The sequence below is a fragment of the Elephas maximus genome, chromosome 1 (genome assembly GCF_024166365.1).
Source record: "Elephas maximus indicus isolate mEleMax1 chromosome 1, mEleMax1 primary haplotype, whole genome shotgun sequence".
Taxonomy (NCBI): domain Eukaryota; kingdom Metazoa; phylum Chordata; class Mammalia; order Proboscidea; family Elephantidae; genus Elephas; species Elephas maximus.
Window position 1 is genome coordinate 151,944,543 of NC_064819.1, and position 72,089 is coordinate 152,016,631.

The window sequence follows — 72,089 nt, forward strand, 5'->3', positions numbered from 1 at the left end:
CAAGTAAAAGAAGAGAAAATAAATTTTACATTCCACAACCAAAATGTTTATGACACCTCAATGAACTTACAAAGTTTGCTTTTTTATTTCTTATTTATAGCAGTTGTTTTCAGAACTAGGGTCTTTCTGATACATGTAGAAAGTGAGTGTGTAAAATTCAGGGTAAATCAAGAAGTATAAAATATATAACTCCAATTTCCTATCCAGCCTCCAGGTCCCAGAGATGTGGCTAAGCTTTGAACATTTGGATATACTATGCCTTTTGGTTTTATGCCTCAGAAACTTCTGATGTTTGCCATCTCTGATGGAAATGTCTGCCCCAGGAATGTGCCTTTATTACACTGAGAATGAAAACCATCCGTTATAATAAGTGGACCAATGTCTTCATGAGGGACTTTAAAATACTCGAAAAAGAAAATCTTGCCCAGTGAACCACAGTAATGGTATGTCCAGAGCCGATGCACAAAAAAGGCTAGAGACGTGAAAGACTTGAGTCTGGCTTCCTCAGCCTAAAGAAACAATGGGGATTTTTTTTTTGTTTTTTTCCTGGAAACAAAAATCCGGTACAACACGTTGTGCCTGGAGGGGAGAACAAAGGTTGCTATTTTTTCTTAATGACAGCTCTGGGTTCTGAAATTGAACGCAGCAGGTAGGAAGAACGTGTGTAGATTTCAAAAGCTATCTAAATGTTACACAGGTACTCCCCTTAAGAAAGAGCAGCACTAGATGTGTCAGTAGTGTTCTTTTTCAATCAAAAACAATACATTCTGGGAAAAAAAGAACCCTTATTCTTGCTTCTGCCTGCCTTGACTTTACCGCCAGCAAAGATAGAGCTGGCGAGAATGAAGTTGAGGGCTGGAAGGGCTAACCTGTCTGTTCTGGTGACTTCCCACATTCAATTAATTCCCAGCCTCAGGGGATACCTCACCCTGCTCCTCTCTTCTGTTTCCATAATTCTCATTATTGTTTGCTAAATATATTCCTATTTGCTCTTTACTTCAATACACTGTTTCAGGATCATTATGGATTCCTCTACTGTAGGATGTTTCACAAATAAATCATAGAGATTGAGAAGTTCTGTCCCAGCTTAATGTGATTTCATGCATTTACCAGGGATTCTAACAAAGGAGTTTTGTTTTTTGGTTTTTTTTTAAGCATTGATCAAATGCCCAAAGCATAACAAAAAATAGACAGATAGGTAATGTTTTTTAAAGAAGTTTGCAACAAGACAATTTGATCTGCATAAAGTGAAGATTGGACATAAAAGAAGAAAATGAAATTTGTAAAAGTAGATACAGAGTAATTCCAGGAGTACTTGAAAGTCCCTGTCACTGCTGGATATAAGACCCCAACAGTGCATAAAAAGGCTGTATTGATAGCTGATGAAAAACTACAGATGAATATGCAAAGCTATGTCATGATTGGACATACAAAATGTGGGCCTAAAAGGTATAATCCCAGGCCCTAGAGGTTGAAGAAAACGTTCTTTACTTATTTATGGCCCAATCCACAGACAGACCATGAGTTTTGTAGGAGGAAAGAAGCACATCAGCCACGTCACCAAAAGTCATGGAGGGGATGGGCTGTGAACAGAAAAAAAAAAAGAAAGAAAGAAATCTGTCATAGTTAGGAAAATGGAGCAAATAATTCCAAGTTAGGATGGATTAATTTTGCCACAATCAAATTAAATAAAATCATGAAAAACGCTGTTTAAATGAGAGCAGGGTGAATAATGATGGAAATATAAGGAAGAAAAGCTGGTGGGATGCAGCCAGTACTTGGATCACCGAGGTGTAGGAATTAAAATGAGTGGAGATTTCTATCACAGTCGCATTTGAGCAATGGTCTCCTGCAATCACAGTTGTTAGCGTCACTCCTCTTCTCCACCCCTGCAAAGAGTAGGAGGGAAGCCTAAATGCTGGAGAAATACTTATAATCTTTGACAATTTTGTGACCTTCGTGTGCACTGAATTACTTATTTTTCTCTGCATTGCAGTGAGAAGCTCTAGTCATGTGAATTCGGGTTTCTAACCTGAAGTCTGTTTCCTCAGCATGGTGGGGATCATTATTCTGGGCTGGCTCTCTGCGGACTGTGTGGGCATTAATTACATCCCTAAATCGCGTTGAAATGGTGCAGAGTGGTAAAGAGACGGAGCCGGGGTATCTGTGGTCTCCACTACAACCCTCTAGCATAACTTGGCCTCCTTTATGTTGCTCTGTTTTCTTCTTTGTCTGTGAGCTTTCTTGGATGAGGGGGACAGATGGTATGTTGGGAGACAGGCTGAAATGAATGGGAAAAAAGTGGGTGGTACTTCAGAAGAAGGTGAAAGAGATGAGAGACTAAAGTGGACCAGATTTCCAGCCTCCTAGATATCATATCGGCAGCATCTGCTTGCTTTAAAATCAATTTCCTTCTTATTTCGTCCTCAATAGGACTTTGTTGATTGCTTTCACTTTAGTGTTTAAGTGAAAAAAAAAAAAAAAGCTTGTGGGTCATCTAGTGCCTTACCTTAACAAAAAAATATTGCCTTTAATATTTCCTGGGTATTAACTGACCAACCAGCTTAGCTCTTGATGTGATGAAAACAGATTATCTGAAGAACCGCTGCTCTCCAAGCAGATACCATTGGACTGAGTATCCATCTTAATGATTTAGCAGCTCATTTTGCCTCCAGTGGGGGCTAAAGCACTCAAAACAAGGGGAAAAAAATGGTAGTGGGGGTGCGGAAACCGATTGTAGTTGCCCAGTGGTTGAAATTCTTTCTAACATCACCACAGAAAAACTGTTTGCTCAGATTATGACAGTAATATCAAGACTTAGCTTAAGACTGAAAAACTACAAAAAATTTTTTTTCTCCCTTCCAATGACTCCAACCCTGGAAGCCAGATAAGTAAACACCGTCATCTGTAAAGAATGTGTAACCATTTAAAAAAAGAGAGAAGCTATAGAGATGAATGAAGGCCAACGGGGTAGGCGCCCCATGAGGACAGGGTTGTGGGTTCAACAGAGGGAACGTCTCTTATCACTCATGAACCAAAAGATGCCCTCTGCCCACAAACTGCCTGCTGGTGTCCTATTTGAACACGGTGTAATCACTGCGATTATGGCCCCGAAAATGGCTTCAACTATGACCTTCCCAGGGCTACCCACCACCTGTACCAAGCCAGAGGGCAGGCAGCTCTCCAGGAGCTGACTTATTTTGCTATGATTAGTTTCTCGCCTAAGGTAATTAAGAGCTCGCCTGCTAGCCGACAGGTTGGCGGTTTGAATTCACCAACGGTTCCTGGGCACCTTGATGGGGCAGTTCTACTCCGTGCTTTGGGGTTGCTATGAGTCAGAAATCAACTCGATGGCGTTGGGTTTTTGTTTGAAGCTAAAACCAGTCGCTGTGGAGTTGATTCTGACTCGCAAAGACCCCATGTGTCAGAGCACAATCGTCTCCACAGGGTTTGCCTTTTTCTTTTTTTTAAATAGGGTTTTCAGTGGCTGATTCTGGGGGAGCAGATCACCAGGACTTTCTTCCAAAACACCTCTGGGTAGACTCAGACCTCCGACAACTGGTTCGCAGCCAAGCGTATTAGCTGTTTGCACTACCCAGGGATTCCACCACCTAATTGTTGTTGTTCGTGCCGTTGAGGCAGTTCCGACTCAGAGCGACCCCATGCACAACAGAACGAAACACTGCCCGGTGCTGAGCCGTCCTTACAGTCGTTGTTATACTTGAGCTCATTGTTGCAGCCACTGTGGCAATCCACCTCGTTGAGGGCCTTCCTTTTTTCCGCTGACCCTGTACTCTGCCAAGCATGATGTCCTTCTCCAGGGACTGATGCCTCCTGACAACATGTCCAAAGAATGTAAGACGCAATCTCGCCATCCTTGCTTCTAAGGAGCATTCTGGCCACACTTCTTCCAAGACAGATTTGTTCGTTCTTTTGGCAGTCCATGGTGTATTCAATATTCTTCCCCAACACCACAATTCAAAGGTGTCAACTCTTCTTCGGTCTTCCTTATTCATTGTCCAGCTTTCACATGCATACGATGAGACTGAAAACACCATGGCTTGGGTCAGGCGCACCTTAGTCTTCAAGGTGACATCTTTGCTCTTCAACACTTTGAAGAGGTCCTTTGCAGCAGATTTACCCAATGCAATGCATCGTTTGATTTTATGACTGCTGTTTCCATGGCTGTTGATTGTGGATCCAAGAAAAATGAAATCCTTGACAACTTCAATCTTTTCTCCGTTTATCATGATGCTGCCCATTAGTTCAAGCTGTGAGGAATTTTGTTTTCTTTATGTTGAGGTGCAATCCATACTGAGGGCTGTGGTCTTTGATCTTCATTGGTAAGTGCTTCAGGTCCTCTTCACTTTCAGCAAGCAAGGTTGTGTCATCTGCATAACACAGGTTATTACTGAGTCTTCCTCCAATCCTGATGCCCCATTCTTCTTCATATAATCCAGCTTCTTGTATTATTTGCTCAGCATACAGATTGAATAGGTATGGTGAAAGGATACAACCCTGCCGCACACCTTTCCTGATTTTAAACCAATCAGTATCCCCTTGTTCTGTCCGAACAACTGCCTCTTGATCTATGTAAAGGTTCCTCATGAGCACAATTAAGTGTTCTGGAATTCCCATTCATTGCGATGTTATCCAAAATTTGTTACGATCCACACAGTCGAGTGCCTTTGCATAGTCAATAAAACACAGGTAAACATCCTTCTGGTATTCTCTGCTTTCAGCCAGAATCCATCTGACAGCAGCAGTGATATCCCTGGTTCCATGTCCTCTTCTGAAACTGGCCTGAATTTCTGACAGTTCCCTGTTGATATACTGCTACAGCCGTTTTTGAATGATCTTCAGCAAAATTTTGCTTGCATGTGATATTAATGATATTGTTCTATAATTTCCACATTCGGTTGGATCACCTTTCTTGGGAATAGGCATAAATATGGATCTCTTCCAGTCAGTTGGCCAGGAAGCTGTCTTCCATATTTCTTGGCATAGACGAGTGAGCACCTCCAGCGCTGCATCTGTTTGTTGAAACATCTCAATTGATATTCCATCAATTCCTGGAGCCTTGTTTTTCACCAATTCCTTCAGAGCAGCTTGGACTTCTTCCTTCAATACCATCGGTTCCTGATCATATGCCACCTCTTGAAATGGTTGAACATTGACTAATTCTTTTTGGTATAATGACTCCGCGTATTCCTTCCATCTTCTTTTGATGCTTTCTGCGTCATTTAATATTTTCCCCATGGAATCCTTCACTATTGCAACTCGAGGCTTGAATTTCTTCTTCAGTTCTTTCAGCTTGAGAAATGCCGAGCGTGTTCTTCCCTTTTGGTTTTCCATCTCCAGCTCTTTGCACATGTCATTATAATACTTTACTTTGTCTTCTCGAGCCACCCTTTGAAATCTTCAGTTCTTTTACTTCATCAATCCTTCCTTTTGCTTTAGCTGCTCGATGTTCGAGAGCAAGTTTCAGAGCCTCCTCTGACATGCATCTTGTTCTTTTCTTTCTCTCCTGTCTTTTCAGTGACCTCTTGCTTTCTTCATGTATAATGTCATTGATGTCATTCCACAACTCGTCTGGTCTTCGGTCACTAGCGTTCAATGCATCAAATCTATTCTTCAGATGGTCTCTACATTCAGGTGGTATATACTTAAGGTCATATTTTGGCTCTCGTGGACTTGCTTTGATTTTCTTTAGTTTCAGCTTGAACTTGCATAGGAGTAATTGATGGTCTCTTCCACAGTCAGCCCCGGCCTTGTTCTGACTGATGATATTGAGCTTTTCCATCGTCTCTTTCCACAGATGTAGTCAGTTTGATTTCTGTGTGTTCCATCTGGCGAAGTCCATATGTACAGTAGCCGTTGATGTTGGTGAAAGAAGATTTGCAATGAAGAAGTCGTTGGTCTTGTAAAATTCTATCGTTCCATCTCCAGCATTGTTTCTATCACCAAGGCCATATTTTCCAACTACGGATCCTTGTTCTTTGTTTCCAACTTTTGCATTAAAATCACCAGTAATTATCAACGCATCTTGATTGCATGTTGGATCAATTTCAGACTGCAGCAGCTAATAAAAATCTTCTATTTCTTCAGCTTTGGCCCTAATGGTTGGTGTATACATTTGAATAATAGTCTTATTAACTGGTCTTCCCTGTAGGCATATGGATATTATCCTACCACTGACAGCGTTGTACTTCAGGATAGATCTTAAAGTGTTCTTTTTGACCATGAGTGCAACACCATTCCTCTTCGAGTTGTCATTCCCAGCATAGTAGACTACATGATTGTCCGACTCAAAACGGCCAATACCAGTCCATTTTAGCTCACTAATGCCTAGCATATCGATGTTTATGCATTCCATTTCAGTTTTGACGATTTCCAATTTTCCTAGATTCACACTTCATACATTACAGGTTCCGATTATTAATGGACGTTTGCAGCTATTTCTTCTCATTTTGAGTCATGCCACATCAGCAAACGAAGGTCCTGAAAGCTTTACTCCATCCATGTCATTAAGGTTGACTCTACTTTGAAGATGCAGCTCTTCCCCAGTTATCTTTTGAGTGCCTTCCAACCTGGGGGGCTCATCTTCCAGCACTATATCAGACAATGTTCCCCTGCTATTCATAAGGTTTTCACTGGCTAATGCTTTTCAGAAGTAGACTGTCAGGTCCTTCTTCCTAGTCTGTCTTAGCCTGGAAGTTAAGCTGAAACCTGTCCTCCATGGGTGACCCTGCTGGTATCTAACTACCGGTGGCATAGCTTCTAGCATCATAGCAACATGCAAGCATCCACAGTACAACAAACTGACAGACACATGGGGAACACCTAAATTAGTTGCAGGTGATTCAGCTGTTTTTCTTAACTGTTCTTAAGTGAGAATAAACATCGGCCCCTGGTAATGAGAGTAACCTCCAAGATTTCTGATGTAAATCTGGTCTCAAATTATCAGCCCCAGAGCCTTCCAGAATGAAACTGTGCCTCTTCTGGACCTAAGGAGTAGGAATAATGATATAGGGGTGTTATTGATTGAATTGTGTCTCCCCAAAATATGTGTCAACTTGCTTAGGCCATGATTCCCAGTATTGTGTGATTGTCCACCATTTTGTCATCTGATGTGATTTTCATATGTGTTGTAAATCCTGCCTCTGTGATATTAATGAGGCAGGATTAAAGGCAGTTATGTTAGTGAAGCAGGATGCAATGTACTGGATTAGGTTTTGTCTGAAGTCGATCTCTTTTGAGACATAAAAGAGAGAAGTGACCAGAGGGACATGGGGACCTCATACCACCAAGAATGCAGTGCTGGGAGCAGAGCACATCTTTTAGGCCTGAGATTCCTGCACAGAGAAGACCCTAGACCAAGGGAAGATTGATGACAGGGACCTTCCTCCAGAGCCAACAGAGAAAGAAAACCTTCCCCTGGAGCCGATGCCCTGAATTCAGACTTCCAGGCTACTATACTGTGAGAGAATAAATCTCTTTGTTAAAGCCATCCACCAGTGGTATTTCTGTTATAGCAACACTAGATGACTAAGACAAGTAGTATTTAATTTCATGCCTCTTTTGGGGTTGTTGCTAGGGCTCCAAGTTTCCTTCTGGTTACTTGTCTTTGCTGACAATGAGAAGGATGTTATATTTCACCTCACTAGCTGCCAATTGCTCCAGAAAGTGTGCAGTCCCAGCCAAGGAGAATGGTGGTGCTCCACATACTTCTCCTACCAACAATGCTACCTTTGCTATTATGGTTGCCCACTGCCCTTTCCCTTCAGTTAGGAGAGAATCTCAGTGCTGATCGAATTTGCCTCAATGGCATCAGCTGTTAGAGATCTTTAAAGGTACCCACCCCACCCCCTTCTTTTAGCTTACTATCCCCTCCACTGAGAACATTAGGAAATTTTCCCAGGGTTGGGGCTGGGGATACTTGAAAACATTGTTTAATTCTTCACCTACACTCATTTCTTCCTTGTACTACAAATACAGTGTGATTTATTTATAGCGTTAGATTCTTGAAGACACATGCGTTACAAGTAGCCTGACAAGTCTCATCTGGGCACTTGGATTTAAGAAGAAGGAAGAGAGCATCACAGAGTTGCAAAGATATTTGCACAACAGCACGATGAAGTTCAGGTATGCACTTGGTATGTCCACCACAAAGTAACTTTACTCCTGCACACAAGCCTCCTCTACTTGCATCTGCTTCAGAAACCAGAAGGCTGAAGAATTTAAAATAAGTGTGAAGATCTTTGACTTCCAGATTTGTGCCTTACATGGGTAGCACATTTCTCATATGTGTCCCCAAACCGGGGATTTCAGTTTTACCCATCAGTGCTCTTACCCACCTCTTACCCACGAGTGCTCAACCACACCGACTCTGAAAACACCCCTGTGCAGACTGTGTCAAAAGGTTCAAAGATTTACGAAAAGGTAAATCATGACGGAAACCTCAGAATGCTGCATTGTTTGTGTGGTCATAAATATTTATTTCACTGACCACTTACCCTTGATAGTAATGTGTAACCTGAGTTCACCCCTCCCGATGACAAGGAGGGCACTGTGCAGCAGGCAGAGGTGTGCGCTCTGTGGTTTTGAAAACCTTCATAATAAAAGTCAAATGGTCTGCCTTGTGGTTGTGGGAAGGAGACATTTCTTGAGGAATAATGGCAGTTTTCCACTTGTATTATGCTTTTCATGAGTCACATGGCTATATTGTGTGGGTTTTTAAAAAGATAGAGATAATGAAAAATAATATTACCAAGAGCAGAATGCATATTTCAGCTTCAGCTTTTTCAACCTGTATTGCAACAAATACATTTTTGTTTTTATTATAAACACAAGATCATTGTTTCTGGCAAAAGGAAAAAAATACTCACTATTTCTGATGAAAGTAGAAGCAAATAATAAGGACTGGATTACATTATCATTCAGCAAAAAGGTAAATTGGTTGCTTCTCTTGATTGGCATAAAGAACTTTTTATACAGTCTATTAGAACGCAACTTAAATCATAAAATATCTAAGCCAGTTCCCAGGTTGAATAGCAGAAGGATGAGAGTTGAGTGTGTGTACTGCTCATATGCCATCTATTTTCATGGTACTTAGAACAGATTCAGTAGGTAAAAATAAAATAAAATAACCTTTGTCTCAGTGATAAATGGAGCAGAAGAAGTTATGCGAGGAAATAAAAGATAGAAGATTAAGCTAGGAGAATACAGGAGAGGCCCTCTGAAACATATTTATTCTGAAACTCCCCTAAGACTGCTGAAAAACATCTATTGTCCATGTCATCCACTGAACATACAGCATGAACAATAACCACAGAAATTCCCTGCTCCTGGGAAGGAGGCAGCTATAGTAGTAGTATTCTTTGTTACTGCCACAGGAGAGAAGGAGTGATAATAGGGAGGCCTACATGGTAAGCAAGTGATAACAGAAAACACTGCACACCCAGAGGAGGAGCCCCACCTATTGCTTATTATTGACAAGTGGAGGATGGCCAAGAAGTAGACCAGGTCTCAGGAAAGGCAAAGCGTTGGAAACCTGGTGTTTTGCTTAAAGATCAGAAACCCTGAAAGCTAAGTCAACTCCATCATTACCAACCATTTGACCTTAGACAAGTCACAGCTGTTCTGAGTCTCAGTTTCCTCAACTACATTATGACCACAAAGCACATTCTTTGAGATTGGGGTGACGAAGATCTGCAGGGAAACACACACACAAACCACGCACACAAACGACGGTAGCAGAATGGAAACAGATCATTTTGATGGTTACCTGGGCTAGTGCCTGTAACCTGCTGTAATCTGAACTGCAATGTGTTGCTTAAAGTCAATTAAACGCAGTGGGTTCTCTCCTTCCACTATAAGTCCACATCTAACTGCCAACCGGTACCTGGAGACCAGAGCATTCAGAGTTTACACATAAGGAAGAAAAGGAAGCTAGATAAATGACCAGCTTGCCCTCAAAAGTCAGGGCACTGGACAAGCTTACCACACAGAAGCTGGATGCAGAGGGTCAAAAAGAGAGGATTCCTCTGACTCAAGTGTCTTTTAGAACTTGGTTGCCCTGATTCCGAGTGAGTATGGCCCAGGCAGTGTGGAATTTGGGGAGAAGGGAGGAAGGCATGAAGGTGGTAGGAGATTCCCCTGGCGCCTCCACCAGTTTACATATTTCAAAGGAGTGTGATGATAATCGGATCAAACAGTAAGATGAAATCCCTTTGTAAACTGTAAAGAGGTGATACATACACTATAAAGTGCTATACAAATATAACAGATCATTTTTTTACTGTCTGAGTGAGGCCACGGGAGAGATTTTGCTAATGAAACACCACATCGGACCACCATGTTTTAGCAGAAATCTGCCTTGAAATGTCTTCGGGCCTCGCACTTTTAGAAACATCAATCTAGTCTCAATGGTGAGGCTCTGGAAAATGTTGAGTTTTCAATTCTATTGAACAAACCAGAAGTGGGAAGTGGTTACTTTAAGACCCAGCTCCTCGCATTTGACATAGATACCGGCATTAACTTTGACATGTAAAATTAGATTTCTGGTTTTGCCTGGTAGCACTTGAAGGGAGGCTGGTATAATATACCGATAGAGAAAATGCAGTTTGCAGAGGAAAGGGAGTCACTAGTTCTTTGGGTACTTTACTCTGAGGAACAATTCTAATTCACTATTTGAACATAGGGGTATTCAAATTTAGTATTTGAATACTGAATTCCCAGTTTCTCCCATTACAACAACCTAAATGCTGACCAATATAAACCAAAAAAAAAAAAAAAAACCATTGCCATCCTGTCAATTCTGGTACATAGTGACACTACATAACAAAAAAAAAAATTTTTTTTTTTTTTTTTTAAGTAGGTAAATGCATGGTGTTACATCCCTGCAGTGGGACACTCCGCAATCAAAAGCAAGATATCTGTGATGTAGTAGACCAAATAAGAAAAAACTAACAAAAAAAATCCCAAACTCGTTGCCCTCAAGTCGATTCTGACTCATAGTGACCCTCTAGGATAGAGCAGAACTGTCCCATAGGGTTTCCAAGGAGTGTCCGGTGAATTTGAATTGCTGCCTTTTTGGTTAGTAGCATAGTTCTTAACCACTGCACCACCAGGGCTCCAATGAGAAAAGCATCTTACAAAACAGTATTTAGGGCTTGATTTTATTTTTGTAAAACAAAGCAAAATATCTATAGCTTTATAGAAAAGAAAGTTAAAAGTACATACACATAAATATTGTTGTTGCTGTTGTTAGGTACAGTTGAGTCGATTCCAACTCATAGCAACCTTACGTACAACAGAAGGAAACCCTGGCCGGTCCTGCACATCACAATTTTTCTTATGCTTGAGCCCATTGTTGCAGCTACTGCATCAGTCCATCTTGTTAAAGGTCTTCTTCTTTTCCATTGACCCTCTACTTTACCAAGCATGATATCCTTCTCCAGGGACTGGTCCCTGCTGATGATATGTCCATAGTATGTGAGACAATGTCTCACCTTCCTTGCTTCTAATTCCAGCTGTACTTCTTCCAAGACAGATTTGTCCATTCTTCTGGTAGTCAGTCCATGGTATATTCAAAATTCTTTTCCAACACCAGAATTCAAAGGCATCAATTCTTGTTCGGTCTTCCGTACTCATTGTCCAGATTTCGCATGCATATGAGGGGATTGAAAACTCCATGGCTTGGGTTCAGGCGCACCTTAGTCTTCAGAGTGACACCTTTGCTCTTTAACACTTTAAAGAGGGGGTTTTTTTGCAACTGATTTGCCCATTGCAATTGTCGTTTGATTTCTTGAATGCTGTTTCCATGGGCGTTGATTGTGGATCCAAGTAAAATGAAATCCTTGACAATTTAATCTTTTCTCCATTTAACATGATGTTGCTTATTGGTCCATTTGTAAGGATTTTTTTCTTCATTTTTTTCTTGAATCCATACTGAAGGCTGTAGTCTTTGGTCTTCATCAGTAAGTGCTTCAAGTTCTCTTCACCATCAGCAAGCAAGGTTGTGTAATCTGCATATCGTAGGTTGTTAATGAGTCTTCCTCCAATACTGGTGCCCCATTCTTCATATAGTCCAGCATCTCAGATTAGTTGCTCAGCATACAGATTGAATAATTATGGTGAAAGGATACAGCCCTGATGCACACCTTTTATGATTTTAAACAATGCAGTATCACCTTTGTCTTAATTATCTAATGCTGCTATAACAGAAGTACCACAAATGGATGGTTTTAAAAAAGAAATTTATTTTCTCACAATCTAAGAGGCTAGAAGTCTGAATTCAGGGTGCCAGCTCCAGAGGAAGGCTTTCTCTCTGTGTCAGTTTTGGGGAAGGTCCTTGTCATCAATCTTCCCCTGCTCTAGGAGCTTTTCAGCACAGGGACCCTGGGTCCCAATGATGCTCACTCTTGGCTCTAACTTCTTGGTCCCTCTTTCTCTCTTTTATATCTCAAAAAAAGAGATTGGCTTAAGACACAACCCAATCTTGTAGATTGAGTCCTGCCTCATTAATATGACTGCCTCTAATTCTTCCTCACAAACGTCATAGAGGTAGGATTTACAGTACATAGGAATATCACATCAAATGACAAAATGGTGGGGAATCACAATACTGTGAATCATGGACTAGCCAAGTTGACAGATATCTTTGGGGGACACAATTCAATCCATGACATTCTACCCTTTGGCCCCCCAAAATTCATGTCATTGACACACATAGAACACATTCACCCCATCATATCATAGCAAAAATCTTAAATCAACTCCAACGGTCTTTCCAAGGCAATCTAGGCTTTTACAATTAGGCACTTTAAAATTCTTCCAGCTTCTATCTATTCACAATTTTAACACTGCTTCCACATTTTAGGTATCTGTCAGAGTAGCACCCCATGCCTGGTACCAATTCTGTCTTAATTATCTAGTACTGCTATAACAGAAATACCACAAGTGGATGGTTTCAACAAAGAGAAATTTATTCTCTCACAGTCTAGGAGTCTAGAAGTCTGAATTCAGGGTGCCAGCTTCAGGCAAGGCTTTTGCTTACTCTGGATCCTGTAGCTGGCTCCTGTTCGTCTGAACTTTGCTTCTTGGGACCTCACCTAGCAGCTTACCTTCGATCTTTGCAGCCTGTGAGCAGGAGCTCTGCTCTCTGACCTGCCGGTCTTGGGTTCACCAGCCCCTGCCGCTACATGAGTTAGGAGAGGCCTCTATCCTGAACCACAAGCTTGGGACATTCCAGCCTCTGTCACTGCTTGAGCCATTTGTTGCTATAGATCTCTTTCTATATATATTTATACGATTTACTGGTTTCGCTTCTCTAGAGAACCTAACCTAAGACACCCTTGTTCTGTTCAAATGACTGCCTCTTGGTCTATGTACAGGTTCCGCATGAGCACAATTTAGTGTTCTGAAATTCCAATTCTTCTTGTTATCAGTAATTTGTTATGATTCACACAGTCTAATGCCTTTGCATAGTCAATAAAACACAGGTAAACATCTTTCTGGTATTCTCTACTTTCAGCCAAGATCCATCTGACATCAACAATAATATCCCTTGTTCTATGTCCTCTTCTGAATTCAGTTTGAGTTTCTGGCAATTCCCTGACAATGTACTGCAGCAACCAGCTTTGAATAATTTTTAGCAAAATTTTACTCATGTGTTATATTAATGATCTTATTCAATAATTTCCACATTCTGTTGGATAACCTTTCTTTGGAATGGGCACAAATATGGATCTCTTCCAGTAGGTTGGCCAAGTAGCTGTCTTCCAAATTCCTTGTCATAGGTAAGTGAGCACTTCCTGTGCTGCACCCATTTGTTGAAACATCTCAATTAATATTCTGTCAATTCCTAGAGGCTTGTTTTTCACCAGTGCCTTCAGCGCAGCTTGGACTTCTTCCTTCAGTATCACCGGTTCTTGATCATATGCTACCTCCTGAAATGGTTAAAGGTCAACCAATTCTTTTTGGTACAGTGACTCTGTGTATTGCTTCCATCTTTTTTTGATGCTTCCTGTGTCACTTAGTATTTTCCACATAGAATCCTTCAGTATTGCAAATCAAGGCTTGAAGTTTTTCTTTAGTTCTTTCAGCTTGAGAAATGCCAAATGTGTTCTTCTGTTTTAGTTTTCTAACGCTAGGTCTTTGCACATTTCATTATAATACTTTACTTTGTCTTCTTGAGCTGCCCTTTGAAATCTTCCGTTCAGCTCCTTTACCTCATCATTTCTTCCTTTTGCTTTAGATACTTGACATTCAACAGCAATCTTCAGAGTCTCTTCTGACATCCATTTTGGTCTTTTCTTTCTTTCCTGTCTTTTTAATGACCTCTTGCTTTCTTCATGTGTGATGTCCTTGATGTTATTCCACAACTTGTCTGGTATTAGGTCATTAGTGTTTAATGAGTCAAATCTATTCTTGAGATGGTCTCTAAATTCAGGTGGAATATACTAAAGGTCACACTTTGGCTCTTGTGCACTTGTTCTAATTTTCTACAACTTCAACTTGAATTTGCTGTGGAGCAATTGATGGTCTTTTCTGCAGTCAGCCCCTGGCCTTGTTCTGACTGATGATATTGAGCTTTTCCATGGTCTCTTTCCACAGATGCAGTCGATTTGATTCCTGTGTATTCCATCTGGCCAGGTCCGTATGTGCAGTCGCCATTTATGTTGTTGAAAAAAAGTATTTGCAATGAAGAAGTTGTTGATCTTGCAAAACTCTATCATACGAAGAAGGACATGGTGGTCTACTTCTGAAAAAATTAGGAAGTGAAAACCTTATGAATAGCAGCAGAACATAAACAGTAGCAGTAGTTATTTTTAGATGTGAAATAAAATTTCTTCTTTTAACTTCTCTCCACTTTCCAAATTTCCTATGATAGGTAGAATCAACTTATTTCCAAAAAGAAATAGATTTTGCCTTAAAAATAATAATAAAAAAAAAACTTATAAGTCTTTTCTTTTTCATTAAAGTTTAACTTTAATTCTAAATTGAACCCTGGAAAATGTGGTACCACAAAATCACATTTTACATTGGCCTGAAAATATAAGGTTAGTTCATACAAAGTATCCCCACACCTTGGAACCTGTTGATTGGGTGCAGAGTGGCAGTGCGGTGTGAGGTACCTTCTGGAAGGGGTGGAAGCAGCCTTACCTGAAAGCCTCCAGCATGACTCCATGGAGAAGCAGTCGGGTTCTCAGGGAGTATTCCTACTTGTGCTCAAAAAAACAGATATCATTCATGCAAACAACGCATTTTCTCACCTAACAGCAAATCCAGAAATAATGGGAGTCACATGGGTAGTTGATTCAGTCAAGAACCCAAAGTCATTCCATCTCTGAGCTCTGCCATCCTCTGTGCTGGATGGCTGCAGGGTGGCTACAGCAGCTCTAGCCATCATACCTAGATGTGACTCATTCGGAGAAGAGACATCATCTCACCCTGTGACTCTCTCTTTATAGTGAGGAAGACTATCTCAGAGGCCCTTCAACAGGCTTCCTCTCCTAACTTATTGTCCGTAGTGGGTTCCATGGCTATTTCCAGTCATGACCAAGGGGACTGGGATCACCCTTAGACCAATCAGCTCCCCCCGCCCCCCACCCCAGGGTAGGCTGCTTTTCCTGTGGCATGTGGCTACATGGGAGACTGGAGGACACCTACACAAAACTAGGGCCCATTAGGAAGGATGAAGGGTAATTGACTGTGGGTGAGCAACCAAGAGTATCTACCATGCCCCCATAAATCTGAGCTGTTTGAATTCTCATGGTGGGTGGGAAACTGTAAGGCTCTTCTATGCACTTGGTGAAGATGTTACAATTCTGAGTTGGAGACTCATGCTCCAAAGACAGATGGAAAACTGGCACTATTTTTTTACATTGAAATTACGTTAATATTTACATTAAAATTTTTTTGAATAATTTACATAATACAGAAAAACACAGAATAGGACGTAAAAGTGCCTGTGCAGGAGGCCTTCTACTTGCACTTCCACACTCACCCTCTACCTTTCTCCACCTTGATCTGCTCTAGGCCTCCTGAACTGTATGGGCTTCATTAATGGGTTCCTTTGCTTGGTCCCTTCTAGGAGAGTTCAGCCAATGAGATCAGAAGGAGGGAGGAAAATGCAGTTGTTTGGAATATTTATTCCCCCGGCTTCTGCCTTGAGCAGTCATCATAGACTATGCCTTGACCAAAGGCAACAGCTCCTCTGAAAGCAGCCCTCCCTCCACTCTCTCCTACTGGGTTCCCGGAACACTCTACTCTGCGCTTGTTCCTTCAGACCTAGGGATGGTGACAGCCTTGCTGTTTCTAGCCTGAGGGCGCTTCACTATCTGTGGAGGTTTCCACATACCCTGCCCACAACTTTGTAAAATATGAAACTCCCCTTCAGTTATCCTAATCTGAGTGCACTATTTCCTGCTAGAAAACTGATACTGTCCCCACTCGCACTGCCCACTCCTACTTCAACAACCTACCCTAGGGAAAATTATCTACATCGATTTAATGGACAGCCTTCCAGACCATTTTTCCTACATTTACATATAACACACATATATACATATATATATAGTTGTTTTGTCTTTAATAAATTAGTATGTTATGCATATTGTTCTGTACTTGCCTTTCACTCCTCTATCTGTCTAGGAGGTATTTCTACACCAGTGCATACTGATATATCTCACTCTTTTTAATGGCTTTAATTTCATAATATGGGTTTACTGTAATTTATTTTACCTTCTCCTACCAATAAACATTTAGATCTTTTACAATTTTCTGTTAATTCAATGGTGTCACAATGTACATCCTTGAAATGGAATTGTTGAGTCAAAAGGCATTGCTTTTAAATTTTAATTGAAACTGCCAAATTTTCTTCCAAAAGGGTGTCAACAATTAACACTATCATCAAACAGAACCAATTTCTTCATACTTGCTTACAATTGATATTATTCATCTTTTTTGTTTTGGTCAATCTAATGGGTGAAAAATATCTCTTTGTTGTTTTGATGTTCATTTTCCTGATTACTATGGTGGCTGAATGTCTTTTCATATGTTTATTGGACATTTGGTCTTTTTCTTCTGGGAATTGCCTCTTCAGATCTTTTGTGCATTTTTCTATTGGTTTGTCTTTTCTTTTTGATATAAAGGAGATTTTAATAGGCTCTGTACATTAACCGTTTGCCTATTAAGTATGTTGCAGATCTTTTCTCTGAGTATGTCACTTGTCTTTTAATATTGCTTATGTTATTTTCTAGTCTACAAAAATTATGAATTCTATAAAGTCAAATCAGTATTTTATAATCCTATAAAGTCAACTCAGGTTTTTTGTTTCACTTTGTTTTGTTTTGTTTTTGTCTCTTTCTAACCTAAGACTACAAGAAAAAGAAAATTGAAGAGGTAAATTAAAATCTCCTAACTCTATTGTATATCTTTTTTTTTTTTAACTAACATAATGTAAACTCGACTTTTTTCATTGATGTACAGTTCTATGAATTTTGACACATATAGATTTATGAAAGGAGCCCTGGTGGCACAGTGGTTGAATGCTCAGCTGCTAACCATAAGGTCGATGGTTGGAACCCACCAGCCATTCCGCAGGAGAAAGATGTGGGAGAAAGATGTGGCAGCCTGCTTCTGTAAAGATTACAGCCTTGGAAACTCTGTGGGGCAATTCTATTCTGTCCTATAGGGTCACTATGAATTGGAATCTACTCAACGGCAACAGATTTTTTTTGTTTTTTTCAGTAGTTTTGTGTATGTAACTACCACCACATACAGGAAAAGAATAACTCCATCACCTCAAAAATATCTCTTGTGTTATCTCTCCCTTAGTAGTCATGCACTCCTCTCACCTCAGACCCCTGACATCACTATCAGCCTTTTTGAGAATGGGTTCATATAGTATGCAACCTTTTGAAAATGCTTCTTTGGTTGAGATTCATCCAACTCATCACATGTATCAACAGTTCTTTATTTTTTGTTGCTATTTTTTTTTTAAGTAGTATTCCATTGTATGGATATTGCCACAGTTTATTATTCCGTTCACCCCTTGAAGGACATTTGGGTTGTTTACAGTTTTTAGTGATTAAATAGAATGACTATAAATATTCCTGTGCAGTTTTTCATGTGAACATAAGCAGAAGTTTTTAAGTTTGATAAGATTCAATCAATTTTTTTTTTATTAGTTATTGTGCTTTTATTGTCCTATCTAAGTTTTCGCTCAACCCTAGGTCACAAAGATTTTCTCCTATGTTATCTTTTAAAAGATTTATAGTTTTATCTTTTACATTAGATATATGAACAATTTTTAGTATAAGGTGTGAGGTTTAGGTCAAGTTTCATTATATTGTATATAGATGTCCAATTTTTCTAATGCCTTTTGTTGAGAAGACTGTTCTTTCTCTATTGAATTGCCTTTGAATATTTGTTCCAATCAATTGGTCTTAAGAGCATATATCTATTTCTAGATTCTCCATTCTGTTCCAATGATCTATATGTTTATCTCTTCATTTATACGATACCGTCTTGATTACAGCAGTTTTATAATAAATCTTAAAATTAGGTAGTGTTATTCCTCCAACTTTATTTTCTTTTCAAAATTGTTTTGATTGTTCTAGTTCCTTTGTATATATTAATTTTAAGATCATCTTGTCTATACCAACAAAAATTACTATTGCAGATTACCTTGGGAATAACTGACATCTTTATTATATTGAGTCTTTCAGCCCATGAGCACGGTGTACTTCACCACTTATTGAGGTCTTTTTAAATTTCTTTCATCAGTATTTTGTAGTTTTTGTTATTTAGATCCTGTACGTTTTGTTAGATTTATATCTAAGTATTTCTTTTTATTTAATTTGTAGCTATTGTAAGTACTTTATTCATTCTTCCCCATTAAGTGTCAATAAATGGATTATACTGATAGATTTTCAGATATTGAATTAACGTTGAATTCACAGATAATCATTCTTTGTCATGGTGTATTATTACTTTTACATATTGCTGGATTCAACTTGCTAATATTTTATCGAGGATTTTTGTGCTTACATTCATAAGGGATATTGTTCTATAGTCTTTTTTTCTTTATTTTTGGTACTAGTGTAATGCTGGCCTCAAAAAATGATTTAGGAAGTGTTCTCTTCTATTTTCTGAAATAGAATGAGCAGAATTGGTGTTATTTCTTCTTTAAATGTTTGGTAGAGTTTGCTGGTGAAATCATCTGTGCCTGGAGATTTCTTCTTCTGAAGATTTTTAACTACTAATTCAATTTCTTTAATAGTTACTGAACTACTCAGGTTATTTATTTCATCTTGAATGAGTTTTGGTAGTTTGGGACTTTTCAGAAATTTATCCGTTTCATCTAAGTTATCAAGTTTATGAGCATAGAGTTGTTCACAGAATTCCTTTGTTATCCGTTCACTGGGGTGGGGAAACCCTGGTGGCATACTGGTTAGGTGCTACAGCTGCTAACCAAAGGGTCGGCAGTTCGAATCCACCAGGTGCTCCTTGGAAACTCTATGGGGCAGTTCTACTCTGTCCTATAGGGTCGCTATAAGTTAGAATTGACTCTACGGCACTAGGTCTTTTTGGGTCTATGTGATCTGTAGTGATATCCCCTCTTTCATTTATTGAGATTGCTAATTTGCTTTTTCCTCTATTTTATTTTGTCATTTTTGCTATGGGTTTATCAATTTTATTGATCTTTTAACAGAACCTGCTTTTGGTTTCATTTACTGTCTCTTTTATTCTTCTCTTTTCTATTTCATTGATCTGTTCTCTTTATTGGTTCCTTTCTTCTACTTGCTTTGGATTTATTTTGCTCTTATTTTTCTAGTTCGTAATTGAGAAAGCTTAAATTATTGATTTGAGACCATTCTTATTTAATATTATAAGCATTTAATGTTATAAGCTTTCCTCTAAGCAATGCTTTAACTGCATCTCACAAATTCCAATATTTTGTATTTTCATTTTTATTTCAGATATATTCTAATTTTATTTGAGACTTCCTCTTTGACACTTGGAATATTTAGATGTGTTTTTTTGTTTCTTAAGTGTTTGATTTTAAATATTTTAATTTGTTAATATTATGGTCTATCCTGGTAAATGTCCCATGTATACTTGAAAGAAATGTGTAACCTACTGTTGTTGAGTGGTGTTACAGGTTGGATTGTATCTCCCAAATTAGATGTTGAAGCCATAACTCCTGTACCTGTGAATATGACCTTGTTTGGAAATACAGTTTTTTGTCGTTATCAGTTAAGTTAAAGAAGGTCATGCCAGAGTAGGGAGGATCCCAGTCCAAATTCTTTCTGAGTGTTGTCTTATAAAAGGAAAAACAGAGGCAGGGAGAGTAACATACAGCAGGAAGGCACCATGTGAAGATACATCTGCAAGCAAAGGAACCCCAAGGATTGCCAGCAGCCACCAGAAAATGGGAGAGAGGCATGAAACAGTTTCTCTTCTGAAACTCTCAGAAGGAGTTGATGTGACAACAATGGGCTTAGTTTTGGTTTTGTTTTTATTTGGACTTTTAACTTCCAGAACTGTGAGAAAATAAATTTCTGTTCTTTAAAGCCACCCACTTTGTGGTACTTCATCATGGTAGTCTTAGAAAACTAAGACAGGTGGCATGTTCTACACATGTCAATGAGTAAATTGTCAGAATTGATGACATTGTTCAGTATTTCTGTATCATTGCTGGTTTTTGTCTTTACTGATTACTGGTAGAGGGGTATTGGAGTCTCCAAATGTATATGTGGATTTGTTTCTTTCTCCTTTCAGTTCTGTAGGTTTTTGCTTCATGTATTTTGAAGCTGTGATGCCAGGTGCATACACATTTATGATTGTTTTGCCTTCTTATTGAATTGACCCTTTTGTCATTACGTTATGTCCCTCTTTAACTGGTACATATATTTACTCCGAAGTCTCTTTTGTCTGATATTAAGATATCCATTCCAACTTTCTTCTGATTGGTGCTTGCATGTTATATATTTTTTCATACTTTTACCATTTATCATTATATTCACCTATATGATTTTATTCAAAGTTTTTCTTACCCACCTTTATCGTTGTACTTATCCACCTGCATCATTATATTCAAAGTGTGTTTATTGTAGCCAACATATAGTTGGGTCACATTTTTTAAATCCATTCTGACAGTCTATGTCTTTTAATTGATTTTTTAGACCTGTTACATTTAATGTAATTGTTGATATGTTTGTATTTAAGCCTTCCATTTTATTATTTGTTTTCTGTTTATTTCCTTGGTTTTTCATTCCTCTCCACTTTCCTACCTTGTTTTGAGTTGTTCGAACATTTTTTTTAATCTTCCATTTTAATTTATCTAATGTGAATTTTTTTTAACTATGTTTCTTTGTATAGGTCTTAGTGATTTCTCTAAAATACGTATACTTAACTTTTCACAACCTGCTTGGAATCAAAATTTTATCACTTCAAAAGGACTGTAGAAAACTTACCACCATATAGAGCTCTCCCTCCTTCTTTATTTCGTAGCCGTGTCATATAGTATATCTACATATACTGAAAACATTATCTTAAAAAATGTTGAAACTATTCTTAAGCACATTCTTTTCATTATTAACTTCAGAATCACTTTGTCAATGTCCTTAAAACATTCATCTGGGTTTTGGTTGGAATTGCATTGAAGTTATATATAATTTAGGGAGAATTTCCATTGCTTAATAAAGTGCCTAGTACAAAAAAAAAAAAAAAAGTACAAAGGAGATCCTTAATAAATTTTTTTTTGAGTGCTTGAATGACTAACTTTTTGAACTATTTGTGTTACTGAGTGTTCTCATAGAGAGATACAGTGTGCCTTTCCATTCATTCTTATGTAAGTTCTCTTTTTCAAAATGCTTCAATCTATTCTTAAGTCATAGCAATTAACCTACATATATGTGGTTCATCCAAGTTGAAATAACCACAATACTCTGACTCCCTTGGCCATACTTGATTTGTCCAGGGATGTATATCTAACTCAAGCAAGGACAATAGTAACTCTTATCAGAATTTAAATTCAGGAACAGAGAGAAATAGTTGCAGTTTCTCTGTGGTAGTGAATCCAGTGAAATGTGGCACTCTAACGCTGAAGGCAGCCATGGACCCATACCATGTAGGAGAAACCTGTCAAAGGCTGGAGAAGCAGAAATGAGAGAGGGAGCCCTGGAGACATTCACTCCACTCCTGGTTCCAGCAATCTCAGAAAGCCCAGCTGAACCCCTGCTCCTCCAGCAGCTGAGAGTAATAAAATCATCCTTTTTTGCCTAAGCTTATTCAAGTTGGGTTTTTGTCATTTAAAATCAAGAAAGTCCTTATCAAACCACCTGTAATGATTCAACATTATCCATGGGGTTATCCATGAGGTGCTCAGTAAATTTTACTAAAGAAATTACTTTCATGAATTGAAAATGCTTTTTTTTTTTTACAATTATCAACTACTAGTATACAAATTGTAGCTTTTAAAGTATTTAAGTGTACTCAAAAACTGTTCACAAGTTGTTTAAGAACTTTCCTTACAACCATGACTAACTTAATTAGCTTCATAAATGATTGTTAAAACAAATCAATCAAAAATAAACTTCAGAGTAGCCATTTTCAAATTATCTAAAATTATGAATTAAATGTTATGGTGCTAATTTTTCTCAGGTGCTAGAATAAGTTATTGTAATTAGAAACCAAAAAGATTTTCTAAAAATATGAAAAGTCTCACAAACATTTCAATAGTAACAGACAGGACTGCCAAATAAGTTACTTAGGGATATCATTATTCCACCAAAGTCATTACTTAAAATAAAATGATAAATAAACCATTAGTATTTTGGGTTCTATGATGACAGAGAAGAGCCTAGAGTACTACCTATGGTGACATATGGAGGCTCATTAGCCTCCTTTACTCAAATTCCCATAGCTGGAGCTTATTATTTCCTCTTGCAGTCTCTGCTTCATCCTATAACTACCCTACTCAAGCTCTGAATCCAACCATTTTCTACCTCTGGGGAAATTTGAGAAGCCCTGCACTGAAGCATTGGGGTTCATAGTTAAGTCAGTTTTAAGGCTATTCTTGCTCTGATCTTATTCCTTATGATAACCCTAAGGTCCAGCTCTAACTACCAAGGATCCCTAACAAGATTCCATAGCTCTTAAGGATGAGGAACTGGCTTAACTCCCTCATTGGCTATTAGATCCAGTCTTGTCCTTGAGGCCTGGTATTTGTGGCTGGGCCCCCATTGCTTGTTCCAGATGTCCCTGAGGCCAACTATTTGATTGCTCTTTATCTGCTCCAGGACTTACTCATTGCTGTGCTCACTTCTTCTGCTAGCACATCCTACTAAGCCTGATTAACCTCTCTCCTATACACTCATCTTCTGTCTTCTTCTGGGACCTTCCTGGATCCTTGGCTCTATCCATTCTGACAAGCAAATCTAGTCCCCAGAAACAAGCCCTCTATCAGCTGCTCATTTGCTACCACCTCAGCTCCAGTACCAGCATACTCTAAAGACCTGTTCTTCATTAACAATGCTTAATATCTTTTCTTTACCCTGAGGTAGAATTGTTTCTACTCCAGTTTCTCTAGCATTGTCTATGAGCATCTATTGTATTCAGCAAATTTCATTGTAATTGTTTACCCAACTGTTTACCCAGGGCTCACCTGCTAGACTATAAGCACCTTGAAGGCAGGTGCAACATTCCATTCAGTAATACATTCAAAATGTGTAAGCATACTTCTAGCCCTTTATGGATACTCAATAAATGTGCATAATAGTAAAGTAGTGGTGCAATAATACCTCTCTATTAAGTATTAAAAAGGAGCCCTGGTGATGCAAAGGTTAAAGTGTTTATCTACTAACCAAAAGATCAGTAGTTTGAACCCACCAGTAGCGCCACAGGGCAAAAGACCTGGCAATCTGCTCCTGTAAAGATTACAGCCTAGGAAACCCTATGGGGCAGTTCTACTCTGTCATATTGAGTTTCTATGAGTCGGAATCAACTTGATGGCTCACAGCAAATTAGTATATTACAGTCCCTGGTTACTCAAAAGAACTGTAGAGCACTTTTTAAATTAACAATCTTGTACCATAAAATTCTCTCGCTCTATTAAGAACCATGGTATCTAAAAAACGGAACAAGATTGCTGTTTCACCCCATCTAAATCTGTCTTGACTATTCATAGATACCAACGTTCGTCAGGCCATAATGGGAGCTTCAAGGCCAGTAATGCATTCTTCCAACCTATTTCAGTGCTTATCCTTGATCTTTTGCTCTAGAGGGTTCAGGAACTTTAACTCTTAATTCTGGTATATTGAATCCTATTTCCATTGAGTTCATTCCAACTCATAACGACCCTATAGGACAGAGTAGAACTGACCCACAGGGTTTCCAAGGCTGTAAATCTTTACGGAAGTAGACTGCCGCATCTTTCTCCTGTGGAGTGCCTGGTGGGTTTGAATAATTGGCCTTTTGACTAGCAGTTGAGTGCTTAACCACTGCACAACCAAAGCTCTTGTATATTGAATATCATAGTAATAATGATAAAGTATTAATGCAAAAATATCAACGGCCATTAAAAATTATCAGAATGTATGGTATAAAGGTTCAGGTCACAGGATCTAGAGTCAGTCAGACCTGGGGTTAAATCTTAGATCTGAGTGTGTAATGTTAAATTAATATTTACTTAAACTCTGTAAGGCTGTCGTGTCCTCTTAAGATGGGGACGTGATTAAATGAGGTAGTGTATTTAAAGCACCAAGCTTAGTGTCATGAGTATTCAAGGCCAGTTGCCATCGAGTTGATTCAGACTCATTGTGACTCCTTGTGTGTCAGAGTAGAACTGTGTTTCATAGGGTTTTTAGTGGCTGATTTTTTCAGAAATAGATTACCAGGCCTTTTTTCTGAGGCACCTCTGAGTAGACTTGAACCTTCAACATTTCAGTTAGCAGCCAAGTGCTTAACCATTTGGCCATCCAGGTACTCCACCAGGAGCATAAAAAAAACCATTGCCATCAAGTTGATTCCTACTCATAGCAACCCTATAGGACAGAGTAGAACTGTCCCATAGGGTTTCCAAGGAGCAGCTGGTGGATTCGAACTGCTGACCTTTTGGTTAGCAGCCAAGCTTTTAATCACTGTGCCACCAGGGCTTCACCAGGAGCATAGAGAGTGCTTAAAAAAAAAAAAAAAAAAAAAACCATTTGCTCATCATTATTACTATTACGTATAAGCTTTTAGAAACAATAACATTTCTTTCTTTTTTTTGTATTTATTAATTCAAAACTGTTTATGAACATCTTTCTATGTGTGAAAGGACCCCTAGTCATGCAGTGGTTAAGCACTCATCTGCTAACTGAAAGTTTGGAGGTTTGAACCCACAAGCCATTCCACAGGTGAAAGATGTGGCAGTCTGCTTCCATAAAGATTTACAGCCTTGGAAGTCCTAGGAGCAGTTCCACTCTGTCCCATAGCATGGCTGTGAGTTGGAATCGATTTGAGAGCAGTGATGTTACTATATGTGAAACACTTAGCTAAGTGCTATGGGGAATACGAAGCTGGAAAATACCATGTCTGCCTAACAAAGCTTGTAATCCAAAGGTAGAATAAGACATAGACAAAATTTTTTTAAAAACTGCTCAAAGACAGCAACGAGAATGTGCCCCAGAATAACCAAAGATGAGAAATGCTGCAGGAGTTTAGAGAACAACACAAGCATGACTCAGAAAGGAGGAGCTCACTGTGCTCCGCGCCATGATCCGCACGTGGGAAGCACCCAACAATAAAACGTCCTCGACCAGTAAAAACGAGCTGCTCTAAAAAATACCAATATAAGTAATTTGAGACATTTTTTTCCACCTCTGCTTTTATTCTACCTCAGATATTTAATCGTGTAGCATCTTTTAAGAACGTGTAAAGAAATCCTTGCAAGCCTAATAGGTACTCATTAATTCAGCTAAGCTAAACGAGCTGTAAATGAAACTGACAAACGCTATTATACCACTTGCTATATTTTTCTTTTTATATTCAGCAGAACACAGTTTGAGGATCTCAAAACGTCTGACAGTGGGCAGGCAGCCAAAGGGCCAAGATAGTTAATGTGGACTGGAGCTGAATCCATTTCTCTTTTATCTTTAATATGTAGGATAAACCCCTGGAAGATCAGTCCACATTCTTGGATTCAGTAATCTTGATGTCCGTTAAAAGGCATCAGATTCAATTATCCTTACTCTCCCCTTGCTGGTCGGTAGGCTGAAGTAAGGAAGTGTCTATAGCTGTAAAGGTGAGCTAGCCATTTCTCTGCTACTTCCCCCAGAGAGCGGTTCTATTAGTTTCCTGGGACTGCCATAAGAAAGCATCACAAAGTGGGTGGCTTAAAACAGAAATTTATTCTTTGAAAGCTCTGGAGGCTATAAATCCAAATTCAGGGTGTCGTCAAAGGCTATAGGGGAAAATCCTTGTTTTTTTCTTCCAGGTTCTGGTCGCCCCAGGGATTACTTGGCTTAGCGTAACTACCTCCATCTTCATATGGCCACCTTATCCCTGTATCTGCCTCTCTCTGTCTCTTCTCTACTCCTTATAAGGACACGAGTTGTATCTGATTTGGGCCCACTGTATCCCAGTATGACCTCATGCTGGATGAACAAATTACATCTGACAAGTTACCATAGGGTTAATTCCTATTCAATGGCCACCCCTCGTGTGTCAGAGTACAAATATGCTCCATAGGGTTTTCAATGGCTGATTATTTCTAAGTAGATCACCAAGTTTTTCTTCCAGAGGCCTCTGGGTGGATTTGAACCTACAATTTTTCTGTTAGCAACCGAGATAGAGAGGTTCTTTCCAGAGATTTATGCTCTGGGGGATGAAGAACAAGGATAACTATTTTAGTAATTGATACCGGGATTATGGAATCCATGCTGGGTTTCAAATATAATCAGAGTTTGTAGATGCCTCTGTGCTAAGTTTTAAAGGTTTTAGGACCAGCCCTAAACTATCCTTAAGCTGCTGATAACTCAAATTACACCATTCAGCATTTATTCTTTTGGGTTCTTTGCAGTCCTCTTCTTAAACACAATGGAGTCCCTGGGTGGTGCACAGTTAAGCACTCAACTACTAACCAAAGGCTGAATATTCAAAGCCACCCAGTGGCACCTTGGAAGAAAGCCCTGGCGATTTACTTTCTAAAAGTCACAGCCATTGAAAACCCTATGGAGCCGTTCTACTGTGCCACACATGAGGTCCCCGTGAGTCAGGATCAACTCAACAGCAACTGGTTTGGTTTTTGTTTGTATGTTTTCTGAAACACAAATGCTTCTGGGAGAGATAAAACATTGCTTCCGTGTTACGCTTTAGCAAGAATTAGTGTGTCAAATAGCCTCTAATCATCATCATTATCATAGCCCAGCATGCTGTATCTAGGTTAGAAATGTTAAGTACACAGAGACTTAAACACGATTTAAAAAATAATTCATAGGAGTTATGGTCACAATTCTAAATGATTTATCAAAAATCTTCCCTCCAATAAAGTTGCTTTCTGTGGTGAATTTTCCAAACATTCAAGTCTATACATAAGCACACACACACACAAATTATATTTGGGCTCAAAAGGCACTTTGTGCTTTTGTTTAAATGTAAATGTGTCCATTACTTTGAGAATTCAGGAATACTTTTATGCAAACAATTACATTGGGCCACATGAAAGTCTTTAGGGGAGAGCAGGAAACCCTGGTGGTACAGTGGTGAAGGGCTATGGCTGCTAGCCAAAACGGTGGCAGTTCAAATCCACCAGCCGCTCTTTGGAAACCCTATGTGGTAATTTTTTTTTTAAGGGAGAGCAGAAGAGACTGTCCAGATTCTAAACAGCCTTCCTCATGATGCCAGCTGCCTTCAACACATCACCTTGGCCAGAGAAAATACATGGTCTCTTAGACTGACAGAGTCTCAACTCAAACTTGGTTGCCTATAGTTGTTCCTGGATGCCTGGCTAGCCTGACTGCTCCTGGAAGGAGAAAGGAACGAGAGCGCAAACAGTCTCCAGGGAGAATGTTGTTATTGTTCTCAGGGGCTGTCAAGTCGGTTCCGACTCATAGTGAACCTACGTACAACAGAAATACTGCCCAGTCTTTCCCATCCTCATAATCATTGTTGTACTTGAGCCCATTGTTGCAGCCACTGTGTCAATCTATTTCACTGAGAGTCTTTCTCTTTTCTGTTGACCCTCTACCAAGCATAAAGTCCTTCCCCAAAGACTAGTCCCTCCTGATAACATACATGAGATGGTCTCACCATCTTCCCTTCCAAGGAACAATCTGACTCTACTTCTTCCAAGACAGATTTGTTGGTTCTTTTGGCAGTCCATGGTATGTTCAATATTCTTTCCCAACACCATAATTCAAAGGCATCAATTCTTCTTCAGTCTTCTTTATTCATTGTCCAGCTTTCACAAGTATATGAGGCAATCGAAAACACATGGCTTGGGTAAGACACACATTAGTCCTCAAGGTGACGTGTTTGTTTTTTAACGCTTTGAAAGGTCTTTTGCAGCATACTTGACCAATGCAATGCATCTTTTGATTTCTTGACTGGTACTTCCATAGGTGTTGGTTGTGGATCCAAGTAAAATGAAATCTTTGACAACTTCAATCTTTTCTCCATATATCACGATATTGCTTATTGGTCCAGTTGTGAGGTTTTTTGTTCTCTTTAGGTTAAGGTGTAATCCATATGGAAGGCTGTGGTCTTTGATCTTCATTGGTAAATGCTTCAAATCCTCTTTGCTTTTGGCAAGCAAGGTTGTGTCATCTGCATAACGTAGTTTATTAATGAATCTTCCTGATACCCTGTTCTTTTTCATATAGTCCAGCTTCTCGGATTATTTGCTCAGCATACAGATTGCATAAGTATGGTAAAAGGATACAGCCCTGACACGCACCTTTACTGACTTTAAACCAGTATTCGCTTGTTCTTTTTGAATGACTGCCCCTTGATCTATCAGCATGAGCACAATTAAGTGTTCTGGAAATCCCATTCTTTGCAATGTTATCCACAATTTGCTATGATCCACATAGTTGAATGCCTTTGCATAGTTAATAAAACACAAGTAAATATCTTTCTGGTATTCTCTGCTTTCAGCCAGGATCCATCTGACATCCGTAATGCTATCCCTCATTCCAAGTCCTCTTCTAAATCTGACCTGAATTTTGGGCAGTTCCCTTTCAATGCACTGCAGCAACTGCTTTTTAATGATCTTCAGCAAAATTTTACTTGCGTGTGATATTAATGATATTATTCGATAATTCCCCATTTGGTTGGTCACCTTTCTTTGGAATGGGCACAAATATGGATGTCTTCCAGTTGGTTGGCCAGGTAGCTGTCTTCCAAATTCCTTGGCAGAGACAAGTGAGCACTTCCAGCACTGCATCCGTATGTTGAAACATCTCAATTGATCTTCCGTTAAATCCTGGAGTTTTGTTTTTTGGCAATGCCTTCAGTGCAGCTTGGACTTCTTCCTTCAGTACCATTGGTTCTTGATCATATGCTACTTCCTGAAATGGTTGAATGTCGATCAATTCTTTTTGGTACAGTGACTTTGTATATTCCTTCCATCTTCTTTTGATGTTTTCTCTGTGGTTCATTATTTTGCCCATAGAATCCTTCATATTGCAACTGGAGGCTTGAATTTTTTCTTCAGTTCTTTCTGCTTGAGAAATGCCAAGCATGTTTTCACTTTTGGTTTTCTAAGTCTAGGTGTTTGCACATTTTATTGCAATACTTTATTTTGTCCTCTCCAGCAGCCCTTTGAAATATTCTGTTCAACTCTTTTACTTCATCGTTCTTCCATTCGTGTTAGCTATTCTACATTCAACAGCAAGCTCCAGAGCCTCTTCTAACATCCATTTTGGTCTTTCCTTTGTTTCCTGTCTTATTAATGACCTTTTGTTTTCTTCATGTATGATGTCCTTGCTGTCATTCTACAACTCATCTGGTCTTTGGTCATAAGCGTTCAATGCATCTAATCTATTCTTGAAATGGCCTCTAAATTCAAGTAGGATATACTCGTACTTTGGCTCTCGTAGACTTGTTCTAATTTTCTTCAGCCTCAACTTGAACTTGCATATGAGCAATTGATGGTCTGTTCCTTTTTTTTTTTTTTTTCCACAGTCGGCCCCTGACCTTGTTCTGACTGATGATATTGAGCTTTTCCATCATCTCTTTCCACAGTTGTAGTCAATTTGATTCCTGTGTATTCCATCTGGCGAGGTCCACGTGTATGGTCACCACTTATGTTGTTGAAAAAGGGTGTTTGCAATGAAGCAGTTGTTGGTCTTGCAAAATTCTGTCATGTGATCTCTGGCTTTGTTTCTATCACCAAGACCACATTTTCCAACTATCGATCCTTCTTCTTTGTTTCCAACTTTTGCATTTCAATCATCAGTAATTATTAGGACATCTTGATTCCATGTTTGATCAATTTCAGACTTCAGAAGTTGGTAAAAATCTTCAATTTCTTCATCTTCGGCATTAGTGGTTGGTGTGTAAATTTGAATAAGAGTCATATTAACTGGCCAACATTGTTGGCATATAGATATTATCCTATCACTGAGAGTATCATAGTTTAGGATAGATCTTGAAATGTTCTTTTTGATGATGAATGCAACATCATTCCTCTTTAGTTTGTCACTTCCAGCCTGGTAGACCATATGATTGTCTGATTCAAAATGGCCAATACTGGTCCATTTCATTGCACTAATGCCTAGAATATCAATGTTTATGTGTTCCATTTCAGTTTTGACAATTTCCAATTTTCCTAGATTCATATTTTGTGCATTCCAGGTTCCTATTATTAATGGATGTTTGCAGCTGTTTCTCCTCATTTTGAGTCACGCCACAACAGCAAATGAAGGTCCCAAAAGCTTGACTCCACTCGTGTTGTTAAGATAGACTGAACTTTGAGGAGGCAGCTCTTCCGCAGTCATCTTTTGACTTCCAGCCCAAGGGGTTCATCTTCCAGCATTACCTCAGACAATGTTCCACTGCTACACATAAGGTTGTCACTTGCTAATTCTTTTCAGAAGTAGACTGCTGGGTTCTTCTTCCTAGTCCCTCTTAGTCTGGAAGCTCAGCTGAAACCTGTCCACCATGGGTGACCCTGCTAGTATTTGTATACCAGTGGCATAGCTTTCAGCATCGTAGCAACACAGAAACCACCACAGTACAACAAACTGACAGAGTGAGGCCAGGGAGAATAGGTATAATGAATGGATGACTACTTGTTGCTCTACACAGAATCCTCAGGTCCCTTTTTAGTATTTTATGTGTGTCCATTGTACCTCCTTCCATGTGTCTTTGCTTTCAACAGCCCTGCACCTGTGACTCCCTTGGGAGTCCTGTAACTGGAGCGTGGGGGCGGGAAGAGGGTAGGTGGGTGTAGGTGTGTATAAGTGTCAATTTTACACTTTATGATTCAGACTTAAAAATTTCATCTTTTCTAGGTAAATATTCAGTCAATTCAGGGTTTTAAGCTGCATCAATGCAAAGTTTAAGCAGGATTTCAGACAAATCTTTTAAGACCTTTACCCTTCCCCTCCTCCTTCCTGAGATGGTATCCGGACTCAGGAAAACACTTCATCACAACGTGGCACTAGGCAGTGGGATTTTTTAATGTATTATAGTATTCTTGGAGCTTTGGTGGCACAGAGATTAAGAGCTCAGCTGATAACCAAAAGGTCAACAGTTCGAATTTACCAGCTACTCCTTGAAAATCCTGTGGGACAATTCTACTCTACCCTATAGGGTTGCTATGAGTCAGAATCAACTCAATGGCAAGGTTTTTCAATGGCAAGGTTTTTTTTTTTTTTTTTTAATCCCTGGGTGGTACAGATGGTTTATACTCAACAACTAACCTAAAGTTCGGTTGTTGGAACCCACCTAGCAGCAGCATGGAAAAAAGGTCTGATGGCCTGCTCACCTAAAGATTAGAGCCAAGAAAACCCTATGGAGCAGTTTTACTCTATAACACATGGGGTCATTGTGAGTCAAAATTGATTCTATGGCAACAGGTTTGGTTTTTTGATTTATAGGGTTCTTGGTCATTGATGGTCTCCACAAAGATATCTCTCATTCCTCATCTTAGTTGGACATTCTATTCTGCTATTTTCTAACACATGGCTGATCCCACCTGTTTTTTTTGTTTTGACATCATGTGTTATCAACATGCAATGTCTGTGAATCTTCCTGCAGCCTCCAACGATAAGAAATTCTCACTTTAGAGGCCCTTTGGGCCAACTTCTGGTTACAGGTTGTCTTGTTACCCCATCTCCTCCCTTGCAGAGTTCTCAGCTGCTTTTTCTTCATCATGGTATGGTAAGCTGGTTTTTTTTTTTTTTCTTCTTCTTCTTTGTTTGTTGTTAATTGAAAATAATTGATTTCTGACATTATTTAGTTTCTCCTTGGCATGTAGATCACTAAAAAGAACAATGGTCCAAACCTTACAACAAAAATAGAAGCTGAACAAACTACAAATTCATGACTTTTTTTTAACCCATCAGACAACTCAGACTATTAGTCAATAGCCTCAAATTTAAGGAGAGACAGATACCTGCAGGGAGTGATGGGACACAAGTACTTGTTACCAGGGGTGGATGCTGCTGGATACAGGCAAGAAGAATTCAGGTAAAGCAGTTAATGAGTTCGTGGAGGCTAAATGTGGGCAGGAAAAAGAGCATGGAGCAGCCATAGGGGAAGCCTGTACCCTCTTGCAAACTCTAACAGAAAATTAAGATAATACTCATATCTTTAAATCTTTAAGCCAAAAAGTATTACTAGATATAAAGAGACACTTCATAACGATGAACGGGGTAATTATAAGATACTGATAGTAATTCTGAATTTTTATGCACATAACAACATAGCCTAAAAATATGGCAATGACCATATGGCCCTGAAAGCACCTGATCTCATCTGATCTCAGAAGCTAAGCAGGGTCGGGCCTGGTTAGTACTTGGATGGGAGAACTCCTGGGAATACCAGGTGCTGTAGGCTTGGGAACACTGGTGGTGTAGTGGTTAAGTGCTAGGGCTGCTAACCAAAAGGTCAGCAGGTTGAATCCACCAGGTGCTGCTTGGAAACCCTATGAGGCAGTTCTACTCTGTCCTATAGGGTTGCTATGAGTGGAAATGGACTCCACGGCAGCACGTTAAAAATATATAAAGTGAAAATTGACACTGTGGTTTTAGGTAGCACAAAGGGTCTTTGTGGTGAAGGAATCGTCCTGTCTTGATTGTGGTGGTAGCTACACAAATTGTCATGTGATAAAATTAAATAGAACCACACACACACACATACACACAGGAGCACATGTAGAACTGGCAAAATCTAAATAAGGCCTGTGGATGGTACCAAGGTCAATTTCTTGGTTTCGATATTGTACTACAGTTATGTAACATGTTACCATTTGGGGAAACTGGGTAAGGGATACAAGATCTCTCTATACTATTGTTGCAACTTCCTGTGAATCTATAATTATTCCAAACTAAAAATCAATTCAGTTTAAAAAATGGATAATGCTACAGAGCCCACATATATTGAAATATCATTAGAGGATATTATGAACAATTCCAGCTCAACGCATTTTAAAAATTCTTTTTAAAAAACCTCATAACTCACCAAAGTTAACAAAACAATAAATCAAAAATCTGAATTGCCTGCTAACTATTAAAGACATCAAACCCTTAATTAAGGCCACCCATCAAAGAGAACTCTGGATCTAGATGGCTTCTCTAGTGAAATCTATCAAACGTTTAAGAAAGAAATAAGACCAATCTTACTGAAACTCTCCCAGAGGAGGAAAACTCATATGACCTTGTCAACACTTCATAAAGACAATATGAGAGAAAAATTACATAACAGACTTTCTCATGAAAAATAGATGCAAAATTAAAAAATATTTAGCCAACTGAATCCAGAAATGCTTAAAACGATAGTACAAACAGATTGACCAAGATGAGTCTATTTCTGGAATGCAAGGTAGTTTCAACGATCAAAAATCAATCAATTATAAAAAATCAGAGTAATTCATCACATTCACATGATAAAAGAGAAAAGTCATGTGATCATTTAAATGGATACAAGAAAGAAAAAAAGAATTTGGTAGAGTGGAAACCCATTCATGATAGAAACTCTTAGCAAACTGGGAATAGAAATACCGTAAACATCCTTACTCTGATCAAGGAAACCTAGCCCTTACTGTTAAAAAAAAAAAAAAGTAAACATCATACTTCATATTGAAATGTTGAAAGTTTTCCTTCTAGGATCAGTAATGAGCCAAAGATATCATTTCTTACCACTTTTATTTAACATTAAACAAGAGGTTCTAGGCAGAACACCAAAGTAAGTAAAAATATGGTATATGAATTGAGAACGAGGAAATAAAATTGTCCTCATCTGCAGATAAGATTTTGTACACAGAAAAACCAAAAGACTTGGCAGACAAATTACAAGAATAAATTAGTTTAGCAAGTTTGTGTGATACAAAGTCAGGATAAAAAAAATCAATTGCACTTTCATAAGCCAGCAGCAAACACATAATGGAAACTTTTAAAAGATGCCTTTATTAATAGGAATGAATAAAACTTCTGTTATTCATGCTCCCTAAGAACTGTAAGATAATATTGAGAGAAATTTAAAACTAACTGATTAAAGGGGTATACTGTGTTTATGCATTAGAAGATCCAATATTATAAAGAAATCAATTCTAGGTGAATTGTATGTCTAAATGTGAAAGGCAAAAGGAGTTCTAGTGGCACAGTAGCTAAATCATTCCACTGCTAACTGAAAGGTTGGCAGTTCCAACCTACCCGCCGCTCCACAGGAGAAAAGCCCTGGCAATCTGCTCCCTTAAAGAGCACAGCCTTGGAAACCCTACAGGGCAGTTCTACTCTGTCCCGTAGGATCGCTATGAGTCAGAATTGACTAAATGGCAATAGGTTTGGTTTTGCAACCAATGTCACAAAACAATTTGTGTATTAATTATTTAACGAGAAACTAATTTGCTCTGTAAACTTTCACCTAAAACACAACCGGAAAAAAAAAAAAAAAGAAAGAAGCCAAAACAGGCTCTCCTCTCCTCTTCCCAAAATGTAGCTGTTTCTATTTGTCCCTGTTCAAGTTCTGTTCTGCCCACACTGGGTGTCTAAAATTTTTACATTGTTGTCATTAAATAGTGTAGCTTCACATTTTTGCTTAGCATTGTAAGAATTGTTACATATCATTAAAATTCTTTGTAAATATTTTTTAAAAATGTGAAAGGCAAAACAATAAAGCTTCTAGAAGAAAATATCTTCATGCCTTTGGGGCAGGAAAATATTTCTAAAACAGGACACAGAAAGCAGGGAAACATTTACAAATTAGATTGCAATAAAATAAAAACTTCTTTTCACCATAATTCACCATTAAGAGACTAAAGAAGAAAATCACAGAGTAGAACAGCATTTTTGTAATATATATAATCAAAAAAGTGTTTGAATACAGATTACGTAAATCCTTTAAGTTAATAAAAAGCAGACAATAGAAAAACAGACAAGAGAGATGAACAGGAATTTCAAAACAGAGGATATCTTAGTAGCCAATAAGCCTCACTAGTTAACAGAGAAATGCAAATTGAAACCTCAGTGACATAGTATGCACAACCATCAGGATGGCTAAAGTAAAAAGGGCAGACAATATTAAGTGTTGACAAAGATGTCAAGCAAGAAGGACTCTTGTAGATTGTTAGTAGGAATGTAAAGTAGTACACTCACTTTGGAAAACAGTTTATTATTTATTAAAATTAAAGATATGCAAAATCACCTCCCAACAATTCTATTCCTAGGAATATACTCAATAAAAATGCCTCAGGAGATGTGTAATAAAAACACTCTTGCAGCATTATTCATAATAGCCAAAAGAGATGTGTTCACCAAGAATATTCATGAAACATTATTCACCAAACTAGAGACAAATTATACGTAGTCCCCAACTTAAAAACAGGGTTCTGTTCCATGATTCCATCTTAAGTTTGTTCTGATGTAACTCGAATACCTCTTTTTTTTTTAGTATTCATGTTGTTGTTGCTAGGTGTCCTTGAGTCAGTTCTGACTCATAGCAACTGTATGTACAATGGAACGAAACACTGCCCAATCTTGCACAATCCTCACAAACGTTGTTACGTTTGAACCCATTGTTGCTGCCACTGTGTCAATCCATCTCATCAAGGGTTTTCTTTTTTTTTTTTTACCAGACCTTCTAATTTACCAAGCATGATGTCCTTCTCCAGGGACTGGTAGCTCCTGAAAACATGTCCAAAGTACCTGAGATGAAGTCTCTCCATCCTCGCTTCCAATGAGCACTCTGGCTGCACTTCCTCTAAGACAGACTTGTTAGTTCTTCTGGCAATCAGTGGCATACCCGGTATTGTTCACCAACACTCTCATTCAAAGGCATAAATTCTTCTTCAGCCTTTCTTATTCATTGTCCAGCTTTCACATGTGTAAGAGGCGATTGAAAATATGATGGCTTGGGTCAGGAGCCCCTTAGTCCTCAAAGTGACGTCTTTGCTTGACATATTTTGCTTTTGAAGAGATCTTTTGCAAAAAACTTGCCCAGTGCAGTAAGTCATTTGATTTCCTGACTGCTGCTTCCATGATTGTTGATTGTGAATCCAAGCAAAATGAAATTCTTGACAATTTCAGTCTTTTCTCCATTTATCATGATTTTGTTTATTCGTCCAGTTGTGATGATTTTTGTTTTCTTTAGGTTGAAGTGTAATCCATACTGAAGCCTGTTGTCTTTGATCTTCATCAGTAAATCCTTTATGTGCTCTTCATTTTCAGCATGCAGGGTTGTGTCATCTGCATAACGCAGGTTGTTAATGAGTCTTCCTCCGATCCCGATGCCCCATTCTTCATATAGTTCAGCTTCTGGGATTATTTGCTCAGTGTACGGATTGAATAAGTATGGTGAAAGGACACAACACTGACACACACCTTTCTTGATTTTAAACCATGCAGTATCTCCTTGCTCTCTTCATATGACAGCCTCTTGATCTATGTACAGATTTCTCATGAGCGCAATTAAGTGTTCTGGAATTCCCATTCTTTGCAATGTTGTCCATAATTTGTTATAACTCACACAGTCGAACGCCTTTGCATAGTCAATAAAACACAGGTAAACATCTTTCTGGGTGTGCTCTGCTTTCAGCCAAGATCCACCTGACATCTTCAATGGCATCCCTCTTTCCACATCCTCTTCTGAATCTAGCTTGAATTTCTGGCAGTTCCCTGTCGATGTGCTGCGGCAATCACTTTTGGGTGATCATCAGTACAATTTTACTTCTGTGTGATATTAATGATATTGTCCCATAATTTCGGCATTCTGTTAGATCACTTTTCTTTGGGATGGACACAAAAATGGATCTCTTCCAGTCAGTTGGCCAGGTAGCTGTCTTCCAAATTTCTTGGCATAGACAAGTGAGTACCTCCTGAGCTTTTGTTGAAATACCTCAGTTGGTATTCATTTAGTTCCTGGAGCCTTGTTTTTTGCCAATGCCTTCAGTGTAGCTTGGACTTCTTCCTTCAATACTGTCAGTTCTTGATCGTATGCTACCTCCTGAAACAGTTTAATGCCAACCAATTCTTTTTGGTACAGTGACTCTGTGTATTCCTTCCATCTTCTTTTCATGCCTCCGCTGTTCAATATTTTGCCCATAGAATCCTTCAAAATTGCAACCTGAGACTTTCTTCAGCTCTTTCATCTTGAGAAATGCCAAGCATGTTCTTCCCTTTTGGCTTTCTAAGTCCAGGTTTTTGCACATTTCATGATAATATTTTGCTTTGTCTTCTCAAGCTGCCCTTTGAAATCTTTTGTTCAGCTCTTCTACGTCATCATTTCTTCCATTCGCATTAGCTACTCTACTTTCCAGAGTAAGTTTCAGAGTCTCTTCTGACATCCATTTAGGTCTTTTCTTTCTCTCCTGTCTTTTTAATGACCTTTCTTCATGTATGATGTCCTTAATGTCTTCCCACATCTCGTCTAGTCTTCGGTCTTTAGCGTTCAATGCAAGGAATCTATTCTTGAGTTGGGCTCTAAATTCAGGTGAGATATAGCCAAGGTGGTATTTTGGCTGTCGCAGACTTGTTTTAATTTTCTTCAACTTCATCTTTAACTTTCATAAGAGCAGTTGATGGCCTGTTCTGCTGTTGGCCCCCGGCCTTGTTCTGACTGATAATATTGAGCTTTTCCATTGTCGCTTTCCACAAATGCAGTGGATTTGATTCCTGTGTTTCCCATCCAGTGAGGTTCATGCATAGAGTAGGCATTTATGTTATTGAGAAAAGGTTTTTTCAATGAAGAAGTCATTGGTCTTGCAAAATTCTATCATGCTATCCCTGGTGTCGTTTCATAGCCCGCTATTACACAGCAGTATTTTGAACAGTAAACACTGAACATTTACAATAAACATCTGAGAATGATAACATCAGCAAATTATTCACTGCAACATTGTAGCACATATTACTAAAGAAAAGATGTACAAAAAAAAAAAAAAGACAGTCATAAGTGCCGTTTCTTGTAACTTGAATATGTTGTAACTCAGGGACTACCTGTATGTGTCTGTTAGAAAAGATAAATTCTAATATTAGAAAAGATAAATAATTTGTGGCATATTAATAAAACAGAATCTTATACAGCAATGAAAATAAAGCACAAGCAGCAACATGAATGAATCTCATAAAATAATGTTGAGCAAAACTAGGCAGATAAAAGTAGACACATTATGTGAAAACATTTATATAAAATTTTAAAACTGGCATTTATATAAAATTTTAAAATTGGCAGAATTAAATATCATGTTAGATGTTATGATCTTCTGTGGTGGATGCGGGAGATAATGACTGGGAGAGGGCACACAAGAGGTTTCTGGATGTTGGCAGTACATGATACCTTGACCTAGATGGTGGTTATGAAAATTCATTAAGATGTATAGCTATGTGTTTATGGATTAGAAGATTCTGTATTATAAAGAGATCAATTCTCTTTATTTATGAAAATTCCTTTACAAGGGTCTTCATTTTATGAAAATTCATTAAGGTGTATGGTTATGTGTTTATGGATTACGACATTCTGTATTTTAAAGAGATCAATTCTAGGCACATTATACGTCTAAATGTGAAAGGCAAAACAATAAAGCTTATGGAAGCAAATATCTTCATGACCTTGGGGTAGGAAAATATTTCTTAAACAGGGCGCAAAAAAGCACTAATCATATGTATTTGACAAACAATTTTAAAGAAATCATTGTCTAATTCTCGTTATTTCTGTATTTCCCCCTTTTTATTTTAACTCATCAGGTTTTCAAATTCATATTCCCTTTTTTAGTGAGAGAAAAAAATAACGAGGTTTATTTTTCTATTTAATTTTCTCTACCACTTGGGGACTTGGGGTTAAAGAAAAGATTCATTTTTTTCCTAAGGCTAACAAAGCAAAAATATAGACAAGGCTATATATACAAAGTGAATCTATAGCAAGAATTTGTAGATGTTCTATAGGGTCGCTATGAGTCAGAATCGACTCAATGGCAATGGATTTTGGTTTTTATATTTTGACACATCTTTATATGATGTTAGCTTTTCAAACTCAATCAATGAAACAGAGTTTATTCACCTCCAATGGAAGGGGCATTTGTATTTCGTCTCCTGCCACCAGTTTTGATCAGCATTTCAGTCTCAAGATGTGAAGGAGAAAAGTAAAAATTCTGTTGCTTAAGGCTCACAGATTTACAAAAAAAAAAAAAAAAACTTAAAAAAAAACAACTGTATTTAAACAGCTACATATATAAAAATAAATGGTGCTCAAATAGCTATTCTTATCAAGGAATATATGCTGAGGTGTAATTTTCTGCTTTTGTCACAAATCCTTGTGCAAAGATCTTAATTAAAATGATCCTTTATATAGTCATGGAGACCTTGGATGATGCAAATGGTTAACCGCTTGGCTGCTAACCCAAAGACTGGTGGTTGGAAATGACCCAGATTCTCCTCAGAAGAAAGGCCTGGCCATCTACTTCTGAAAAGTCATAGCCATTGAAAATCCTATAGAGTATAGGTCTACTCAGAAATATATGGGTTTGTTATGAGTCAGAATCAACGCCATGGCAACTGGTTTGGTTTTTTGTATAGTCACAATTGTACAATCCAGGCCCACTGTTGAACATTTGCCAGCCACTGGAGCTACTGGTTTTCTTGGCATTTAGGTCCCTATCTAAGTTGCTTCCCATGTACACCATAGACACTGCCTCTTCTGCACCTGTATGATGATGCCTGAGTTACTCTGCACCTAATAATAATTTACTTCTTTAGCCACCTGTGGCCACCAAGCATCTGAAATCCAAACTCACTCAATTGAAATTTATACACTTACCCAGGGTGGAGACTCTGTTATTTAAAATTGCATTCTCCCCCAGGGTCCAGTACTCCTATCCCCTTTCCCTGGTTTTCTTTTCTTTTTATTTTTCCCAAAACACATATCACATCTGACATGCTACATAATTTGTTTATTCATTTATTTTTTGTCTTTTCCCCACCCCCAACCAGAAATAAGGTCTGAGAGTAAAGAAACTTTTGTCTTGTGTTGACTGTTGTTTCCCCATCATTAGCATAATATCTACCCCATAATAGATACTCAATAAGTAATAACTGAGTGAATAAATAATTTTTCTCATTAGTATTTGTTCTCTGAATACAAAACTAGTACAAGATCATGATGGAGAATTTTAAAAGCTACAGAAATGGACTGAGAAGAAAATAAAAGCCACCCCTCCTAACTCCACCCACCAGAGGTGGTAATATTGTGGTATAGATATGTCCACTTTCTCTTCTCAATTTCTTTGGGACAAGATTAGGGATGCATTGCACATATTGGTCTGGGGCCACTTTTTCAATTACAAGCACTTTGATATAATGTAATTTATAATGTAATTTTAATGGCTGCATAATAAACTGAAACATACCAATGATCATGAAGATGACACATGACTAAGCAATGTTTTGTTCTGTTCTACATTAGGTTTCTGTGAGTTGGAGCCAACTGCATGGCAGTGAACAACGGTATTTTGTACTATAACCGTACCATAATGTATTTAATTAATCACAAGTTATTGACTATTGAATTTTATTATGGGAAACTTCCTTGAAAAATTATTTTTGTTGCAATGTATCTAATTCTTCTTCTCTATGAGAAGCATGTAGGATAAACAAACTTAGACTAAGTCTAATTTTCTTAAATAAGATGTACCACAGACATGTAACCCTTCCTAGAGGTAGAGTAGCAGAATGTCTGCAAATTCCATGCTTAAAAGCACTTCTTTGTTGAAAAAATAAAAATCTTTTTGCTTGCTCATCTGATTACTTACCTTTAATTTTTTCTATAAAAGAGGGCTAAGCCTATACTTTGATAGCCCAAATGAGATAGGAGACCTGCCCATAATTTCTGCTCCAAGAAAAGCAATAACCTCAATAAAGGGGATCAGTCATGATCCCTTTGCCCCTTGCAGTGGCCTCCCAGTCATGCTGACAGAGGACCAGCTGTGTCTCAGTCAATCTAGCCATGGCCACTCCCATTACTAGTAAAGCTAGGCCAGCTCTGTGGCCCAGGACCACACAGGCAAGTATGGACTCTCACTTTGGGCTGAGGGCAGGGGCAATAGGGATAAAACATATGTTTCCAGATATTGCTGGAAGCTGCATTTTATAGGAAGCTTTGTATCCAACAGTTTGTTGTCCTGTGATGGCTCACATGTTGCTATAATGCTGGAAGCTATGCCACCAGTGTTTTAAATACCAGCAGGCTCACCTGTGGTGGGTAGATTTCAGCAGAGCTTCCAGACTAAGCCAGACTAGGAAGAAAGGCCTAGCAATCTATTGCAAAAAATAGCCAATGAAAACCATATGGATCACAACAGAGCATTGTCCGATATAGTGCTGAAAGTTAAGCCCCTAAGCTGGAAGTATCATAAAGATGGTGCAGGACCAGGCAACTTTCCTTCTGTTATTCATAAGGTTGCTGTTTTGGTTATCTACTGCTACTGTAACAGAAATATCACAGTGGATGGCTTTAACGGAAATTTATCCTCTCACAGCTTAGGAGGCTAGAAGTCCAAATTCAGGGCACAAGCTCCAAGGGAAGGCCTTCTCTCTTTGTCAACTCTGGGGTAAAGTCCTTGCCATCAATCTTCCCCCAGTCTCGGAGCTTCTCAGTGCAGGGAACCTGGGTCCCAAGAACATATTCCACTCCTGGCTCTTCTTGTTTGGTGGTAATGAGGTCCCCCTCCTCTCTGCTAGTTTCTCTCTTTTATATATCTCCAAAGAGATTGACTCAGGATACATCCTTAATCCTGTAGATTGTATCCTGCCTCTTAACATAACTGCTTTTAATCTTGCCTCATTAACATCATAGAGGTTAGGATTTACAACACCTAAGATAATTACATCAGATCACAAAATGGAGGACAACCACATAATACTGGGAATCATGGCCTAACCAAGTTGACACACATTTTTGGGAAACACAATTCAATCCATAAAAGTTGCCATGAGCCAGAGCTGACTTAGTGGCAACTAACAACAAAAACCAAAGCTTATGGGGGCCTAGGCCTTTTGGTGTCCTGAAATTTACATCTTGTTTCCACCAAAAGGAACAAAAATACGATCTTACACAGAAAAGGAAGTCGTCACTTATTTTAGCAGCCCTGTAGTGGGGTTATTTCTCATTTTTTCACTTTTATAAATGATGCTGCTTGATTATCTTTTTAATACATTTTGTGTACATTTATGGTTGTTTTTCTTAGGTTGTTTTCTGGAAGATCTACTAATAGGTAAAAGGGTATTGACATTTTTAAGGCTTTGAATCATATGCTGATGTGCCCTCAGAAAGATTGTTCTGGTATAACTACCACCAGCAATTTAAGAATACCTCTTATCCCATGCCGCACCAAGAGTGCTAGTTACCTTCTGGAATTAAAAATATAAATTAAGGTATATTTTTTGTATGATGTTTTTAAAAAGACTTACAGACACTGCACGTATAGGAAGCTCACTGAAGCTTGGTTTAAGCTCATATGGACAGGTTTAAGCTCATTTCCCAACATCATTTCCCTAAGTGTGGGTTTCTTAAGCCTCAGATGGCATCATGGTGAGACTAAAGACCATGTTACAAATAGTGTTCTCATAGAAGTCTGTTAGAGGGCTTTTTCCGTAGCCTCCGGACATGTCTTGAAAATATTTTCACTTTAAAAATCATAATTTAGTATACTTCAAAAGTATATAAAAATCAAAATACAAAACCAGTAAGTAGTGTTATTGTAGTCAAACTAAAATCTAAGAATCTGGGCTTTGGGCTAAGCATAGAGAGTTCCTCTCCTATGGGTAATACTGTGCAGTTCTCTTCACACAAGTGTGAAATGGGGCTTGTGTTCATAGTGTAATTGGTCCAGGAGAATTTTACAAAACACAGCATTTTTTTTTATCTTACTGCTGAAATCCCTGGATTCCCACCCCCCCCCCAAAGGTTCTAAGCACCTGATATAAATTTATTTTGGGGGAATCTCCTAAGAACTGTGAATACAAGTTTTTTAAAGAGGCATGTATATTCTTTGTGTTACCTATAAATAAATAATAAATAATTTTTATGGCTGGGTAGTTTTCCAATTATTGAAGCAATATTGGTTAGGTGACCAGAGAACATTTCTGCTCTTTATTTGTGTTCTTGGAGATTGGCAGGGAGCTCAAATTAGTCCATCTCTATTGTTGGTGCTTTTTGGCATCAGCCTGTGCTGACAGCATTTCTTTCTGCCTCATCAGTCCCAGCTTGAACATCCACACACAGCCAGCTCCTCCCTGTTCCCTTTGTGAGAGGGCCTGAGACCAACTGGGCCAGATTTAAGACTTACTTCGCCTATAAAATGAGATTGCCCATATCACAAATGCTATTTTGTTGGGTTTGAATTGTTGACTCTTCTATATCCTTCATTTGGTTTGGACATGTTATCAATCATTAAAGATATTTTTAATTTGCCTATCCAGGGCTACAACGTATTCTGTTTTCCACATTTTTAATCTTACCCATTTTCACCCAGAACCTGGGAGTCTGTTTCTTACATGGCTGAGCTTCTTGGATCTACCAGCCTTGGCTGAGGAATATTGTAGAAAGCATTAAAAGTGCCTATTCCCTGGCTCACAATCTCAAATTCACAAAAAGAAGTTCTCTTATAATACTATAATTTAAAAAGTGCTGATCAACAAAAATATTACTCTATTGACCTGAAACTCCAAATAATCTTATTTATTTCTTTGTCTAAGACATGTTCACCAGAAATTCCTGTTAAATGGAAAATGTTATCTAAGATGATAGCATATTAACCCATTAGTGTGTATTAGTGTCATGGATAGAATTGAGTCCCCCAAAAATATGTGTCAGCTTGGCTAGGCCATGATTCCCAGTATTGTGTGGTTGTATACCATTTTGTGACCTGATGTGATTATTCTTTGTGTTGTAAATACTAACCTCCATGATGTTAATGAGGCAGGATTAGAGGTAGTTACGTTAATGAGGCAAGACAAAATCTACAGGATTAGATTGTATCTTGAGTTAACTTCATTTGAGATATAAAAGTGAGAATCAAGCAGAAAGAGAAACCTCATTACCACCAAACAAGAATAGCCAGGAGCGGAGCATATCCTTTGGACTCAGGGTCCCTTTGCTGGAAAGCTCCTAGATCAGGGGCTGATTGATTACAAGGACCTTCCCCCAGAGATGACAGAGAGAGAAAGCCTTTCCCTAAGATGGCACCCTGAATTTGGACTTCCAGCCTCCTAGAATGTGAAAGAATAAATTTCTGTTTGTTAAAGTCATCCAGTTGTGCTATTTCCATATTAGTAGCACTAGATAACTAAGATAATTATATTATCATGTTAATTTAGCAGAAATTAGGGCCCTAAGAGAGTGTGGGATGAGTATTTTGAAGAGGGGAGGAGGCCAGAGTATGGGATCCGTAGCTTTGAAAGCACAGGTCCAAATGGAAAACGGCAATCAAAGAGAACCCCTGCCGTCCACACCGGCATCATCAGACAAAACAAAGTATAATACAAAGAATGGTAATGTCTCCCTTTTATTGAGAACTATGTTTCAGGAAATGTATGCAATTATTTATTCAAATTCATAAAACGTTACAAGCTCCCTGGTATATATGTATGATTACTTCCTGTTAAGAGGTAAGGAAGGTGAAGTCAGCAAGGCTCAGGAGCTTGTGCAGTCTTGAGACATTGCCAAGTGCCAGGGCTGGGGCTGGGGCTAGAGCTGGAGCCATTCTGCCTGGCTCATCGCCATCACTGCTCTTTCCATTTTACCCTTGATGTCCTGCTTGGAGAGGAGAGGAAAAAGGGGAGACGAGGCTCTCTGGAGATAAATCATACATTTCACAGTTTGCATTGTCAAGTGTCACCTCTGCCAAAGACTACCATCCAGGACATTTAGCAACTAACAAAATATTTAAAAATCAGCTAAAAGCAAGAGTTAAAATCATGTCACTTTAGGAGCTTTATATTTGACAAGTTTCGTGTAACCTAATATAAAGTGCAATTTCATGTCTTTTAGAGCCAATATGCCTTTGGGGCACAGGTGTAAGAACATGAACTTATTATTATCCCACCTTGTTACAAAAAGTATTTAAAGAAGATTTAATAGGCTATAAGTAACATTGATTAGAAATATGTTAATCCCCGAGTGGTGAAAATGGTTCACATGCTCAACTGCTAACTGAAGGGTTGGAGGCTCAAGTCCACCCAAAAGTGTCTCATAAGAAAGGTGTGGTGATCTACTGCCCAAAAATCAGCAGTTGAAAACTCTGTGGAGCACAGTTCTACTCTGGCACACACTGAATCATCAGGAGTTGGAGCCAACTCAACGGCAACTGGTAGAAACATGTTACAAAGAAAAATAGTGTCATAAGATGAAATGATTATTGAAATTAGTACAAAATGGCATATCATCAGTCTGATAAACTTACTATAGGTAGACTCTTGACTTTCTAACATGGAACAAAAAGAAAGCTTGATATCATATCAATTCAATGTTATAAAATAAAGCAAATCAAAATTGTTTAGGTGGGAATCAACCAAAAAATATGTCCACTGGTCCCATCAGTGAAAGAAAAGATATTCAAACAGCATTTATCTTATCATTAAGGCGCTGTGTCTGGAATATAATATATGCCCAATAAATGGCCATTATTAGCCAACTAAAAGGTTGGCAGTTCGAATCGATCAGCTGCCCCTTGGAACCACTATGAGGCAGTTGTACTCTGTTCTATAGGGTCACTCTGAGTTGGAATCAACTCAAAAGCAACAGGTTTGGTTTGGTTTTTTTTTTTTTTTGTGGCATCTGGTTCAAAATGGTTTCTCTTCACCAGTGGCAAAATGTATTTATGAAGCAGCAGAATACAAAAATTTCATATCAATACTAAAAAACTAAAATTGACATCTAATCTATTGCAAGTAACAAAAGAATATACCAATTAAATATAAGCCATGTGGAGCTAAATTGAACAGCACCATCAGCATGGAATGCATGTCACGTTGCCAGAAACAGAGACAATCTGATGGCCAAAAAGAAAGCAAAAGATCCTTGACCCCTTCCAATTAATTGCCTCTGGCTGACAATTTGGAGTCTATGCCAACTGATGAAGCCCTGGTGGTGCAGAGTTAAGTGCTTGGTTGCTAACTAAAAGGTCTGCAGTTTGAACCCACCAGCCATTCTGCAGGAGAATGATGTGACAGACTGCTTCCATAATGATTACAGCCTTGGAAACCCTATGGGGCAGTTCTACATTGTCCTACGTGGTGTCTATGAGTCGGAACCAACTCAAGGGCAAAGGGTACGTATGCAAAGTGACAAACTAAGCAGCCCACTGGATCTGGAGGAAGATACTTTTGAGTCCTGGGCAGAGAGCAACAGTGGTTCCTTTTAATATAATAGCAGTAGGAAAAAAAAAGATGTGTCTCAGGCTGGGTTACCAGAGAAGCAAAATCAGTAAAGCATATAAATATATCTATAGAGAGAGAGATTTATATCAAGGAAATGGCTCATGCAGTTTTGGAGGCTAGAAAGTCCCAAGTCCATTGGGTCAGGATAGAGGCTTCTCCTGATTCACATAGGTGCAGGGGCTGGCAAACCCAAGACTGGCAGGTCAGAGAGCAGGGATCTTGCTCACAGGCTGCGAATATCCATGAATTCCAACATCATCAGGCAAGACTGCAGGTAAGCTGCTAGCTCAAATCCCAAGAACCAGAGGTCAGACGAACAGGAGCCAGCTGCAGGAGCTAGCACAAGCAAAAAGCCACCAAGCCTTAGCAGAATGTCAGCTTATATTCAATGCAGGCCACACGCCCAAGGAAATTCCCTTTCAACTGATCGGCTACTCACAGCAGATCCCATCATGGGGGTGATCACATAACAAATCTCAACAGGGAAGTGATCACAACATTATATGACTGCCAAAACACTGAGAATCTTGGCTCAGCCAAGTTGGCACATAATCTTAACCATCACACTACTCATTCATTTACTTTATTTCAAATAAAGTATTGTCTACAGTAGAGTTTCACATACCCTACTCATGCCACTGTGCCATGCCCATAGTTTGGGAACATCTATATAAAGTCTTGTTAGCTACTTGATACTTAGTTTGTTTTGATAATATTTTAGTCCAATTAATATTTTGACATATATCCAGTTTGACACCTTATTAAGTCTAGTGCCCGAAGTGGTTGCCTGGTATAGAAAAAGCACCCCTTAATCCACCACTGTAGCCCATTCTTTTTGAGGTGGTGAGAATACTCCTGTCCAAATCAAAATATTAGTACATCAAATCGTAGAAGACAACAGGTTGGAAAGTAAGAGCTGGCCTGACACGACGCTTGGTGCCCTACACAGTGTAGTTTAAACAATTCAATGCTGCGTCAGCAAGAGACTGAGCAGGGAGCAGTGACAAAACTAAAGACCGGCTACAGCGTGACTGATGGGAGACCCCATGCACAATGGAAGGAAAAGCTGCCCAGTTCTGTGCCATCCCCATGGTTGGTTGTGTACCCATTTGTTGGGACCCATAAGCTTTTCATTGACTGATTTTCAGAAGTATATCACCAGGCCTTTCTTCCTAGCCCATCTTGGTTTGAAAGCTTCACTGAAACCTGTTCACATTATAGCAGTACACAAGCCTCCACTGACAGTGGTGGCTACAAGTGAGGTACGTTGGCTGGGAATCAAACAAGGTCTTTTGGATGGAACACAAGAATTCTACTTCCGAACCACCAGTATCTCCTAACTTGGTGAATTCCAATTACTTGGGGTGTCAGAGAAAGAGTTAATAGGTGTAGAGGACAATCCTATTTCAGTATGTTAGTTCTGCATGAGATGAATGCCCACCAAGTCTGAAGATGAAGCTAGAGCAAATATTGCAAGATGACCACCAGCTATAGGTCCAGGAATGCCCACATGGAGAGTGAGCAGAATCAGATGCAAAGAAACATCTGTCTGTTGTCAAATTCCAGGTATGGATGGAGTTCCCTGATGGGGAGTAAGTAGGGAGGGGAAAGAAAAAGTTCAAAGGATATTACAAAAGTCTAAAGGAAGAACATGCCTCTGAAACAAATATACTTCTAAAACGAGAAAAAAAATTAAAAACTGGCATTCTTATTTATATACTAGGAGACACAGTCTCTATTATACGAGAACACAAAGGACTAAATAAGACCAACCATATGAGTTAGGACAAACATTAATTGGTTTAAAATACACTAATAAAACAGAGCAAAACTTATTTGCTTAGGTTAAAGGGAGGGGGGAAAAAAAAACCCAACTCTACTGACTCACAAAAGAGAGACCTAAAAAAGCCAAAAGGTCTAAAATAATGTGCTACAAAAATTAAAAGGGGAAAAAAATAGGTTAAGCATATTACTGGGGCAAACAAACAAAAAAGCAGGAATCATAAAGATAATACAAAAGAATTAAACAAGTAAAAAAGGATCATTTTATGTTGACGAAAGGTACAATTCACAATAAAGAGGTTTTATATATGAATTTGTGCGCCCTACATAACATAGTTTCATTATAAATTCTAAAAAATTATTAGATGTTTAAAAAAAGGTGGATAAGAACAAACTGTTAGAATATTAAGTCAAAAGTAAATCTTTTACCTTATAAATATCTTCTCAAATATCCATGCAAATTTTGCAAAAATGCACTTTACTACCAAAGCCTTAATAATTTTCCAAAAGAAATTTTAATAAAAGATACATTCTCTTTCTTCTGCATGTTAAAACAGCAAATTAATAACAAAAGCTTATTTTAACAACAAACACATATATGCTGTGGTTCTTCTTGTTATTGTTAGATGCTATCAAATCAGTGCCAACTCATAGCAACCCCATGTACAACAGAACGAAACAGTGTCCATTTCTGCACCATCCTCATAACCATTGCTACGTTTGAGCCCATTGTTGCAGCCACTGTGTCATTCCATCTCTTGAGGGTATTCCTCTTTTTCACTCACTCTCTACCAAGCATGATGTCCTTATGCAGGGACTGGTCCCTCCTGATAACATGTCCAAAGGATGTACGACAAAGTATGTGAGACAAAGTCTCGCCATCTTCACCTCCAAGGAGCACTGACTGTACTTCTTCTAAGACATACTTGTTCATTCTTCTGGCAGTTCTTGGTATAGTCAATGCTAACACCATAATTCTAAAAAGAATTCTAAGGCATCAGTTTTTCTTCGGTCTTCCGTATTCATTGCCCAGCTTTCATATGCATGTTATGTGATTGAAAATACCATGGCTTGGGGTCAGGCAAGAAGTACAACCAGAATGCTCCTTAAAAGCAAGGATGGCGAGACTGCGTCTTACATACTTTGGACATGTTGTCAGGAGGGATCAGTCCCTGGAGAAGATCATGCTTGGCAGAGTACAGGGTCAGCAGAAAAGAGGAAGACCCTCAAAGAGGTGGATTGACACAGCGGCTGCGACAATGAGCTCAAGCATAATGATTGTAAGGATGGCGCAGGGCGGGACAGTGTTTCGTTCTGTTGTGCACAGGGTCGCTATGAGTCGAAACCGACTCAACGGCACCTAACAACAACAACATGGGATCAGGCGCACCATAGTCCTCAAAGTGACACTTTTGCTTTTAACACTTTAAAGGGGTCTTTTGCTGCAGATTTGCCCAAAGCAATAAGTTGTTTGATTTCTTGACTGCTACTTCCATGGGCATTGATTATGGATCCAAGTAAAATGAAATCCTTGACAACTTCAATCTTCTGTTTATCATGATGTGGCTTATTGGTCTAGTTGTGAGGATTTTTTTTTTTTTTATGTTGAGATGTAATCCATGCTGAAGGCTGTAGTCTTTGATTATCATCCGTAAGTGCTTCAAGTCCTCTTCACTTTCAGCAAGTGAAGTTGTGTCATCTGCATATTGCAGGTTGTTGATGGGTCTTCCTCCAGTCCTGATGCCACATTCTTCTTCATATGGTTCAGCTTCTCAAATTATTTGCTCAGGATACAAATTGAATAAGTATGGTGAAAGGACACAACCTTGATGCACACCTTTCCTGACTTTAACCACACAGTATTCCCTTGTTCTGTCCAAACAACTGCTTCTTGGTATATGTACAGGCCCTGCATGAGTACAATTAAGTGTTCTGGAATTCCCATTCTTTGCAATGTTATCAATAATTTGTTATGATCCTCATAGTCGAATGCTTTTCATAGTCAATAAAACATCTTTCTGGTATTCTCTGCTTTCAGCTAAGGTCCATCTGACATCAGCAATGGTATCTGGCATTCCAAGTCCTCTTCTGAATCTGGCTTGAATTTCTGGCAATTCCCTGTTGATGCACTGCTGCAACCATCTTTTAGTTATTTTCAGCAAAATTTTACTTGTGTGTGATATTAATGATACTGATTGATAATTTTTGCATTATGTTGGATCATCTTTCTTTGGAATAGGCACATATATGAATCTCCTCCAGTCAGTTGGCCAGGTAGCTCTCTTCCAAATTTCTTGGCAGAGGCAAGCGAACACCTACAGCACTGCATGCATTTGTTGAAACGTCTCAATTGGTATTCCATTAATTTCTGGAGCTTTGTTTTTCACCAATGCTCTCAGTGCTTTTTTTTTTTTTCTCAGTGCAGCTTGAACTTTTCCCTTCAATGCCATAAGTTCTTGATCATATGCTATCTCCTGAAATGGTACAGTGAATCTGTGTATTCCTTCCATCTTCTTTTAATGTTTCCTGCATCGTTCAATATTTTGCCCGTAGAATCCTTCATATTGCAACTTGGTACCTGAATTTTTTCTTCAGTTTTTTCAGCTTGAGAAATACTGAGTGTGTTCTTCCCTTTTGGTTTTCTAACTCCAGGTCTTTGCATATGTCATTATAATACTTTGTCTTCTCAAGCTGCCCTTTGAAATCTTCTGTTCAGCTTTTACTTCATTAGAGCAAGTTTCAGAGTCTCTTTTGACATCCATTTTGGTCTTAATTTCTGTCTTTCTAATGACCTCTCTCTTTCTTCATGTTTGCTGTCACTGATATCATCCCATAATTTGTTTGGTCATTAGTGCTCAATGCATCAAATCAGTCTTTGAGACAGTTTCTAAATTCAGGTGGGATATACTCAAGGTCTCATTTTGGCTTTCGTGGACTTGTTCTAATTTTCTTCAGCTTCAACTTGAACTCGCATGAGAGCAATCGATAGTCTGTTCCGCAATAGGTCCCTGGCCATATTCTGAGTGATGATATTGAGCTTCTCCACCATCTCTTTCCACAGATGTAGTCAATTTGATTCCTGTGTAATCCATCTGGTGAGGTCCACACCTGTATTCACTGTTTATGTTGTTGCAAAATGTATTTGCAATGATTAGGTCCTTGCTCTTGCAAAATTCTACCCTGTCATCTCCAGGGTTGTTTCTATCACCAAAGCCATATTTTCCAACTACTGGACCCTCTTCTTTCTTCCCAACTTTCGAATTGCAATCATCAGTAATTATCAATGCATCTTGACTGAACGTTTGATGAATTTGAGACTTCAGAAGTTACTAAAAATCCTCAGTTTCTTCATCTTTGTCATTAGTGGTTGGTGCCTAAATTTGAATGATAGTCATATTAACTGGTCTTTTTTGTAGGCATATGGATATTATCCTATGACTGACAGCATTGTACTTCAGGATAGATCCTTTTGACAATGAATATGACGCCGTTCCTCTTCAATTTGTCATTTCCAGCATAGTAGCCCATATGATTGCAGAATTAAAAATGGCCAATACCAGTCTATTTCAGCTCACTAATGCCTACAATGTCTATCCTCAAGCATTCCATTTCACTTTTCACAACTTTCAACTTTCCTCAGTTCATACTTCCTAAATTCCACATTCTGAGTATTAATGAATGTTTGCAGCTGTTTCTTCTCATTTTGAGTCTTGCCACATCAGCAAATGAAGGTTCCAAAAGCTCTACTCCATCCATGTCATTAAAGTCAAATCTACTTTGAAAGGCAGTTGTATTTTCAGTGACTTCCAGCCCACGGGGCTCATCTTCCGGCATTGTATCAGACAACATTCCACTGTTATTCATAAGGTTTTTACTGGCCAATTTTTTTAATAAATAGATCAATTGGACCTTCTTCCTAGTCTATCTTAGTCTGGAAGCTCAGCTGAAACCTGTCCACCATGCGTGACCCTGCTGCCATCTGAAATACCGGTGGCATAGCTTCCAGCATCACAGCAGCACACAACCTACCACAGCAGGACGAACTGACAGACAAAAACACATACATATCTACCCAAAATGACTCTCTTTAAAAATGATTTTATAAAAATGAAACAAAACTGAGGCGGGGCCAAGATGGCGGACTAGGTAGACGCTACCTCGGATCCCTCTTGCAATAAAGACTCAGAAAAACAAATGAATCGATCACATACATAACAATCTACAAACCCTGAACAACAAACACAGATTTAGAGACGGAGAACGAACAAATACCGGGAAGCAGCAACTGTTTTCGGAGCCTGGAGCCAGACTCCCAGTCAGGTAACCTTGGCACCGGGCTTAGGTCTGGGCCCAGGGGAGCTGAACACAAAATCTTGTGACAGCGTAAACAAGGGGTGCAGCCCCACCCCCCTGAACTGACCCCGGGAGGGGGCCCAGCTGGTCCGCACGGGCGGCGTGGTGACGTGGCTGGTGGGAGAAGTCCCCAGGAGCAGTGACTGGATTTAGAGCCTGGAGTGCAGCGTCCCAGCAGGGGAACCTTGACACTGGGCTTTGGACTGGCAGTGGAGGATCTGACCTGACCGCGGCTTCAGCGGGCCAGAACCTCGGGGGCAATCTCCACACAGCCAGCACACATAGGCAGCACGCCCCTCAGGAATCTCAGATAAAATAGTCATTCCAAGCAAGATAAGCAACTTTGGCTATATTCCGGAGTGCTACTCTCCTGTTTCTCTGAACCCTCCTCCACCCTTCCCAGGCGGCCTCATTAACATTGGAATTTCCTGAGCCAGAGGGAGAACAGCTCCGGCTCCGCAGCGGCTGTGCTTTTCCCTTCTTTTTTTTTTTTTTTTTTTTGGTCTTTTCCTAACCCATTCTTCCGGCCTGAGAGAAGGAACCACAAAAAACCCAGGGACCAAAAATCCATCCCTAATTGGACTAAAAACACAGAACCAGCTACAGCCAAGCATATATGATCCAAATCTTGGACTTTCATCCTTACAGGGAATAAGGTGGCAGTTAAAACCCAAAGGCAGTTCTGATAGGGATCTGACTGCATTTTTTTTGTTTTAGCGGATTTTCTGGAAAAACAAGTTTCCCAGGTCGGATATCTCTGCTTATTCAACAGAGCCCTAACTGACCCACAACAGGGAACTGAGGGCTAAAGCTCCCCCCAGACCACCTAGCCTCTTGCCTTAGGGGTCTAAGGAGGGTGACACCGACCAATCAGTAGAGGTACTTGCACTGAGGGCCTAAGGTACAGCTGCAGTGCCCTCCCACCAAGGTCCTATAGGAATAGAGACACATCTACCTCACTGACACTTGGGGGAAGCCTGTCAACATCCTGCCCCCCCGGAGGGTGAACACCAGCTGCTAATAGAATCTGGTGCACACAACTATTACCACTACTTCTCGAGGCAGATAGGTGTTAGGGTGCAGCACACACTTCATGACCCAAAATCAGATTCTACTCAAGAATAGTGAATAGACTCAGGCATATATATCTGGCAACAGCCCAAACCAGCTGGTAATAGGTCATAAGTAAGTCAAGGGCTACAACAAACAAGACAGCACAATCTAGTAGCCCATCCACATATATTGAAAGAAAACAAAACAAGATAAGACTCAGTGAGCAATTACAGAATAAACCAATGCTCGGAGACAGCAGTCGATATCAAACCACATAAAGAAGCAGACCATGACTGCTTCTACAACCCTCCAAACAAAAGAATCAAAATCTTTCCCAAATGAAGACACAATCCTGGAATTATCAGATACAGAATATAAAAAACTAATTTACAGAATGCTTCAAGACATCAGGGATGACCTCAGAAACGAAATAAGGCAAACTGCAGAAAAAGCGAAGGAACACACTGATAAAACAGTTGAAGAACTCAAAAAGATTATTCAAGAACATAGTGGAAAAATTAATAAGTTGCAAGAATCCATAGAGAGACAGCATGTAGAAATCCAAAAGATTAACAATAAAATTAGAGAATTAGACAACGCAATAGGAAGTCAGAGGAACAGACTTGAGCAATTAGAATGCAGACTGGGAAATGTGGAGGCCCAGGGAATTAACACCAACATAGCTGAAAAAAAATCAGATAAAAGAATTAAAAAAAATGAAGAAACCCTAAGAATCATGTGGGACTCTATCAAGAAGGATAACTTGCATGTCGTTGGAGTCCCAGAACAGGGAGGGAGGACAGAAAACACAGAGAAAATAGTTGAAGATCTGCTGACAGAAAACTTCCCTGACATCACGAAAGACGAAAGGATATCTATCCAAGATGCTCATCGAACCCCATTTAAGATTGATCCAAAAAGAAAAACACCAAGACATATTATCATCAAACTTGCCAAAACCAAAGATAAAGAGAAAATTTTAAAAGCAGCCAGGGAGAAAAGAAAGGTCTCCTTCAAGGGAGAATCAATGAGAATAAGTTCAGACTGCTCAGCAGAAACCATGCAGGCAAGAAGGCAATGGGAGGACATATACAGAGCACTGAAGGAGAAAAACTGCCAGCCAAGGATCATATATCCAGCAAAACTCTCTCTGAAATATGAAGGCGAAATTAAGATATTTACAGATAAACACAAGCTTAGAGAATTTGCAAAAACCAAACCAAAGCTACAAGAAATACTAAAGGAAATTGTTTGGTCAGAAAACCAACAATATCAGATACCAGCACAACACAAGGTCACAAAACAGAACATCCTGATATCAACTCAAATAGGGAAATCACAAAAATTAAGATCAATTAAAAAAAAATGCTCATAACAGGGAATCATTGAAGTCAATACGTAAAAGCTCACAATAATCAAAAAGAGGGACTAAATACAGGTGGCATAGAACTGCCATATGGAGAGTGATACAAGGCGATATAGGACAATACAAGTTCGGTTTTTACTTAGAAAAATAGGGGTAAATAATAAGGTAACCACAAAGAGGTATAACAACTCCGTAACTCAAGATAAAAGCCAAGAAAAACGTAACGACTCAACAAACATAAAGTCAAACACTATGAAAATGAGGATCTCACAACTTACTAAGAAAAATGTCTCAGCACAAAAAAGTAAGTGAAAAAATGAAATTGTCAACAACACACACAAAAAGGCATAAAAATGACAGCACTAAACACTTATTTATCTATAATTACGCTGAATGTAAATGGACTAAATGCACCAATAAAGAGACAGAGAGTCTTGGGCTGGGTAAAGAAACACGATCTGTCTATATGCTGCCTACAAGAGACACACTTAGACTTAGAGACACAAACAAGCAAACTAAAACTCAAAGGATGGAAAAAAATATATCAAGCAAACAATAAGCAAAAAAGAAGAGAAGTAGCAATATTAATTTCTGACAAAATAGACTTTAGACTTAAACCCACCACAAAAGATGAAGAAGGACACTATGTAATGGTAAAAGGGACAGTTGATCAGGAAGATATAACCATATTAAATACTTATGCACCCAATGACAGGGCTGCAAGATACATAAATCAAATTTTAAGACAAGTGAAAAGTGAGATAGACACCTCCACAATTATAGTAGGAGACTTCAACACACCACTTTCAGAGAAGGACAGGACATCCAGTAAGAAGCTCAACAGAGACACGGAAGATCTAATTACAACAATCAACCAACCTGACCTCATTGACTTATACAGAACTCTCCACCCAACTGCTGCAAAGTATACTTTTTTTTCTAGCGTACATGGAACATTCTCTAGAATAGACCACATATTAGGTCATAAAACAAACCTTTGCAGAATCCAAAACATCGAAATATTACAAAGCATCTTCTCAGACCACAAGGCAATAAAACTAGAAAACAATAACAAAAAAACTAGGGAAAAGAAATCAAATACTTGGAAACTGAACAATACTCTCCTGAAAAAAGACTGGGTTATAGAAGACATCAAGGAGGGAATAAGGAAATTCATAGAATGCAACGAGAATGAAAATACTTCCTATCAAAACCTCTGGGACACAGCAAAAGCAGTGCTCAGAGGCCAATTTATATCAATAAATGCACACATACAAAAAGAAGAAAGAGCCAAAATCAGAGAACTGTCCCTACAACTTGAACAAATAGAAAGTGAGCAACAAAAGAATCCATCAGGCACCAGAAGAAAACAAATAATAAAAATTAGAGCTGAACTAAATGAATTAGAGAACAGAAAAACAATTGAAAGAATTAACAAAGCCAAAAGCTGGTTCTTTGAAAAAATTAACAAAATTGATAAACCATTGGCCAGACTGGCTAAAGAAATACAGGAAAGGAAACAAATAACCCGAAAAAGAAATGAGAAGGGCCACATCACAACAGACCCAACTGAAATTCAAAGAATCATATCAGATTACTACGAAAAATTGTACTCTAACAAATTTGCAAACCTAGAAGAAATGGATGAATTTCTGGAAAAACACTACCTACCTAAACTAACACACTCAGAAGTAGAACAACTAAATAGACCCATAACAAAAGAAGAGATTGAAACGGTAATCAAAAAACTCCCAAGAAAAAAAAGCCCTGGCCCGGATGGCTTCACTGCAGAGTTCTACCAAACTTTCAGAGAAGAGTTAACACCACTACTACTAAAGGTACTTCAAAGCATAGAAAATGACGGAATACTACCCAACTCATTCTATGAAGCCACCATCTCCCTGATACCAAAACCAGGTAAAGACATTACAAAAAAAGAAAATTACACACCTATATCCCTCATGAACATAGATGCAAAAATCCTCAACAAAATTCTAGCCAATAGAATTCAACAACATATCAAAAAAATAATTCACCACGACCAAGTGGGATTTACACCAGGTATGCAAGGCTGGTTTAATATTAGAAAAACAATTAATGTAATCCACCACATAAATAAAACAAAAGACAAAAACCACATGATCTTATCAATTGATGCAGAAAATGCATTTGACAAAGTACAACACTCATTTATGATAAAAACTCTCACCAAAATAGGAATTGAAGGAAAATTCCTCAACATAATAAAGGGCATCTATGCAAAGCCAACAGCCAACATCACTCTAAATGGAGAGAGCCTGAAAGCATGTCCCTTGAGAACGGGAACCAGACAAGGATGCCTTTTATCACCGCTCTTATTCAACATTGTGCTAGAGGTCCTAGCCAGAGCAATTAGGCTAGACAAAGGAAAAAAAGGGCATCCGGATTGGCAAAGAGGAAGGAAAATTATCTCTATTTGCAGATGACATGGTCTTATACACAGAAAACCCCAAGGAATCCTCCAGAAAACTACTGAAACTAATAGAAGAGTTTGGCAGAGTCTCAGGTTATAAGATAAACATACAAAAATCACTTGGATTCCTCTACATCAACAAAAAGAACATCGAAGAGGAAAGAACCAAATCAATACCATTCACAGTAGCCCCCAAGAAGATAAGATACTTAGGAATAAATCTTACCAAGGATGTAAAAGACCTATACAAAGAAAACTACAAAGCTCTACTACAAGAAATTCAAAAGGACATACTTAAGTGGAAAAACACACCTTGCTCATGGATAGGAAGACTTAACATAGTAAAAATGTCTATTCTACCAAAAGCCATCTATACATACAATGCACTTCCGATCCAAATTCCAATGTCATTTTATAAGGTGATAGAGAAACAAATCACCAACTTCATACGGAAGGGAAGGAAGCCTCGGATAAGCAAAGCATTACTGAAAAAGAAGAAGAAAGTGGGAGGCCTCACTCTACCTGATTTCAGAACCTATTATACAGCCACAGTAGTCAAAACAGCCTGGTATTGGTACAACAACAGGCACGTAGACCAGTGGAACAGAATTGAGAACCCAGATATAAATCCATCCACATATGAGCAGCTGATATTTGACAAAGGCTCAGAGTCAGTTAATTGGAGAAAAGATAGTCTTTTTAACAAATGGTGCTGGCATAACTGGATATCCACTTGCAAAAAAATGAAACAGGACCCATACCTCACACCAAGCGCAAAAACTAACTCCAAGTGGATCAAAGACCTAAACATAAAGACTAAAACGATAAAGATCATGGAAGAAAAAATAGGGAAAACCTTAGGAGCCCAATACAAGGCATAAACAGAATACAAAACATTACCAAAAATGACGAAGAGAAACCAGATAACTGGAAGCTCCTAAAAATCAAACACCTATGCTCATCTAGAGACTTCACCGAAAGAGTCAAAAGACCACCTACAGACTGGGAAAGAATTTTCAGCTATGACATCTCCGACCAGCACCTGATCTCTAAACTCTATATGATTCTGTCAAAACTCAACCACAAAAAGACAAACAACCCAATCAAGAAGTGGGCAAAGGATATGAACACACACTTTACTAAAGAAGATATTCAGGCAGCTAACAGATACATGAGAAAATGCTCTCGATCATTAGCCATTAGAGAAATGCAAATTAAAACTACGATGAGATTCCATCTCACTCCAACAAGGCTGGCATTAATCCAAAAAACACAAAATAATAAATGTTGGAGAGGTTGCGGAGAGATTGGAACTCTTATACACTGCTGGTGGGAATGTAAAATGGTACAACCACTTTGGAAATCTATCTGGCGTTATCTTAAACAGTTAGAAATAGAACTACCATACTACCCAGAAATCCCACTCCTCGGAATATACTCTAGAGAAATAAGAGCCTTCACACAAACAGATATATGCACAACCATGTTTATTGCAGCTCTGTTTACAATAGCAAAAACCTGGAAGCAACCAAGGTGTCCATCAACGGATGAATGGTTAAATAAATTGTGGTATATTCACACAATGGAATACTACGCATCAATAAAGAACAGTGAAGAATCTGTGAAACATTTCATAACATGGAGGAACCTGGAAGGCATTATGCTGAGCGAAATGAGTCAGAGGCAAAAGGACAAATATTGTATAAGACCACTATTATAAGATCTTGAGAAATAGTATAAACTGAGAAGAACACATACTTTTGTGGTTACGAGGCGGGGAGGGAAGGAGGGTGGGAGAGGGTTTTTTACTGATTAATTAGTAGCTAAGAACTGCTTTAGGTGAAGGCAAGGACAATACTCAATACATGGAAGGTCAGCTCAACTGGACTGGACCAAAAGCAAAGAAGTTTCCGGGATAAAATGAATGCTTCAAAGGTCAGCGGAGCAAGGGCGGGGGTTTGGCGACCATGGTTTAAGGGGACTTCTAAGTCAATTGGCAAAATAATTCTATTATGAAAACATTCTGCATCCCACTTTGAAATGTGGCGTCTGGGGTCTTAAATGTTAACAAGCGGCCATCTAAGATGCATCAATTGGTCTCAACCCACCTGGATCAAAGGAGAATGAGGAACACCAAGGTCACACGACAACTAAGAGCCCAAGAGACAGAAAGGGCCACATGACCCAGAGACCTACATCATCCTGAGACCAGAAGAACTAGTTGGTGCCCAGCCACAATCGATGACTGCCCTGACAGGAAGCACAACAGAGAACCCCTGAGGGAGCAGGAGATCAGTGGGATGCAGACTCCAAATTCTCACAAAAAGACCATACTTAATGGTCTGACTGAGACTAGAGGAATCCAGGCGGTCATGGTCCCCAAACCTTCTGTTGGCACAGGACAGGAACCATCCCTGAAGACAACTCATCAGACATGAAAGGGACTGGACAGTGGGTAGGTGAGAGATGCTGATGAAGAGTGAGCTAATTATATCAGGTGGACACTTGAGACTGTGTTGGCATCACCTGTCTGGAGGGGGGATGGGAGGATAGAGAGAGCTGGAAGCTGGCAAAATTGTCATGAAAGGAGAGACTGGAAGGGCTGACTCATTAGGGGGAGAGCAAGTGGGAGTACGGAGTAAGGTGTATATAAACTTATATGTGACAGTCTGACTTGATTTGTAAATGTTCACTTGAAGCTCAATAAAAGTTAATAAAAAAAAAAGTAACAAAACTGACAACTACAAAATAATTTGAATTTAACAAAACTTAGAACAAAGAATCATTAAACTCAATACTTTAGGAAAAATATCAAAAAAGGGGGAAGGGTAAAGAAGAAACTATTAATAATGTGAATAAGGTGCATTTTTAGCAGTCAAACAAATAAGCAACAAAAGAAACATAATAACGATGTCAGACCTCTGGCAGACTTAGTGGAGAGAAAAAAAGCAACAACATAAACAACAAGTAGATACAAGCAGAAATTATCCAGATGATATAACAGACCCAAATTTTTAATTTATATGAGAATTTTTTGTATTACTTAATGTTCATACTAGAAGATTCCAATGAAATATATGCCTGCCTTAAAAAATGTAAGTTACTAAAACTGACTCAAGAAGTCAAAAATCAAATAGACCACAGAAGACATTGAAAATGCATGAAAAGGAGTGCTGGCTCAGAGAGAGATGGAGTTTTTTTCAAATGTTCAGCGAACAGTTAATGCTACATAAATTGCTCCAAAGAACAGAAAGATATAGATAGCTACATCATTTATTTTATAAAGCTAACATACATGTAATACTCGACCATAAAATAAAGCCAATCCCTTTTTAACATATCCAAAAACTGAAATAAACTGCTAGTAAACTAAGTTCAATGGTATGTTAAAACTCAACCAAGCAAGTTTTATCCCCACAATATTTTCTATAAGAAAAAATATACAAGGTAGTTAATAGATACACCCTGAAGGAAATTTTGATACAATTCATTTTTTTAAGGTTAGAAAACTAAAAATGTAAGATTTTCTGAATGTTATTAAATCATCAAAGAAGGACCAAATATAACACCCCAGAATAAAACATTACAGGCACCCCCATTAAAATTAGGAGTAAAGCAAAAATCCCAGTTGTAAATGTTATTTTACAAAAGTACGTAATGAGCTCCTGCCAATAAAATTAAGTAAACTGTGAAACAAAATATGAAATCAAAACACACACACATACACGAAAAATAGGAGCCAAAATTAACATTTTTTATTGGTGACACAATTACAAGTCAAAAATTTAAAAAAAATTATGTCCAAAATAAACACCTTTGGAATTAATAAAAAAGCTCAGTAAGTTGGTTAGAATAGGAATAGATATATATTTAAACCAATGGCTTTTCTATATGTCCATAATCCTCAGTCAGAAAGTGTAATCGCAAAAAATGATATCACTTTAAGGACTAAGGTGCACCTGACCCAAGCCATGGTGTTTTTAATAGCCTCATATGCATGTGAAAGTTGGACAATGAATAAGGAAGACTGAAGAAGAGTTAATGCCTTTGAATTATGGTGTTGGCGAAGACTACTGAATATATCATGGTCAGAAGAATGAACAAATCTGTCTTGGAATAAGTACAGACAGGATGCTCATTAGAAGTAAGGATAGCGAGACTTTGTCTCATATATTTTGGACATGTTATCAGGAGGGAATAGTCCCTGGAGGAGGATATCAGGCTTGGTAAAGTAGAAGGTCAGTGAAAAAGAGGAAGACCTTCAATAAGATGGATTGACACAGTGGCTGCAACAATAGGCTCAAACATAGCAACAATTGTGAGGATGGTATAGGACTGGGCAATGTTTCATTCTATTGTATATAGGGTTGCCATGATTCAGAACTGACTTGATGGCACATAACAACAACAACATTCATTCATATCACATTAAATTCACAATCTTCAACCTCCACTGTGTCCTCCACTACTGAGTTATCCTATTATGTTTCTTTGGTCCACTCCCTCTTCCATCATGGTCACCCACCCACCTGCCCCTACATCTCAGCATCAGATGGGAACTCCCTCACCTTCCTGCTACTCAACCTACGAACCACCTGCATCCGAAGCCATCCCCTTCTCCTTCCTTTCCAAGAAAACCCCGGTGGTTTCACCTTCATCTCTTCCCAAGTTCCCAAAATCTAAAATTATAAACCATCCCTTCTTTCTATTGTATTAGCTTCTTCCTACTGGTTTTATTCTATTACCATTCAAATATGAGAAAATCTCTTCCATCTTTCCACACTTGCTGGCCCTTCCTTCTCTTCCAGTTCTGTTTCATTTTACCCTTCACAGACTTGTAAACATATTTGAAAAATTTATTTATTCCATTTCTTAATCTTCCCCTTGGTCCTTGACTACCCACCCATTCTTCATGCCTTGAGGAAGCCCTGAGTGTCATCCTTGACTTCTCTTTTTACTCATACATATTCCATTTATAAGGCTTTTAAGAGTCCTGGTGGCATAATGGTTAAATACTCAGCTGCCAACCAAGAGGTTGTTGGTTCGATTCCTCCCAGCAGCTCCACAGAAGAAAGACCTGGTAATCTTATTCCATAAAGATTACAGCCAAGAAAACTCTACGGGGAAGTTCTACTCTGTCACATGGGGTCGCTGTGAGTCACAATCAACTCAACAGCACCCAACAACAACAACAACATTTTGCCCTCTAAATGATCATTTGCATCTGCTCAGTTTTCTTCTTCTCCACTGCCAACCTGTTTGCCCTGTTTCTCATGGGACAATTGCAATAGCCTCTCTATATCCACTCTTGCGCTCTTCCAATCCAATCTCTCTCCATCCTGCAGGGAGAGTGATCTACTAAAAAGGCAAATTTGATCGTGTAATTTCTCTCCTTAAAACTTCTTGGAATAGCTTCCCACTAATTCAACCTTTCACCTAGCTAACTCCTATCAATTCTTCAGCTCTCAGTTCAAATGAAAACACATAAAGTTATCAGACATCAAGACTGGAATACACGCAGAGAGATAATATGTTCCAATAGTAGAACACTGCATATTAAATCGATGGAAATTTTTCTAGAAGTAATTTGTAAGTATAGCACAAGTCCAATCAAAATCCCAATGGCAGGTGGAATAACCTTGACACCATAATTTAACAATGGTAGCACAAAATGATAAACCAATCCCACTTTTAACTTGAAGCAAAAAAAAATCCTTAGTAAAGTAGTAGAAAATAAGATCTACTCCTTTAATGAAAATAATACACTATGGCCTAGCAGGACTTAGTAAAAGGAAATAAAATGTTTCAATGTTGGGAACTGAATTAATAAAATTTTTCTTGCCAATTGAGTAAAAGAGAAACATATATGTGTCAATCACTGTTGAAAAGGCATTTGGTTTAAAAGTCTGATTTACTCAGAATAAAATCTTAACCTAAGAATAGAAATATATTTTCTTAACATGGCAAAAAGTTCATTTCAATCAAAAAGCCAATATCATACGTAATACCAACACATAAAATACATGAATTACCACTATCTTCCCTACCATTGTCTTAGTTACTTAGTGCTGCAGTAATAAAAATACCACAAATGGGTGGCTGTAGAGAACAGAAATTTATTTTCTTCCAGTTCTACAGTCTAGAAGTCTAAATTCAGGGTGTCAGCTTTAGGGGAAAGTCCTTCCTTGTCTCCTTCAGCTTCTACTAGCAATCTTCGGCATTCCTGGACTTTTATAGACGCATTTGCCTCCATCTTCGCGTAGCATTTTCCCCCTGTGTGTTTGTCTCTTTATGTCTGTACTCCCCTTTATAAGACACTACTCAGAAGGGACTAGGTTTAGAACCCACCTTACTCTGATATGACCTCATTGTTGTAATGTTATTACTAGCTGCCGTTAAGTCGGTTCTGACTCACAGTGACACTGGGTACAACAGAACAAAACACTGCCCAGTCTGGTGCCATCTTCACTATTGTTGCTAAGTTTGAACCCATTGTTGCAGTCACTGTGTCAATCCATCTTGTTAAGTGTCTTCCTCTTTTCATTGACCTTCTATTTTACCAAGTATGATGTCCTTCTCCACGGACTGTTCCCCCCTGATAACATGCCCAAAGTATGTGAGACGAAGTCTTGTTATCCTTGCTTCTAATAAGCATTCTGGCTGTACTTCTTCTAAGACATATTCGTTCTTCTGGCAGTCCACGGTCTATTCAATATTCTTCACCAACACCATAATTCAAAGGCATCAATTCTACTTCAGCCTTCCATATTCATTATCCAGCTCTCACATGCAAATGAGGCAAAGGAAAATACCACTGTTTGGGTCAGGCACACCTTTGTTCTCAAAGTGACATCTTTGCTTTTTAACACTTTAAGGAGATCTTTTGCAGTAGATTCGCCCAATGTAAAGTGTCATTTGATTTCATGGCTACTGCTTCCATGGGCATTGATTGTGGATTCAAGTAAAATGAAATCCTGGGTAACTTCAATATTTTCTCCATTTATCATGATATTGCTTATTGGTCCAGCTGTGAGGATGTTGTGTTTTCTTTATATTGAAGTGTAATATACCCGAAGGCTGTGGTCTTTGATCTTCATCAGTAAATGCTTGAAGTCCTCTTCTCTTTCAACAAGCAAGGTTGTGTCATCTACATAACGCAGGTTGTTAATAAATCTTCCTCCAATCCTGATGCTGCTTTCTTCTTCATATAGTCCAGCTTCTTGGATTATTTGCTCAGCATAAAGATTGAATAAGTATGGTGAAAGGATACAACCCTGATTTCCTGACTAAACTAGACTGTATTCCCTAGTTCTCCTTGAATGACTACCTCTTTGTCTAAGAACAGGTTCCTCATGAGCACAATTAAGTGTTCTGGAATTCCCATTATTTGTAATGTTAGCCATAATTTGTGATGATCCACACAGTTGAATGCCTTTGCATAGTTAATAAAACACAGGTAAGCATCTTTCTGGTATTCTCTGCTTTCAGCTATGATCCGTCTGACATCAGCAATGATATCCCTGGTTCCGCATCCTCTTCTGAATCTGTCTTGAATTCTTGAGTTCTTCCCTGCATCAGCTAAAATTGCTTTTTTCCCTGTCAGATTCTGCTGTTCCAGGACTAGGGATGCAGCTGCAGGTGCCTGAAGCAGGGGTGACCCTTAAGCCAGAAAATATAACTATACATGTATGCCAGAATTCCCAACAGCTTAATGGGATGGATTGTACCTTCCCCCATCTGGCAAAATTGGGGTTGGCAGTGAATACTGCCGTGTTACCTAGTGCACGAGGGAGCGCACTAGTGTTATACCTATGTAACCCTAACCAACATGAATGGGAGTTGACTGAGGGGGAAGCATAGTTAGACTGGTCTTGCTGCCAGCAATCTGTGCTAGCACAGCAGCTGAACCTGATGTTCCTTCCCAAGGTGAAAAAGTATGGGTAAAAATGGGAGGAAGGAGAAATAATAGCTGAAGGTAAAGGAATAAATAAATGGGTTATGCAGCAGGAGAAACCTAACATTATGCTGATATATCGAGACAGACTCAGAGCAAGGGAATAATCTTCTCTCAGTTGAATTTTGTCAGAGGCCAGAAAAGGTGAAGAAAAGACGAACTATTGGAGAGCCTGCAGCCATCCAGCAGATGGACACCTGCAGCAGGCCTGAATGGCTGGTATCTGAGTAACTTCACCCTTAGAACTCTTTTGTCCTACTGAAGGACTAATTGTTAATGACTGCTTTGGACTGGTGAAAGGATTGGGAGGGGGAAGTTAATCCTTCAAGTATGAAAGGATCAATGGCTAGAATAGCCAGGGTGTACCCTGCAATGCAATGAATTACTTAATATGGGTTTTCTAGCCATGGTCTTTGTGACTCACACATAATGATTCAGTGGGACTATGCAAATAAGGTATATGGAACCTGTGATGGTTAGGGTTATGTTTCAAATTGACTGGGTCATGATTCCTAGAATTGTGTGGTTGTCCTCCATTTTATGTGTTGTAGATACTGACCTCTACATGTTGATTAGGCAGGATTGGTATAAGGTGTGTCTTGGGTACAGCCTTGCAGGAGGGCATGACTCAAGCCCCACCCTTACTAAAATTATGCCATTTGCTGGGGTGTGGCCTGCATCTAAGATATATGTGTGTGTCCTGGCGAGGCTCTGTCTCTCTGCACCTGGATCCCTCATCCGGTTTGTGATCAATTGACCTCCCCAGAGGCCTGCTATCTGACCTGCTAATTCTGGAATTCACCAGCCTCCTCAGCCCCTTGGGCTGGTTCCCTACCAAGTGACCTGATTCTCCAGCCTTGTGAGCCAGCAGCCTGTGGTCTGAGCTGCTGGTCTGGGTTCATTAGCTCCTGCAGCCGCATGGGTCAGGAGAAGTCTATCTATGCCTGATTCACGAATTTGGAACTTGCCAGCCTCCACAACCACATGAGCCATTTTCTTTACACAGTAAGTGATTTCTGTGAGATTTTGCAGTGAATTAGGGAAATGAAAGACGAGAGAGAGAGTGCTGATGTTAGAGATGATGGAGTGGTACAGCAGCTTGGAAAAGGTGGACAAGTGGGACTTCTTTAACCTCCATCTCATAGGAACCAGCTTTATGCTAATCCTTATAAAATAAAGTATTCATTTAGTTGCTCATTAACAGTAACAAAAGAAAAAATCTATTTCTAAACAGGATCACATTAACAGGTACAGGGACTAGGATTTCAACATATTTTGGTGGACACAATTCAATCCACAATAATCAGTAAGTATTGTTCAAGAACAACAATGTAACAAGACCATGAGAAAATGCAAGATGAATACTGGACAAGAAGTGATAAAATCTCTGTTATGTCTAGAAATAGATGATACAGATGATAGATTGTCTCACTGTAAGACTAAGGAGTGTCAACTCAGCTGACTCTCATAAACTTAGTCAAATCAATAGCTTTATAATATGCCATTAAATTTAGTTCAAATAATTAAAAGATCATTCTAAGTGGAATAATAATAATTAAGCAACACCAAGATAAATGGACAAAATATTGAAGCTGTCAAGAATTTCATATTACTTGAATTCACAATCAATGTCCATGGAAGCAACAGTCAAGAAATCAAACGATGTATTGAATTGGGAAAATCTCCAAATACCTCTTCAAAGTGTTAAAAAGCAAAGATGTCACTTTGAGGGCTAAGGTACGTCTGACCCAAACCATGATGTTTTGAATCGCCTCATATGCATGCAAAAGCTGGACAATGAAGAAGAACTGATGCCTTTGAATTATGGTGTTGTCAAAGAATACTGAATATACCATGGACTGCCAGAAGAGCAGAGCCCTGGTGGCTCAGTGGTTAAGAGCTCAGCTGCTAACCAAAAGGTTGGCAGTTCGAATCCACCAGCCACTCCCTGGAAACCCTGTGGGGTAGTTCTACTCCGTCTTATAGAGTCCTTATGAGTTGAAATCGACTTGACGGCAATGGGTTTTTTTGTTTTGTTTTTTGGTGGGACAGAAGAACGAACAAGTCTGTCTTGGAAGAAGTATAGTCAGGGTGCTCCTTGGAAATGAGGATGACGAGACTGCCTCTCACATACTTTGGACGTGTTATTGGGAGAGATCAGTCCCTGGAGAAGGACATCATGCATGGTGAGGTAAAGGGTCAGCGAAAAAGAGGAAGATCGTCAACGAGATGGACTGACACAGTGACTGCAACAGTGAGCTCAAACATAGCAAAGGTTGTGAGGATGGTGCAGGACTAGGCAGTGTTTTGTTCTGTCGTGCATAATGTTGCTATGAGTTGGAACTGACTCGATGGCACCTAACAACAACAACAACAAATGGAATAAAATATATAGAATATTAAGAATATCTAAGAATAAACTTACCAAGTAATGTGCTGGCTCTACGTATTTTTTAAAAAACTACAAACAATTTTACTGTAGGATTTAATAGAGGATTGAAATTAATGCAGATATGTACCATGTTTCTGAAGGCTTCATTAACATCAAATATAAATTTCTTTCATACAAAAAACATTTGATGAGAGAAAAATAAGAATCTAAAGTTATCTTTAAAAAATTAAATAATGACAATAGTCATGAATTTTTTAAAAAATAAAAATGAGAAGTTGGCCTTGTCCTGTCAGAATTTTAAATATAGAGTAATAAGTAAATAAATTATTCTGGAACTGGCATAGAAGTGGGTAAAAAAAAATCAAAGAAGTCAAATAGAATATTTATAAGATTTTAATATATGATAAATTTATTACTTCAAAACCATTAGAGAGTGATAGATTATTTAATAGGCAGTATTGAAATATCTATTTTTTTATTGAAATATCTAGTTAATCATTTTAGAAGAAAGATTCTTTTCACATACAGAAGTTAAATAAACCAGATATTTCAATGTTTAAGAACAAAAGTATTATATGAATATATAAAATCGGGAGTATAGGAGATATAGTAACTTTATAAGCAAAACAATAAATGTGTCAAAGGAAATATTAATAAAAATATGTATAGATTTGACTGACTAAAAATTAGAAGTGTCTGTACATTTTTTTAAATCATAAAAAAATGTAATGAAAAGTAAAAAAGATTTCCAATAATCACTACAGGAATGAGCATTATCCTATGAAAAGAAGGATATTTTACAAATCAGTAAAATCAAATCTATCCTATAAAAAATGGGCAAAGAATATAGATTGATAGCAGAAAATATGTAAATATTCAAAATATTCCATATCAGAAGCAATCAAAGATCATAATGAAAATAGCTTTGACGTAACTTTGGCCCTAGGTCTAATTGGCAAGAACTTTTATAAATTAAAAAAATCAATTGTGATAAAGATCCAGTAAGACTAGAACTCTGTCATAAAATTGGAGTAATTTGGTAAATCAATATCACCCCTCTTGAAATTTGTCTTTACAGTGTATATTATAAAAGTTTTAACAATTTTTAAGAAAATAATTTAAAATGTCATGAATGGTTTATGTAGTTGTGTACATTATTGCAGCAGTATTTTTAGTACTGAATATTGTTAACAGTCATAACCAGATATAATGGAATCATTACATATATATATGGATATCCATCACATATTCATTAAAATTCACATTTTGAGAAACATTATATGGCAATACACACACGTATCAACATTATTTTTGTTAGAAGTAGTAGATTGTGACTCTATTAACAACCACAACATCGGAAGGAAACTTGGCTAGCTCACGGACTAAAATAAAAGCAGAATTAGAAAGCCTAAGGAAGGACCCAAGCAAGGGCTGTTCTGAGGTCCCCAATGCAAGAGCCCTCAAATCTTCTTGTTAGAGCACAACCAGCAGATGTGCCCACTCCAACCACCTTTCATCTCTGAATGTCTCCATTCGGTTCTCTGAAGGGATCTAATTGGTTCAGCTTTGATTAGTTTTCTCTCTGCTTAACTCAATCAGCTAGGCGAAGGATTAGGGTGGGTAGCACTAACATTGCCATTAGGAGATGGAGAGCCACTATAATTTGTGGCTACTACATCCCCTGCTGGAAACGCTGGAGGTGTAGTGGTTAAGATCTATGGCTGCTAACTGAAAGATTGGCAGTTCAAAAGCACTAGATGCTCCTTGGAGATGATATGTGGCAATTCTACTCTGTCCTACAGGGTCGCTATGAGTCGAAATGATGGCAAAGGGTTTAGTTTTTTTTTTGTTGTTGTTGTTTTGACACCTTATGTAGAGGGTGAATTTTTCAAGACAGGCTATAAAAGTATACAGCTCTGGTTTTTACATATGTGTGAGTGGCGCAGTGGTTAAGAGCTACCGCTACTAACCAAAAGGTCAACAGTTCCAATCTACCATCCACTCCTTAGAAACCCTATGGAGCAGTTCTGTTCTGTCCTATAGGGCCGCTATGAGTTGAAATCCACTCAACAGCAACAGGTTGTGTGTGTGTGTGTGTATGTAAAAAAAAAAATACGTGAGGAATATTTAGAAGAAAATATTGAAAATGGTATCAGTTGTCCATAAGTAACAAGTTTATGAGTGGCTTTTATTTTCTTTACACTTCATGCATGTGCAATAAAATTCTATGATAATAGTTCTTTCAACAATATGAATTTGGTCACAATGTCATTAGCAACTGGATACTCCTCTCAGCCAAAATCCCCATGTTCAAACAACAGTAGGCTAAAATTTTTACATCTAGGAGCATGGCGAGTAGTGAGAAATTTGAAGGAAGGGAGTCTGCTGAAGAAATGGCAAACAACCTTTTTAGAAAGCCTGAGTATGTGTTCTGTTGTCCCTAGCATTTTCTTAGCCTACTTTTCCCAGGTTGAATTGACAAAATGGGCACAAACTCTTTAGGAAAGTTCCTAGAATCATTGCTGATGTCCCAGAAGTCCCAGAATCGTCCTCATCAATATTTACATCAGAGTGAGCATGCACCACCAGATGGCGCCAAACCACACCTGGGAGTAGCATGGATTGGAATGTTTTAGGGAGACTTCCAAGGACCCCTGGAGGCAAAATGATTAAGCACTTAACTGCTAACCAAAAGGCCAGCAGTTTGAACCCGCCAGTCCGTCCACGGGAGAAAGATGTGGCAATCTGCTCCCATAAAGATTTACAGTCTTGGAAACCCTATGGGGCAGTTCTACCCTGTTCTATAGGCTTGCTGTGAGTTGGAATTGACTTGATGGCAAGGGGTTTGGTTTTTGGTTTAGTGAGATTTCCAAAATACCAGGCAGGCTAATTACATAGGCTTACTCTGGTCATTTTACACATTTGATTTTTTTTAGAGCCCTCTCATCACATTATGGTGGTGTTTACTTCTTATCCTCTATAGAGGAACTGATTGTTTTATCCTTTTTTATTAATTTTTTGAATAGGTTATTCATGCATTTAGGTCAGATCCTTAATGAAACAATGGCTGTAGGCAATGTTTGTCAATCTCTGCTAACATCACGAAAAGAGAGACAACCAGACATTATCTATCTCTTAATGGCAGAACAGAGCACCATACTCGAAGTCTTCGTGTCAAAAATTCAAACCTGTACCTGCTCAAGCCTCTAAATCTAATTTTCAGTTTGTAGATACACAGAAGACAGTGGGACATGCCAAGTGACACCACAGAAACAAGCAGCAAAATCCTGAACACAGCAAACACTAAAAGACCGTCTGATTTCTTAAAAAACTAAATTACGAGAGGGAGAGAGAAAAGGAGGAGTTACAGATTAAAAAATCTGTTGCCTTCGAGTTGATACTGACTCACAGCAACACTATAGGACACAGTAGAACTGCCCCAGAGGGTTTCCGAGGAGTGCCTCGTGGATTCGAACAGCCAATATTTGGTTAGCAGCTGTAGTGCTTAACCACTACACCACCAGGGTTTCCAGTTACAGATTAGAGGGGACTTAAGAGATTTATTATTCAAATGTTACTCAGAATCTTAAGTGAATCATGCCATGAATAAGCCAAATGTTTAAAAATTATGAGAAAAACAAAGATATTTT

The 72,089-nt window shown here is 38.7% G+C and overlaps 1 pseudogene; it reads left to right on the top strand.

Moving 5' to 3' along the window:
* The first annotated feature begins 32,941 nt into the window (after positions 1–32,941).
* Positions 32,942–33,060, top strand: LOC126057607 (uncharacterized; annotated as a pseudogene).
* The last annotated feature ends 39,029 nt before the right edge of the window (positions 33,061–72,089 follow it).